Source organism: Lupinus angustifolius, chromosome LG02 (genome assembly GCF_001865875.1).
Source record: "Lupinus angustifolius cultivar Tanjil chromosome LG02, LupAngTanjil_v1.0, whole genome shotgun sequence".
Classification (NCBI taxonomy): domain Eukaryota; kingdom Viridiplantae; phylum Streptophyta; class Magnoliopsida; order Fabales; family Fabaceae; genus Lupinus; species Lupinus angustifolius.
In genome coordinates, this window is record NC_032010.1 from 2607035 (window position 1) to 2668872 (window position 61838).

The 61838-nt window shown below is 30.8% G+C and overlaps 4 protein-coding genes and 1 long non-coding RNA gene across 7 annotated transcripts in view; 1 reads left to right on the forward strand and 4 right to left on the reverse strand.

Moving 5' to 3' along the window:
• Positions 1–162, reverse strand: part of LOC109332648 — a 452-nt gene extending 290 nt beyond the window's left edge. The window contains exons 1-2 of the long non-coding RNA XR_002105913.1: positions 138–162; positions 1–28 (exon numbers count right to left, since the gene is read on the reverse strand). The exon at positions 1–28 is cut by the window's left edge and continues 81 nt beyond it. This is a non-coding gene — a long non-coding RNA (uncharacterized LOC109332648). The remainder of the gene's footprint in view (positions 29–137) is intronic.
• On the reverse strand, positions 254–3404 carry LOC109325778 (probable polygalacturonase At3g15720). The gene is made up of 4 exons (XM_019558338.1): positions 3256–3404; positions 2977–3114; positions 1034–1189; positions 254–517 (listed from the first exon to the last, which is right to left on the reverse strand). The coding sequence occupies exons 1-4, from the start codon at positions 3400–3402 to the stop codon at positions 254–256; spliced, it is 705 nt and encodes a 234-aa protein (XP_019413883.1). The 5' UTR covers positions 3403–3404.
• LOC109332654 (chloride conductance regulatory protein ICln-like) lies at positions 15445–20377 on the reverse strand. Its single transcript, XM_019567672.1, has 7 exons — positions 20115–20377; positions 19783–19906; positions 17951–18065; positions 17752–17811; positions 17615–17674; positions 17444–17529; positions 15445–15665 (listed from the first exon to the last, which is right to left on the reverse strand). The coding sequence occupies exons 1-7, from the start codon at positions 20273–20275 to the stop codon at positions 15594–15596; spliced, it is 678 nt and encodes a 225-aa protein (XP_019423217.1). The 5' UTR covers positions 20276–20377; the 3' UTR covers positions 15445–15593.
• LOC109332684 (histone H2AX) lies at positions 26580–27251 on the forward strand. Its single transcript, XM_019567711.1, has 2 exons — positions 26580–26887; positions 26986–27251. Exons 1-2 carry the CDS (start codon positions 26687–26689, stop codon positions 27205–27207), a joined length of 423 nt encoding a protein of 140 aa, XP_019423256.1. The 5' UTR covers positions 26580–26686; the 3' UTR covers positions 27208–27251.
• Positions 31376–37202, reverse strand: LOC109332665. Of its 3 annotated transcripts, XM_019567683.1 has the most exons (4): positions 36981–37202; positions 36756–36809; positions 35751–35854; positions 31376–35082 (listed from the first exon to the last, which is right to left on the reverse strand). In XM_019567683.1, the coding sequence occupies exon 4, from the start codon at positions 34959–34961 to the stop codon at positions 31650–31652; it is 3312 nt and encodes a 1103-aa protein (XP_019423228.1). In that variant the 5' UTR covers positions 34962–35082; positions 35751–35854; positions 36756–36809; positions 36981–37202; the 3' UTR covers positions 31376–31649. The 3 variants fall into 3 exon arrangements, with proteins under 3 accessions (XP_019423228.1, XP_019423235.1, XP_019423243.1); XM_019567690.1 differs by lacking the exon at positions 35751–35854; XM_019567698.1 differs by lacking the exons at positions 35751–35854; positions 36981–37202 and having other exon boundaries at positions 36756–36913.

Here is a 61838-nt window from a genome sequence, read left to right on the forward strand (position 1 = left end):
AGCTCCATTTCTTCCTAGACTTCCGATACTGAATACATTATCACAACAAAAGCAAGAGAAAATGATATATACTTTTCGATTGAATAATTTCATCGATTTTATTAAATAATTTCACTCATAATGTATTTTGTATATACCTTATACCATGTCCAGGTCCGCAAGCCATATTAGTAATATTAATATTTGATAAGCCATTGCCAATGGCAATACAATCATCTCCTATTAAAATAAAATAAAAAATCCTCTCAATTTCTCATTTATATGGCATCAAATGTGGAAGTTGTCCAAAATATTTAGTGCACCACTTACCTGTAGCAATGGTACACTTATCAATTACAATGCCGTTTGATCCACTAATATCAATTCCATCAGTGTTTTTGCTATTCTCAGGTGCAGTAATAATAAGATTGGATACTATTACATTATTAGATTTGGTTATTGATATGTGACCCTTTGGACTATCGATATGTTGTGTATCACTTAGATGAAGGTTGTTACAATTTTGAAAAGATAGAGCCTGCACAATGAAATAAATTATTCATATACAAAATAAGAGTTTCTCTAACGAGATTCAATATCTATAGAATCAACTTATATTGTTAATGAGTAGCTATTTTTGTAAATTGTTGTAGTCTATTATATATGACTTACTTTTGGTCTTTTGCAGTTGTCATCCTGGAGAGAAAAAACAATACTTGTTACTTTTGGCTATAGTAATAAATCATATTCTAGAAATAAAATATATAACTAGTTAGATTGTATTTTTCTATATAATGATTTATTTTTGGTTATATTTTCAATAATTAGAAATAATGATTTGTGATATTTTCAAGAAGGATTGAGAATAAAATAATAAAGTTATTATAACATCTTTTTTAAAAATCAAGAAAAATAAATATCATTCATAATGTGTATAATAGTGTTAAAAACACATTATAATATGAATCAATTAATTGAGTATAACATAATTTTCGAAATATAAGAATTATTTTTAAGAATGTGAAAATATAATGACTAAAATACAATTACACACATTGCAAGATTTCCACCAAACAGAACCATGACCGTTGATTTGTCCACCTCCATTTATGAGAAGACCATTTATAGCACTGAACTCAATCCACTTTCCCTTGTCATCACCCTCGCTCCATGCATTAGTGCTAGTTGGTGCAACAATATTACCTTCAAGCTTATATTTTCACATTGAAACAAAGATTATGGGTTAGAAAATATTTATAGAAATGAAATATCTATTTGGTTCCACAATTAATATTTCATTCATGCTCATATTTTAAGCTTATAAGACAAGCCGCACACTAATTAAAAAATATAAATACTTAACATTTAAAAAACACTTTAACTACGAATAAAGAAAAATAAAAACTTGATCATAAAGAAGACTAACTTATATACTAGTTAACTCAACCTTTTCCTATATTTGCTAATATTTTTCAGTTAATTGGGTTGTTTCTTGGAATTTTACTTTAAAAAAACATTTGGCATTTATCTGTATTGTCAAAACCTACGATTTTAATATTGCCACATTAAACATAACACATAATATTGTCTTTAATTATTTAAACAAACATCAGCACATATATTTATATTAACATTCAGTACGTCTAATATTTTATAAAAATTATGTAATATGCTATAAGAAATATTTGATTAGCGATGGCAAAAAAACTCATACCCATGGATACCCGTAGGTAAAACTCCTACGAGCATAGGTACGGGTCACAAACGGGTACTCGCATGTATTATAAACGGATTTTTAAAAATACTTGTAGTACATACGGGCGGGTACGAGAATTAAGGTACTCGTGCCTGCGGGTACCCATTATTTATATGATTAATATATTTAATTAAAATAAAAAGTACGTTATTCTAACATTCATTACACCTACATTTTTCGTTTTACTTTGTTTACATATTTTATTGAGTATGGTGGTGAAACACCCTACAAATATTATTACATGTGTAGAAACACATGTTTTACAAAGAAAATATATATTTTTGGTTAAGGAAATGAGAACAAAAAATCACACAAATAGAAAACACCAATAAATTTAGCATTTTTGTCAAATATTCAATCAAAATGTACAAAAATAATTAAGTTTTATCTCATTTAAAACATAATAGAAGTAAAAAATTAAAAATTCATTTATAATATAGAAAACTTGTGGGTACCCGTTATACCTACGGATACCCAGAAATATCCGCGAATACCTACACACGGATACCCATACAGATATGGGCAGGAATGGATAATATTCTCCTATTTTAAAATGGTGTCAGGTGGCTATTACCCGTGTCCATTTTCATCCCCATATTTGATGACACAATTATTGTATTAAGGCGACAACCATTCAAATGAGGAAAATTTCAATAATTTTCCTACATTTAAATTATATGTGCAATATAATTATGACATTACGAAAAAGACAATTTGTATAGCAGGACATTTTAGAAAAATTCAAATAGAACAAAATAATAATGCTGATACTAATTAACATAATCGTTGGAAAATATTACACCTTAAAAATATTTTAAACCCAACGGGATCATAACTAATTTTGATGCACTTTAAATGATTACACTATCCACTAGTATATATCTTATTTTTACATAACCACCGATACACGCCATCTCACATGTAAGTAATGTATAATTCATTTGTTGGGTAAATAGTGTTTTTTTACCATTAAATTATTGCATGTAGTATAAGGTTTTGCTAGATTCCCAAAATGGTTAAAAGATTAAAAGTTTGATTTCTAAGAGCGACAATTGTTGAGAGGGACAATCACACATCTCGAAATGGATTAATTCAATTCGAGTGAGAGGATATCAAGTAGTACAAAAAAACATTACAAACTGAAACTTATTGGCACTGTCAACGTAGTAAAATATGTCCAAAGGAGGAACATGTAAGTATAAACCAACATACTAAAGTATAATGGTCACACATTTTCTTACCTTAAAATTAATTGAAGAAAATTTGCATGGACCAGTGAACTTTATAGGCTTCAACATAAATGTTTTTCCTTGTGGCACCTCAATGGTCCCAATACTATCACTCTTTGCACAAGCTGCACCCCATGCTTCCATAAAAGCCTTGCATTACATATATTATTAACTCCATAAGTAAATTTAAAACGAAGAAAACTTCGAAAGTGGAAATCAGATATTACCGCATTTTTCTTACGTGAAAATATAATTTATTCATATAAACATAAAAAACAAACAATTCTTTACTTTAGAATCATCCTTGACGCCATCTCCAACAGCGCCATAATCAACTACACTGAAAGTGGATGTCTTTGGATTTTCTTTTAATAATCTGTTACATGAACAGAATGAAGCAAAAGAAAGGATAAAAAAAGTGACAACAAGACCTTGCATGATGAATAATAATTTTTAGAAACTATTGTTGTGAATGTGAAAGATGAAATCTTCATAATATGATTTGATTATTTATAATCCTAGCTACTAGATTGAGTTTCCCTTTTCATTAAATGGGTCTAATTAGTTTATATCTTAAAATGAATTTAATTATTAGTAAATTCAACTTCAGTCTAAGTTAATTTGATCCTTCATTCCTTTATGTTATTAATATTTTAGGGTTCTTCTTAAATGGGTCTAGTTTTCATCCTTTTGTAAAATTTCAAGATTCGTTCAAATCATTTTTTGTTCTAATTTTACATTTATTCAATAATTGTGCAAGTCATTAATAATTTTATTTTTTATTTTCGATATTCTGAAATAAATTTGGATATTTTAGTTTAAAAGTCATTAATTTTTTAAATATTTTTTGGTATAACCAAGGGTTCACTTCATAGAGGTCGCAAAAATTACGCACAGTCCTTCCAATTCAAAGTAAAGTAAATTCATTTATTAAAGCTAATGAAGTTAAATAAATATAATTCAATGGAAAACTTTGGTAATGAGTAGATTTAAATTCATTCATTATATCCAATAGATATCTATTGATATATCTATTTGGATAGATATTCGATCCATCCAAAATATAAATATATAAAAAATGATGCTCTTTGCTTTTCAATTTAATTGATTATTTCAACTATCATTTTTTTGTAGTATTCTCACTCTCACTTTGACTTTTTTATTAAATTGAGATCAATCATAAGACATGTGGATGTTGTTAATATTAAAAATTTGTTCTTAAATACATAAAAATCTTTAACATCGCATGCTTATAAAATATTACAAAAAATATATATTTTAAAGTTCAAAATATCACAAACACTTTTTCAAAAGGTGATTTTAGAAGATTTTAGAAGATTTTAAAAGTTATTTTTAAAAAAGTGAGATTCAAGAAATTATTTTAAGGAAATAGTGGATTTTAAAAGAATTATTATATTCAAAATTATTTTTAGTTCCAATTAAGAAAATCAAATGAATTGAATATTCGTCCATTCAAATCCATAAAAATGGAGTCATGATAGATTGGATAATGTAAAATATAATTTATATAAATTTATATTGATTGATGGATGACTTCTCATCGATCCAATAGCATTCAAATCTAAATCCTTTCACCTCATCACTCTATGGTAAAAGAACTAATACATTTCGAGATGTGTGAATCATTTCATTTGTCATCTATAGTATCTCCTAATAAATGTCGCTCCCAAGAATTTTGACATTTGGCATGCTACGATATATGATAATTTAGTGTGGTCTTACATCTCTAAACAAACATTTTATTGGTAATGCATTTAATTTTTGGGTATGCATATGGCCAAGTTTTTCTTTCAAGAGACAAACTATTATACATGTGGCCAAGTTTTAGTTCTTCGTCACTTGGGTATGCAATATTCTAAGCATGCAAAGCCTCTTCCTATTTTTCCTTTTTTCTTCATTCATACTTCAATGAAAAACAATAGAAATGTGGATATCTCTCAACATACTAGTATATATAAGACATGTTTCTAGATTCTGCCATTTAAAATTGTTTTTGACATTTTTAAAAATTGTCGTTTATATAAAAAAATATCTTGATTAACTTTCTATAAATTTAAGCCTCCCCTTAACAATAACTTAAGCCTTTTTTACATTTGCATATTAGGAAATCAATGATGTGAAACCTGAGTCAGGCGTAAAACTAGAAGAGATTTCGTATTAGGTTTAACCGGTTTAAACTGTCCGATCTGACCAGGTGATTCTATAAATAATTAATAATTTTTATATATAAATATATAATCTATACTATACATAAAGGGAAAATTTCTTATAACTACCCATATGATGCAATTATCTCTTACCTATTTTGCCCTATTAATTAACTAAAATTACAACATTTTCTTACATAATAAAAATATTAATGAAAACTAGAGTAAGTTACATACACAAAAAAAGATCAAATCTCCAATATAATTTTACATAACATTACAATTCATTTTCATATTTTTTTTACCATGAAAATTATAATATCCACTCATTACAAAAATGTAATAAAATTAAATATTTAAAACTAAAAAATAAGAATGTGGGTCGGTAGGCACAAAGTACCTGTCGACACACTAGTTATATATAAATGTAAAATTTTATATAAGTAATAATTATGTATAATTATATAGAAGTAACACATTTTCATATTTTTTGGACCAGAGTAAAACAAAATATTAGAAATATGTTTCACTTTTTTTTTTATTTTATCATCTGGTTTACTTCTTAGATTAATCTAATTTAACCGAGTTTAATTGTTATTCTATTGTTTCCAAATTTTTGAAGTAATCAATTATAAATATGTGAGAAAATAGTTTATGTAATAATTAGTGTAAGAGTTTATATATTATTAGTGTATTATTCATTTTTCATTTGTTAAATATCAATTTTTTTATAAATTTCTTATATTATTTTGGTACATACTTTTTAAATATCACTTACTCATAAATAAAAGTAATGTTTTTGATTATCATTACATAAATATTAAAGTACAAAGAGAAACTAATGAATGTATATTTATATTAATATAACTATTATTAATAATGATTATATGTATATTAATATTTTTATTAATATATATTTATATTTGTATATATATATACATATTCATGTCTATTTTATTAAAATATATATTTATATTAGTAGAATAAACATATCAGAGTATAACTTATTTTCTTATCATTGTAGTTGGAAAATTGTGCCCTAAAAATAAAACTCATAGGGGGGATAAAGAATACATTCATTGGGAGCATATATAATGTCCCACTTTTTGTATTACTCCATATACTATTACCTCTAATTGGTCGAAAAAATTATTTAAGTTAAAATTGCAATTATTAAATATTTTTCTAGTTAATCAATCTTTTGACACATAGAATAGTACAAAGGAATGGAAAAGCAGATGTAGAACTCTATCCATGATGCAGAGGTAGCCATGCAACTATAATGTGACTCATGTGAGGATGAAGAAATGATCACAGAGGAAGGCAGCAGTCGCTTCACTATCCCAAGTTTATGGTGGCAAATAATGGCCTGACAATGACAATTTGGTGGAGACGTGGCGACAGTGGTAGTTGTTGTTCTTCGACAACCTTAGTGGGAATTATATGTGTTGGGACTTTATAGTAAAGAAAAAATATTAAAAAAAAGACCAAGTGTCACCGTAATTATAACTCAATGAGATAACTTTTCTTCTTTTACGAGGATATAAATTATTCTCTATATTAATATATTATATGTATAGTAATATACAATGTAGAATTTTTAACAATGAGGTAAGTAGGCTTCAACTGCAGAAACATAGTATGATGGACCACTACTGACCGAAAAGTTGGGCATAAAAATAATCAACAGTGTCACAAATAAAGTAAAGAGTAAGTGGATTGTTGTATCCACAAATACTTACTAGATTATAATTTTTCAACTAACAATTATTATTTTGAGCAATTTTTCAATTGGTTTATGGTTTGATGACATTAGAATAGGAATTATGATTTTAAACTGTTGATAAAAGGCATTGGGATTGAACTTTCTATTTACTATTAATATATACATGATTCGTTAACACAAATTTACGTAGTAATGATTGTTCCACACAAATGACCTAAAGATTACTAAAAGCTAATTTCATAATCAATTTAGCAACTTATGCAATAAAATTCAATGTATAGCAACTTTAGACACAAGACTAAGAATTATGACCCACAATAATATACTTATATGTCTAATAGTCTATGCATGTGAAGTTGAGTTAAATACAACATTTCAATTGTATTAATCACCAATGCTTTGATTTATGCTAATAGCTTATTAAAATAGTTCTATGTCGATTAACTAGATTAACAAGATTATGAATTATGAATTATGAACCATTAGACATAAAAATATGTCTAGTAGTCTATGTTAATAAGTTTGAGAGTTATGAAGTTATAAAATTAGTTCTATGTCTCTATATACTAATGGAACAACATGTATGAGATGACAATTTTGATATAAGTCTAGATGTCTAGAAAATATATCAATTAGTGAGTTATACAAGTTCATTTTTTTTAAGCCAAAGTACCTAAGCACCAAAATTCATAATGAATGAAAGTATGAATATCATTCCACCAAGTGAATATCTTAGATGTTACACCAAACTTAGCTAGCCTATCTGCACAAGCATTTCCTTCTCTAAATATGTGAGAGACTTGAAAGTTCATGGAAGACAACCTGATCTTGCATCTGCACAATTTAGCTGCAAGCTTCCAAGGTACTTCTACATCACCTTTAAACATGTCCACCACTAAAGATGAATCACATTCTAACCAGAGCGAATTCCAACCTCTTTGATGAGCAAACTCCACATATACAAGTTCATAATTATACAAGGATTTCTCTAAGCATTTCATTCACAATTCATGCAATAAGATGATCAAACTCAAAGAAAGCACTAATTACATATATCACTCAAAATAATCAAGACTTCATGAATTAAAACTAAATGAATCAATATGTATACATCAAGCTCGTATTACATTCATTCCCAACAAATGAAGAACATAACTACTCATATTCATATAATATAAGTAAGATATGGATAAAGCATAACTCATGGGGTGGTATGAATTTCTAACAAGTACCACACACAACTTATACTTAGTTCTCATGATCTAAGTGAGCTAAACTTTCTTAAAAACTCAATAAATGTGTGTTACAATGCAATATTAAAAGTGTGTCCTCAATAGATCAAATTGAACCTCCTTAAATAATGTATGCATGTTTACATTTGTGATCGGTGCACCGCCTCTGCGCTAAGCACAGCTCTTTTGCTAGCCAGATTCGACCTTTCACCGCACCAACTCACGTTGGGCGCAACATCTGCATTGAGCGCACCTCTCATTTGCACTAAGCGCAGGCCTTGCGCTTTACGTATAAGTTACATAGACTAAATGTTTTAATTCTTGATTGAATACACCGAAACCGAAGTTGTGTTGAGTGCGTCTTCCTCCATTAAGCGTGGTACTTACACTTAGTGCAGGTCTCATCAGCTGCCATATCCGCTCAGCTTGATTCGTACGTTGAGCCTGGTTGATATTTTTTATAAACTTAGCTTATTTTTTTATCATTCTTCCAATTTAAGCATGCACAAACACTTCAATGAAGATATTTGGCCAATTAATAAGCTTTTATTATACAAGAGTATAAAATCATTCATTTGGTTGATTAAAGAGTTAAAGTACCACAAAATAGGTGTAGATTTTATTATTATTTTGGCATTTAACAATTATCTCCAACTTAGAAACTTGTCTATCCTCAAACAAAAGTCTAAATTAAGGTTTTCAAAAGTATGTTTGGTTTTTAAGTAGGACTTACACAATTATTATTATTTTATACATTCAAAGCGATATTATGCACACATATTCGAATGGTAGAAACATTGAAAGAAGAAGAAGAAAAGCTTTGCAATCTTTATTGAATCAAATGGAAAAGTTACAAAATATCAATGTTTATCCTCATCAAAAAGAGGAAATGAAACCACAATTTATAGAGCAAGCAAAAACATAATAAACCAGAATATACCAAAAATAGAAACTAACCAAAACAGAAAAACTAACGGAACTAACTACACCTTCTATAAACAGAAACAAACTAACTAACTAAAAGACTAAACGCATGGGCCAACAGAATGGACTTCAATGGGCTTCATAATATAGCTGCAATACTCCCCTTCAAGTTGGAGAGTGAATGTCAATAGCTCCCAGCTTGGATAACAAATAAGAAAAAGTAGAAGGCTCCAATGCTTGTGAATAAATATGCAACTTGCTCATTAGTAGTGATAGGAAGTAAATGAAAGAGATTATTTTTTAATATCTCGTGAGTAACATGACAATCAATATCAATATATTTTGTACATTCATGAAATATGGAATTAGCTGCAATATATCGGGCAAAATTACTATCACAATATAGTAAAGCAGGCTGCTTAAAATCAATACATAAATCAGTGAGCAAGAATGTTAGCAATTGAACTTCGCAAGAAGCAAAAGCTAAATCTTTGTATTCAGCTTCAGAAGAACACCTTGAAACAGTCTTCTGCTTCTTAGATTTCCAGGAAATCAAAGAGTTTCTTAAGAACATGAAGTACCCATAAATTGATTGCCTAGCGTCAGGGCAAGTGGCCCAATCAGAGTCACTAAAGCCCTTCAAATGAAGAGGAGAATTAGTAGGGTAAAACAAACCTTGGCTAGGTTTACATTTTAGATATCTAAGGACACGGGTTAGAGCCTTGTAATGATTCACGGTGGGAGTGTCCAAAAATTGACTAAGTTGTTGGACAAAGAAGGGAATGTCAGGTCGAGTATTGGTTAGATACAAAAGTCTACCTACAAGTTGTCTATATAGGGCAGAATTATCATAAGGAGCATTATCCTTTTGGTGTAAAGGATTCTTTTTTACCATAGGGGTAGGAGCAGCCCTTGATTCAAGGAATCCAACATCAGAAAGTAAGTCAAGTGTGTTTTTTCTTTGGCTAAGAGTGAGACCTTTGTGAGATTGAGCAACTTCAATGCCAAGAAAATACCTTAGAGCCCCAATATCGTTAATCTGAAAGGTGTTGTGAAGGAATTATTTAACAATGGCAATCTCAATTTTATCATTGCCAGCAACAATCAAGTCATCAACATAGACAACTAAAGCAGTGAAACCAGAAATGCTATGTTTGGTAAATAAAGAATGATCATGAGGGGATTGATGATATCCCAAAGAAAGGAGAGCTTTAGACAATTTGGCAAACCACTGTCTGCTAGCTTGTTTCAAACCATAGAGAGACTTGTTGAGTTTACACACAAGATTGGGAATAGAACAAGTGATGCCTTGTGGTAAAGTCATATAGACCTCTTCATTGAGGTCACCATGCAAAAAAGCATTGTTCACATCAAGATGTTCAAGAAACCAGCCCTGTGATGATGCAATAGCCAACAGAATTCGAATAGTGGTGAGTTTAACCACTAGAGCAAATGTCTCAAAATAATCTAGGCCCCTAGTCTGAGTATACCCTTTGGAAACAAGTCTGCCCTTGTGTCTTTCTATAGTTCCATCATATCTAAATTTAAGTTTATAGATCCATTTTGGTCCTATGGGTTTCTTTCTAGCAGGTAAGGGGACAACATCCCAAGTATGATTTTGTTCTAAAGCTTTCAACTCACTTTGCATAGCTTCAATCCAATCCTTAGATTGAATGGCTTGTTGGAAATTCTTAGGCTCAGAGTGAGTGGTGATATAGAGGATATAATGATTATAAAGTGCATATAAGGCTTGGTATTATATAACAGAATGTAGAGGATGTTTAATTTTACCACATGATGGAAATTGACTAGAATTGAGAAGGCTGCAATGAAAATACTTTAGGTAGGTAGGAGGAACATGTGGTCTTTGGGATCTCCTAAGGTTAGCAGCAAGGGATATGTTAGGAGCATGGGTTTAGACATCAGTTTGGGTGTTGTGTGGAACATAATTGGGAATAAGGTCCAAGACATCACACCAATTGTCAGGAACATGGTCTTGATTATGTTGAGAAGAGTCAGATTGAGTTTGGGGAAATTGTTCATAAGGGAAAATGTGCTCATAAAGTTGAGCATTTCTAGTTACAAATATATCTCTAGAGGATAAATCTAAAAGGGTGTAGCCTTTGGTGCCTGTCTTGTTGCCAAGAAAGACACACTTTCTGGCTCGAGGGTCCAATTTGGTTATATGCTGCAAAAGGGTACTTCCAAAACATAAACTACCAAAGACCTTTAGATCAAGCAGAGATGGAACATATCCAAACAAAATTTCAAAAGGGGATTTAGAGTGAAGAACAAGTGTAGGTAACATGTTGATGAGATAAACAGCATGCTTGGCTGCATAACTCTAATAGATTTTTAGCACGTGAGATTGAAATAACAAAGCTCTAGTTGCATCCATGATATGTTTGTGTTTTTTCTCAATAATGGAGTTTTGTTTGGGGGGGGGACACAAGATGTTTGATGGATAATCACATGCTCGTCATAGAATTTAGGCATAATGAATTCCATGCCATTATCATATCTAATGTTCTTGAAGAGTGTCCTAAACAAAAATGCCAAAGATCTATAGAAGAAATGGTGTAGTTATTTATTGTATGGCATAAAGACTTGCCTAAATTGGAGTGTTGAATGCGGATGTAAAGATGATTATAAACCTCAGCATGTCCAATCATCTTCAAGGTAATTGTATCATGAATCATGCAACAATTCTTGTCAAATATAATACTGTAGTTTAGTGAGTTAATCAATTTATGGACAGATATAAGGTTATAAGAAAAGGTAGGGATGTAAATAACATTGGTGAGTATATGTTTATCAGAAAGAAACACTTTTCCTGATTGTTTAGCCAAAACAGTAGAACCATTAGGTAATTTTATGACTATGGAATTGACATTTTGATATGAAGCAAAATTGGCCAGATCATTTGTGACATCATGATTTGTTGCTCCAGTATCAAGAATCCATTTTTTTGATATGTTGGCATATCTGATGGATTTCCATATCCTCACTGCTAGATACTTGGTTGATGCAAGGACCAGGGTCGAAAGTTAATTTTGCACTCTAACGAACATTTGTTTCTGGTTTAGCAGCAGGGTCTATTGATGAGTTATTGTGCTCAACAACTCCTTGATTAAGACGAGAATTGATTGAACCTTCACCAGGTCTAGTTCTAAATTTAAAATTCAGTGGAAATTCATGCTTGTAATAGCAAGTGTCCACAATGTGTTTATCTCTGCCATAAAAGGTACAAATTTTGATATTTCCAATGTTTCCTTGTCCCCTTCCAAGAATGCCTTTGCCAAAAGATCCTTGAGTGTATCCACGACCAGAATTTCCCATATTATTCTCTTGAGTTCTTCTGGTGTAAGGACCATTGTTTCTGTTAATATTTGGTCTCCAATTCTGCCTAGTGCTAACAGAATTAATCATCCCTTTCTGATCTTCATGTCATGCATCATTCAATTGTCCCTCTTGTTGCAACACTAAAGAACACACTTTGTTTATTTGTGGTAGAGGTTCCATGAGTAAAATCTGAGTTTTCACTATGGAGAATTGGTCATTGAGACCTTTTAGGAAACAAGTGACATACTCGAAATCCATATATCCCTTGATGATTTTATAGGAATTGCAGGTACAGTTAATATTGCAAATGCAGTTTGGTATAGGCCTCAATGATTCTAAATCTTCCCATATGGTCTTCAAGTCAGTGAAATAAGATGAAAAATATCTCTCACCTTGCTGTATGGAATGTATCTCTTGTAAGAGATCTGAAAATCTAAAATGATATCCCTTGGAAAACCTTTCTTTAAGGTCTTCCCACAGCTCTTGTGTCGAGTCAATGTAGACGATGCTTTGCCCTATTTGTTGAGACACCAATCTGGTAATCCAAGATATCACCATGGTATTACATCTTTCACATGCTTCATATGAAAGATCTGAAAGATTGGGCAACCTAATCATGTCATTCACAAACTTGAACTTATTTTTGGAAATAAGAGCTCTTCTCATGGCTTTGCTCCAAGAGTTGTAGTTCTTGCCATCAAGAGGTGGAGAGACAAGAGCTATTCCCGGATTTTCTCTAAGATGAAGATAGTAAGGGTTTAATAGATCGGTTTGTATTGCCATTGATTCAGATATTCAGAGGAGAAGAATACGAAATGAGAATGAGGAATAAAAGATAGGAAATGAAAATAGATCATAGGTGATGCGCAGCAGAGCTCTCAATTTGAGAGCTCTGATACCATATTGGAATGGTAGAAATAGAGAAAGAATAAGAAGAAAAGCTATGCAATCTTTATTGAATCAAATGGAAAAGTTACAAAATGTCAATATTTATCATCATCAAAAGGAGGAAATGAAACCGCAATTTATAGAGCAAGCTAAAACAGAATAAACCAGAATATACCAAAAATAAAAACTAACCAAAACAGAAAAACTGACTAAACTAACTACACCTTCTATAAACAGAAAGAAACTAACTAACTAAAAGTCTAAACACATGGGCCAACATGATGGAATTCAATGGGCTTCATAATATAGCTGCAATAACACAAATCCACAAATACATTAAGGAATTCAAACTCAAATCAAAGTATGATGTCCAACTTATACAAGTAATCTCTAGTTGTACATTCAATATAATACTTGATCATTTAAACAATTAATATGTCAATAAATTAGGCAATATAGACTCTTAAAGTGTTTAGTGGTGTATGTCTCTCATAGGCATATAATGAACAAGTAACAAAGTCAATTTTAGTATTATCTCATGATTAATCAAGAATGATATATAATATGGATCACTAAGGTCTTTATGGTTATGAACACTCAATTTTATTCAGCATATTTACAAAATCAATAAAAATACAAAATACCAAAGTTTCAAAACAAAAATTTGAAAAGAATATATTTTTCATATGTCCGAGAACTATCGATCTTGACCAGTGTTTGGTTTCTAACCATCATTTAGAAAAGTTTGTGTCACCAATGATTTTATTTTATTAATTTATTTTTGTTTTCTAAAAGAAAGAAAATGATAAACTCTTATTTTTCCGTTAACAGTTAGAATTAAAATATCTATGATAGCATTTAAAAGAATAGGCAAAAAGACAAGTTGGGTTGCTACACTATAGTACAGTGACCTTTATGTTGTATTAGAATTATGTTGTTACACCTACTATTATTGTTGTTCCTCATAGAAAGTCATTCCTATAATATTTGGCCAAGAATTATGTTGATTTCGAATGTAAAATTGGTCTTCAAACAAATTGATGTTCCTCTTGAACACTAGTGTCTTCATTAACCTAATTAACTAGAACTGGAGAAGGACCAGACTATTGGGTTCTATTCTCTTAAAACTGAGTTTAATTAATTGTAATATACAACTGCAGTCTAAGTTAGTTCGATTATTCAATCCTTTTTTAAGTATTATTTTAGGATTTTTTTTTTCTACATGGATCTAATTTTCCTTCTTATAATTTCAAGATTGGGTCAAAAAAATTTCTTTCTAATTTTACATTCATTTAATAATATATAAATCAATAATATTTTTTTCCTTTTCACACGTGGAAATTAAATGGAATATTTTAGTCAAAATAACAACAGTCATTACTATTTTTTTAATTTTTGTATAATAACCTTAAACAACGACAAAATATGAAATGAATGAAGCAAGTTAAATTCATTCATTACCTGCATTTACCTCATCATGTAATTTGGATCCCAAGTTCACATTGACTATAATGAGATATCTAAATGATAAAAGAATAAAAAGTAGGAGATTTTCATATACAGTAGCTCATTATCCACAATTCATTTTATTATCATTGATTCTTTAAAAAAATATTAGTACTGACTATATATAAATTCATTTTATTATCATTGACTCTTTAAAAAAATATTAGTACTGACTATATATAAATCTTTGTCACTAACTAACAGTGCATAAGTATTACAGTTATAATAAAATTAATATTTGCACTAACACCATAAAAACTTTTATACTGTGAACATATCATATACCATTTTTCAACACCTAATTTTTGTCTTACCTATTTTACATGATAAAACATGGGAAAGCAAGAGAGAAGAGAAGGATGAAGGATAGTGAATTTTTATCCATGCAATGGCAAAATGATAATTTTGTGGTTTTATAATATTTATCCATTTATGGGCATCATAGTAATTCTAATAATTTTTAGATGGTTAATAAATGTTCTTTTGCCAGGTTAAAAAGGTTAATAATCTATCATGTTAAAGACTACTTTTAAACATGAAACAAATAATTCAAAACTAAATCTTTGCAAATTTGTTCTCCTTCAAAAACAATTATCCATAATTAAGCCCAAACAAGGTTAATAATCTACAGATGCAATGACCAAATTCTTTCAGAACCTGCTATGAGGTGATACTCAAATTTGCATTTTTTCCCCCATATAAAGAGTCATCACATTAAGTCAGTATTCATTTGATTAATTAAAGTTTTCATTCTATGCCCTTTAGTCAGATATTTCATGATAGTTTACATTATATAACCGCACTACATAACACACTATGATATTTTCTGAAAAACAAAGGCACTCAAAGGTGGGTACCATCTCCATTAATCTCCATTTCTTCTGCATCCTCAAATCTTTTATCATTGATTTGAAGCTGCATGAGTTAAAAGTGAATATATTAATAGGAGAGGACAATAAAAGCAAAATATACAAACTAGTAAAGAACACAGATTACACACTAATTTTGATATAGAATCACCCTACCAACCTAAAATAAATCACCAACCGAGCTTTATAACTAGTAATTGGGATTAGTTATATGGATCAAACGTGTTACATTATAAATCATGTTTATTCATAATAAATCTTTATTTAATCATTTGAAATGTGATTTTTCTTTAATAAATTAGACTAACTTCCCCATAAAGATTTTCATTGATCTTTAATGGAATAGAACAAAGACTTTTCTTGGGTATTTAACAAGTGGAATGGAATCCTATAACAAAATTACTATACCATTTTTGGATAGTAGTTTATGATGGAAATTAGGCAGTAAATTCTCAACAAGATAATAAACTACCAAAGATAAAAATGTTGTTAAAAATGTTGTTATAGATGAGTGGACGTATTAGATTAAGACAAGAATATAAATAACTGCATCTCTAGTGATTTCGACATGTGTGAATGAGATTGTTCAAAGCTCTAGTAAAGAAAGTAAATCAAATGGAGGAAAGACTAATTTCTAAAGAAAGAGAGAAGACAAGAAAAAACATAAATGAAACGATTATGAAAGATTTATATATCAATGTTCTATCAATGAACATCATTTATGATACATTGTTACAATGGTGTTCGATCCATGTAATTGACATGCCTAGTGAGATTAAGGTTTGGTTGTTGTAGTAATTTATGATAGGTAGGAACAGAGTGAAGCTACTTCATTTCATTAGTTCCCAAGTGGGGCAGAGAAAAAAGAGGTATTGGATTTTCCATTTTATCTATTAATTTAAACAAATGTTTTAAAAACTAGACTGGTCAAATTGATCATTAAATCGATGAAGATACTGGCCCCCACAATTCAATGGTCCAATAGTGGTTGAAGAACGAAGAAACAATGACAATTATTATTATGATTATTATAATATTATATATATTAAACTATATGATATATATAATATCAAATAAAGGACAATATCTTGTGATAATTGTAGTATAGTATGGTAGTAGTATGCAAATGAAAATTTATCTGATTAGTCTTCTGCTTTCTGATTCTTCCCCCAGCTCTGAAGTTCTCAAGTTACTTAGTTCATTCAACGAAAATCTTCTATACTTACTATTTTGTATTATTTCCTTTGCAGCCAAAGAGAAACGGAAACTTTATTAAAAATTCTGATAATGTTTTTATTGGAAATTAACTTGTTTTTTACAAGGGCTGTTTCTCACTAGTGACAGGGAGTGATACAAAGTAGTATGTATAGAAGATTTCTGTTGATTGTTTAGGTCCCTCAATATTTAGTAAACCACCTTGACAGTAAACCTTCAGTTTTTACCAGTTTTCATGGTTATTGACCGGTTTAAACGATTCTTGACTGGTTTCTTATCAAAGCGGTTTTGAGGGCCATCCAGATCAGTACCATGTCTGGTTCACCAGTTAAACTGGTAAGTCCAGTCCAGTTTTTAAAACTAATTTTAAACAACCCAAACAATGGAATCTAAAATCATTTCATTCCTCTCAATTCCATCCATCCAAATGTAGCCCAAAAAGACCTCAACACTAAACACATAACATAGTTATGGACAAGTTAGAAGTTCAAATTAACAGTTACTGGTGTATGGAAACTTATGGACAATCATCCAAACGGAAGGAAGCACTCAAGTCAGAGTTTCGGATTAAACAAATACAAGTATATAGAGTTAAGGAAGAGAACCTACCTCAAGAACTGAACGAGCTAGGTCATGATTTCCATTAGACTGGCCGAGGGAGTTGGCTGGATTATGAGAGTTATAACCTTCTTCCTCTGGAGAAAAAGGAACTATATCATATTAAACCAGAGAATAAGCAAATGAACTATAAGGAAACAAGGCTTAAGCCCCGATACCTACCTGCTTCTTCATCTTCAATCTGATCAGTGTTGAAAATCCAATCATGCTCTTCTCCTTCCTCTAAAAGAACAATATCAACATAAATAGTTCAGTGGGGGGGCACAGTATTAAATACTCTATGTAAAAATAATACTGACCATCATTCGGCTCTGGATTAAGCCCTGCACACTCACAAAATACTTGAAATAGAGTATCCACTGCAAACAAATTAACTGATATATGAACAAAACATGGAGAAATGAAAGCAAACAGGATGCTACCAGATTTTAAATCTGCAGCACTTGAACCATGTAGTTCTACAAAACCAGAACAGTGGTAAAGATAAGAAAAAGATACATTGGGTAGGATCAGATGGAATAAGCCTCATCTCCCTGATCTTGGATAAATTCTGGATAGCATTGGATGCTGAATCTAAGTAATCAGAATCATCCTCATCTGCTTCAGTTTCAATCTACATGAAGAAAGCTAATCAGAATGGATAAATCATAAAGGGCAAGACTTTGCTAACAATAAATAAATTGGTAAGACGAGCAGGCAATCACACTGCAAAGTTATTTAAAAAATGCTTAAAAGTATTAAAGTTGAACTTTTTCCACACCACTAAGATCAAGAAAGAGCTCACTGAAGCCTTTTTAACAATTAGTAATCTAGTATAAGAGTTCCGCAATAAACTCAATCAGTTAAAGGAAAAGGTTTTAGTGTCATAAATACTGTAATCATTGCCCCTAAATTTGTGCCTTTGTTACCATGATAGTGAAACATTACACCAATATTTGAATATATATATATATACATATATACAGTGCAATAGGGGGGAACTTTTTCAGGCCAACCATGTGTTGTACATGTTATTTTTTCTAAAAACCTTGAAAATTGGCAAACAAGTATGTCAGGATTTTTTTCCACATTTCATAACTATGCTCTGAGAAACCAAACTTATGGTATTCGGTTTGTTTTCAGTTTTCATTTCTAGTTGTTATACTTTCCCTATTATTAAAAAAAATGTCATTTTCACTTTGTCCTATTTTCTAAATTTCGTAAAAGGGAATAGTCAAAATAAGAACAAATGTGTTTGCACCATTTCCTTCGCAAAAAGTTTAAAAACGAGGGCTAAATGAAAACAATATTACATTTTGGTAATTGTAAATGAAGACACAAAAACTAAAAATGAAAAAAAGGGTAAATTACACTGACCTCACATGAGATTTGACATAACCACAGTCATCAACCCTCTTATTCTAAAGGTTATACTCACCACTCCATTAGGTAAGTGTAATGATAAAATAAACCTAGGTAGTCAATCCTAGTGGAATTGTGTGGGATTATGAGATCATGTCCAGGTTTCAGCCCACATTGGGATGTGAAAGCTGCTCGCATCCCACTTTCCAATCGCCCCCATCGATATTGTGATTGGATCCCAATACGATAGTGACGTGGGGTGATGTCCCTAATTTGATGTTGGTTTTAAAACCATTGTATCCTCTGTTTTTAACTTTTCATCATTTTGCATCCCAACCCTAGTTCGAACAAAAAGACACGGTTGAGTTCTTCTCTTCTCAACCCATTCGACCAAAACAGAGTACCCCACCCTTCTCCCTGATTTTGTTCGCGATTGATCACTGTTTCAGGCGAGTGCGCACTCTTTCTGGAAGCTGGGCACTTCTTCTAAGCCCCATTCGACCAAAACAAAGTCTCTGCCCTTCTCTTCTTCAACCTTGTGAACACTCCAACCTCCACCATCAGCCATGGCATTATCTCAACCACCACCTTGGGTTATATTGGATTAGAGTTATGCATTTATTTTTGTGTAGTTTTCTATTTCTGAATGTTGATATGTGTACTGTATAGTATATACACTTAATTGGTTTCCCTATGTCGAGCATTTATATGTTCAATCATGGCCATCTCGCTAACCGCTATTCGGGATTTGACTACTTAAACATAAACCTAAACAAGGGTTGACATAATTTCTAAACCAATTCTGATGCCAAATGTAATTAAGCTAAACCTCTCCAGTAATTTCCCCAAATGAAAACATAAAACAAATACCTTTAAAAATACATCCCAATGCATGAGGATCTCATCTGGTACGATCTCGATTATAATCCTTACAAAATAAGTTAAATAGAAATCGAGCAATAAAGTAACTAAAAAATAAAAAAAACTACCTGGACATATAAGCAAGGAACAGGGTATGAATCTGGAGCAGTAGAAATAGCATGGAGAGAAATAGACAAAAAATCAACAGCATATCCTTTATCTTTCTCCACATCACTCAACCATATCACTTGCCTATAAGTAATAAACAACATAACATAACATAACACCGATTAAATTAAATTAAAGGACGGTCCAGTGCATGAGACTCCTAATTAGTGGCGTATGCGAATGAAAGATGTAAGCAGTCTTAACCGTGAGCGGAGATGCTGTTTCCGGGATAAATTAAATTGAATAATGTTGTAAAACAAATAAGAGTGAGAGAATGGTTTGATTTACTTACTTGGTTGAGATATAAAGCGTACCGTGAGATTGGCGAGGAAAAGTGTTGAAGACAATGTCAATGCCAGATTGAACGTGCATCAATTCCTCGCCATTCTCGGTGTCGAGTAATGCTTCACCGGTTTGGGTTCTGTCGGTGAAATTTCTCAAACCTAACACCATTTTTGATGAAGCTACCTTTCTCTGTTTTGCTTCCTTCTGAAATTATAGAGAGAGATGAGTTTCTAGGTGCTAGGGTTTGTAATTTTAAGGGGTTTAAGATTACTCTATTTTTATTCAACCACCATAGTCCAAAATTCATATAGGAAAAACTTTATATTATTATTATTTATTATTAGTCGTTTGTATTTATTATTACTATAGATGGATATTAAACGTAGATAAAAATTGTATGGATGCACAATTGAATAGATTTTATTTCTAATAATAATAATAAATTTAGTAACAGATATAATAAGATTAAAATATGAAATGGAAATATAAGTTCTTATTTCTTAATAAGGTGAAATAAAGTAAAATAAAAACATGTTGTTTAACTATTGATTCTCCTTATAATAACTAGTGTGTACTCCGGTCGGTCAGTATTATATGAAACTACATATTTTATTTTTTTATAATTAGAATATATTTATTGTATTCGGTGTACTCTCAATCTTAAAGAAATTTGATAATATTTAGTTTAAGGTGAAAGATGTGGTTAATTAATGTGTTTGTGGTGGTTAATTAGGATTATATAATTTTTTTTGTAAAAATTAAATAATATGAATGGCAAAATAGGAAGTAAAAATTACATAATGTTTTATCTTTATATAGTATAGATAGATATATAGTTAGGGTTTAATGCATAAAATTATATTGTAACTTGTAGTTATGAGCTTGCATAGTTTTATTTAATATTTGTAAGTTTGTAGTTGTGAAGATAATTGGAAGTTTGTAGTTATGTATTCATGATGTTAAACTGAAAACTAGATTTGTAACTAAGTGAAATTAAAAAACGAATACAAAGTACTGTAGTTTTTTTTTTAAGTATTTATTTATTTATTAATTAATTAATTAATAATTAAAGTAATTAATTCATAAATAATTTAAAATTTAATTTTTTAATCATTTATTTAGAATTGAATATGCAATATCTTTATATATTTGAAGATGAGGTAAAACAACAAAAATATTTGAGTTTTTTAGTTGTTGTAATTCATATAATTTTTTAAAATTTTGAGGGATAAAATTATAAAATGAATTATTGAAATTTACTTTAACTTTCTAAACAACACTTAAAATAGTTTTCTTCAAAGTAATTTTCAAACATTATAAACTCTTTTTTTAGAAGTTACAAACTCCCTTTATTTTTTAGTTACTGAATGATTCTAATAGCTTATTAACTGGGTCAAAAAGTTATAAACTACATAAACAAGCTCGCACCATTAAATGATATTAAAGTATATATTATGTCTTTTCTATTGACAATTTTGTGTGTTGTCAATCAAAATTTATCAATTTGGGGTGAGTTTAAGATAAATAAAGATAACTATAAAAATATGTATATTAGTTTTCTAAAAATAAAATCATTGGAAAATATAGTTTAAAGCATATGATGTTCTTTTCTATAAAACTTTTCCACAAGGAGCGAATAAAATGATATGTTTTTGGGGATATGAACTTAAAAGCATATAATCTATGTTTTGTAACTCAAATTATTGATAATGATAAACAGAAAATAATTCAAAAGTCCAATTTGGAGGAAAAACTAAGTAGACTAGTTTGAAAATAAAAACAATTATAATGACTTATCTTCCTATTTTGAAATATATTTCAGCATTCAGCCTCTAGGTTTCTGCCACTATGAGGAGGTAATTGAAAGGATAAGATGTTCTCATTTTCTTAAAAATTTGAGTTATCACTGTATTTTTTTAGGACAAAATGTGGAAATCTTCTGTACGTTCAATTTAGATAATTTTGATATTCGAACTAGATTTTAGAAGTTTGATCGTCGATTACTACTCGATGACAATAATAACATTCGATCTACTTGTATTAAGATGGTACTTTCATTAATAACATAGATTACCTTAGACTTTTTAAATATTTTTATTTTATTATATATTGTTATTTATCAATGGACTAAAATTATATTTTTTATTCTTATTTTTTAAAAGTTATTTTGCTCCTATATATTCTCAAATGCAATAGGGGATCAAGAATCATATAGTTCTTGACTAACAAAAATTTTGTTGGTTGTGGTAATTCTTATTATATTAAATTTAAGAGACAAAAAATAATGCTTAATCGAAATGTGTCATCCTAGTACATCTTAACTCAAAGAGAAATAAAGCATAATATTGATTGTGTCATCTATTCTAATCTTTAAATATTTTTATTATAGGATTAAGAAAAAGTCTAATATTTATCATCATTGGATTGTCAAATTCAAGCTATAAAAGTCACAATCATATGTTAGATATTGTTTCTCAACCTGAAGCTCCGTGAAAGATAAGATGTCACTCATTATAATACTTATTATATTGACAAAAAAATATATATTAATATCGTATAAGTTTTATGCATAACCATTTCATCATCATCATTTATATTTAATCATTATTAACTTTTCAAAGAAATACTACAAATGAGGGGTGGATAATATATTCCCTGTATATAATTCCTTACACTAAAAATCTATAGATATTACACTCTATCATATTTAATGTATAAAAATGTTAAGAAAAAAAACAACACCCATCTTCAATCATTTCTCTTAAACTTTATAAATTAATATATTAAGAAACATTTTAAATTTAAATATTTACTTTTTATTGTTTAATTATGATTTACTTATTTAATTATAAATTAAAATATTTAATTTTATAAAAGATGAAATTAAATAAAAGTTATTTATGTCATTAAAAGGTAATGTTTATTATTATTTATAAAAAAGAAATATAATAAATTATTTCTTGTGTATTTAAATATATATTTATTATTACTTATAAATTCAAAAGGTAATAAATATATTACAATCTATTTAAGAAAATTATTTATTATTGTTTATAAAATTATTTTTTATTTTTTAATGAACTAAGTAATATTTATTTAAAATAATATTTATTTTTATATTAAAAACAACTTCTACTAAATTAATAATTGTTTTTATTTATAAACATTTATATTATTATTTATAAAAATAAAATTTATAAACTAATTACTTTATTTAATAAAATAATTTATTATTATTTATAGAAAACGTATTTTAATAAATAATTTTTATTTATTTAAAAAATATTATTTAATTAAAACTAAAAACTAAAAAATTACTTATGTAAGAAAAATATTTGGTATTTTTGTTTATAAAAAACAAAATTAACATATTAATTATTATTTTATTACGTACTACATAAATTTAAGAACAAAAAACTCAAATGTCAACTGTCACCAATTGGCGAAGGTGAGTTATACGTGAGGCCTTCTTGGAGAGACACGTATTTTTTCTTTATTTTAGTTTCATATACACATATACATATTTAAACTTTTTAATTGAAGTTTCACATGTATTGCTTAAAATATTAAGAATTATATATTTTTATTATACATAATCTTTAAAACCTTATAATTAAATACTTGTCCACTTTTTTCTTCATAATTCTGTTAGCCACATTTAATATAATTGTGTAGTAAAATAACATATTTATCTAAAGGTGGATAAACCGTGAAGAGATACTTTTTGTTTCCTTTAATATAGTATTTTAATTTAAACATTTTAAATTTCACTTATATTAATAAAGTCTTACTTAAAAGTTTTAAAAGGTGCATATTTTTATCAGAATTAATATGCAAAATCTTATAACTAAATTTTGGAAAAAATCTATAAAAACACCATAAATTTTATATGTTTTGTAACTACTCGTTATAAACTATTTTATTCATAATCCCATAAAAATTAATTGTTTAATACTATTAGATCATTATTATTTTATTTTAATTTTATTTATACCAGTATTACTTTATTAATCACTTTTAATTTTGAAACTTATTTATTTTATTCTTAATTAATTTTGTAATTTGATTAGGAATTCCTATGAATATCAATTTTTGTTAATCTTTATTATTATATTGTTACTATTGTGAGTTTTATTACTTTGATTTCCTTGTTGACCTATTAGTAACTTAATAATATATTTTTACTCAAACCAATTTTAGCAATTGGTAAAATTTAAGGTATAATTGAGAAGACATGCTAGCTACTTGAAAAAAAATCCTAAAGTTTAGATTATTTTTATGCACTTTCCCCCTTAGACTTTTGTCACTTTTCCCCTTAAACTTTCAGTTCCATTAGTAACATTTGATATTGTGTAAACAAAATGCTACTTTCTCTTTCTTTTAGTTTAATAATTTGATTTAAACTTGTTAATTGAAATTTCACTGATATCAACACCTTGCTCAAAATATTAAGAACTGAATATTTTTATTAGACTTGATATATGTAAAAATTTATAATCAATTTTTTTTCTATTCAATTTTATTAGCCACATTTAATGCCATATTGAAGGTTATATACCATTTTTTATCGGGATGGGGATCACCTGTCCCAGTTTTGTGTCTTAAATTCTGTCCCCTTCAATTAAAATTTGCCACATCAATTAAATATGTCACTTCATTTATTAGGGTTTACTTGTTATTCCATTTTTATCCTTTCTCCCTCCTGACCCAAACTCAATGTAGGAACTTTACCCCTTCCACTTCTCTTTTATCTCCTTTTTTTCTTCTTCCCTTTTATCTCTTTTTTTCCGTCTTCTTCTAGTGACAAATTCAAGCGAAGGTCAAACATTGCTTGGATCCTGATTCACATTGGTTGGCTCCAACGACAGTGGTGGCATGAAAGGATGCCATGAAGCAAAGTGAAATCTAATGGAAAAGGAGAATTAAAAATGAGGAATTTTTTAAGAGAAAGAAAATAGTAGAACCATATGAGAAAAAATATTAGATAATGAGTTGTCGATTGAAACCAGATATCACTACTGGATTTAGGATTTAGAATTTGCAAATTGGTACAGAGGTAAAGATGAAGGAGAAGGGAAATGAGAAATGGTAAAAATGGAACAACAAGTAAATTGAGATAATTTCTTAAGAAAATGAGGAGGCATATTTAATTGATGTGGCAAATTTTAATTGGAGGGGACAAGGTTTGTGACACAAAACTGGACAGGTGATCCCATCCCTTTGGCAGAAGGTGTGCATGATATTCTTATTATTAGTTTTATAATTTTACATTACATTTCACAATGCCCTCTCTACCTGTTCAAGTGGTTTGGTGAAGTTAAACCAAGTAACTTGTTACTGGTTCGAGACGGGCACATTCCTCACTCCTTTCATTTTCATTCCATTCATTCACTATATATATGAGGTACTTCAAAGTACCTCTCTTTTAAAAAATATTAACATACAAATATCTACGCTACCTCTAGTTGGAAGAACACAAAATCCAGATAACAAAATAAAGGACCATACCATGGAATCCTTATACCATTTCTCTCTATTTCTTGAGTGGAATAACACAATTCTTATTAGTATATATCTATTGTCTTATAATGTGTATCACCTTATGTGTAATGAAATGTGGTTAATTGAAAAATATATATTTAAGTTAAAAATTTAATAATTAAGTATTTTTCTGACAAATCGCAAACTCATGACACGTGAATTGATACACTTTTTGAATAGAAAATGTCCAACTGTTCTTCACTATATACTCGTTTTAGAGGATGATATTTTCTTGATAAGTTTACTTTTCTAATATTTATTATTTGTTTCCTTCACCCATATTAAAGTTTTAATTATTATACTTTTTTCATTGTTATCATGAAAATATAAAGTAATAAAAAATATTAAATGATTATAAGATTGTAATATTATAATATACTTAAAAAATCAAAAAAATTCACAATAGAAGAAACAATTATTACTTTTATTAAAACTAGTGTGTACAGGCACTTCGTGTCTGCTGGTGAATATTGTGTGATATTATATATTCAATTTTTATATATTTCATTTTTTTTGAATTAAAATGTATTTTTGTGTTTGGTGTACTTTATATTATATTTTTTGTGTGTTTATGATAATATTTAATTTAAGGTGAGATATGTGGTTAATTAATGTATTGGTGATAGTTGCTTATGATTATATAGATTTTTTGAAAATTACACCATGAGATAAATTATTTAAAGTTTTAGCTTTATATAGTATAGATAATATCTTTGTTATAATTTATAAATAATTGGGGACAGCCATTTTCTTTTTTGTTTTTTGGGCGGCTTTTAAAATTGGTCATCGCGGGTTGTGTTCGAAAATTCTCAAACAAAGAAGAAAAAAACACTTTCCCGCGCCGAATCTTATTGATGATGCCACGTTGGCAATCCGCATCTTATCACCTCCACCAATCAGGGCAAAGTATCACGTCCTATATAAACCATTCTACATCGCTCTCACAAATTGTGCTTCTTCAACAATCACTAACACTTTCTCTCTGTTCCTAAATTCCAATTTTTAGGGTTCCAAAGTTTCCTCTTTCAATTAAGAACAATGAGTTCTAAAGAAGGATCAACCAAAGGAGGAAGAGGCAAACCAAAGGCTTCAAAATCCGTTTCTCGATCACAGAAAGCTGGTCTTCAATTCCCCGTTGGAAGAATCGCAAGATTCCTTAAAGCTGGAAAATACGCTGAACGTGTTGGTGCTGGTGCTCCGGTTTATCTCTCCGCCGTTCTCGAATATCTCGCCGCCGAGGTTCGTTTCTTTCTCTCTCCAGTTTCCCGTTTCGTTAATTTTTTGTTCGATTTTGGGTTTTGGTGATTTTTAACGGTTTGAATTTTTTTTTTTTTTAGGTTTTGGAATTGGCTGGTAATGCTGCTAGGGATAACAAGAAGAATCGTATTGTGCCTCGTCATATTCAACTTGCAGTGAGGAATGATGAAGAATTGAGCAAGCTTTTAGGTTCTGTAACGATTGCGAATGGTGGTGTGTTGCCGAATATTCACCAGACCTTGCTTCCAAAGAAGGTTGGCAAAGGAAAGGGTGAAATTGGATCTGCTTCTCAAGAATTCTAGAAAGTTCTAGATTTTGATTTTTTTTGCTGTAGTTGTAATATTGATGATTTGGTTTTATGTATACCTTGCTCTGAAACTTGAAATCAATGAAAATCAGTACTTTATCAACTGGATAATTTGTTGTAATTGATGTGTATCATTGTGTTTTGATGTCATATTTGATGTGGGTATAGACGTCGCTATAATTATATCGATATATTTGTATACGATGTGGTACGCAATGAGCTTATGATATTAGGCATACACACAGTAAATTGTTCATGATATCTTTTGAGGTTTGTGGTTGTTTATTTCAATTAGTGTTACTTTCAAGAATTAAATCCTAAACTTTAGGGATCCAGATGAGACACATTAGAAACAATGTAGCCTAATACCTTAAACTATCTTTTAAGGAGAGTGAACATATGTGATCATACTATTGCAAATGAAGATGATGTTTATAGGATTCTGACATTTAACCTTTAAATTACAAGGTAAACAACTTCAATTTTTTTTTGATTAAGGCTCACCCCTTACATATTCATAGGAAATATTCCAATACAACATTCTATTTGATTATGAACATTTTTCATCTCAAACTTGAATTGAATTATGACCGATAATTTTTCTTACAATTATTTTACAAGCGTGTTGAATGAGTTCATAATCAAATGACTTGACTCGTTAATCTCAAGGATGTTAAAGATCATTATTAGCCCACCCATAAGAACATTTTGGGAAACTAAGTAGACTACCAGAGTTAAGAGCTTGAAATCTCACAGTAGCATAGTCCCTTAGTTTTTAAGTTTTACTTACAACTGACATAAAACATTCAATTTAGTTAATAATAACAATCAAACCTTTATATGAAAATCGTATTAGGGCAATGACATGGTTAATCATTTCAACCACTGGTTATCTTTGCTTACAAAAAGGGTCACTCATCCCATAATTGATCCAAGTCAAGCATGCTTAACCATGGATTCTTAAGTGAGAGGCTTTCAAAAAGAAGATGCATCTTGTATGCTGCAAATCAATCATTATAATTCATCCTCAACTATATAATCCTATATATCTATACAATCTTAGGACCCCTATTATTTCAGTGTGTAATTGATTCATTCATGTACCCACTCATTGAGAAGCCTTCTAGGATCCATAATCCATTCCTTGCACCAGTGACCACTCCCATCTTCGCCAAGTGTGGGTGTCACATACCCGAATAGAGATCATATTGTCATATAGACACACTATTAGCTATTGATTCAGCTCTACACCTCTTAAGTAAACACCATATTCAGTTGTGCATTTTGAGAAACTAAGCTTCAACAAAAAACCATCAATTCTCTTATTCCAGACCCTTGGTGCTTGCTTGAGGCCATAAAGAGCTTTATGCAACCTATACACCAAGCTTTCATTTCCTGCTACCTCAAATCCAGGTGGCTGAGTAACATATACTTCTTCTTCTAATGGGCCATTTAAGAATGCTGGCTTGACATCCATTTGTTGAATACACTAGCCCTTATAGCTTGCCAATGACACCACCAATCTTATGGTTTCCATTCTTGCAACATGGGCAAAGACTTCATCATAGTCTAGACATTGTCTTTGAAGGAATCCCTTTTCTACAAGCCTAGCCTTGTACTTGGTCACTTTTCTCTTTGGATTCATCTTTACTTTATAAACTCATCTTACATCAATGGCCTTCTTTCCTCTTGGTAACTGAGTGAGCTCCCAAGTCTTGTTCTTCTCAATTGACATGATTTCTTACTGCATAACATTAAGCCAGTGACCCTGTTTGACTACATCTTCAAATTTTACTGGTTCCATTTCAGCCAAGAGAGCCATGTGCACCAGTTCTCCTTCAGCAGTGATTTCTGAGTTTGGAAAGACTTCATAGTCACTTAACCTTGATGGTGCTTGTCTATCTCTTTGCTGGTTTTGATTTTCTGCAACAGGTGGTTGATCAATTAGCAATGGTTCTATTTCTACTAAACCTTCATTAAACTGCATTATCGTGTGCTTTTCTGAATCAATGCTTGTTCCACTCCAGTTCCAACCTTGTGTTTTATCAACTTTCACATCTATACTCAACATTATCTTTTGATTTAGTGGATCATAGACCCTATATGCTCCTGTAGTGTGGTATCCAAGCAATACAAGTTTCTTGCTTCTATCATCAAGCTTCTTCCTTTGAACTTCAGGCACATGAACATAGCAAATTGAGTCAAACACTCTGAAGTGGTCTACCCTTGGTTTTGAACCTGACCAAGCTTCTTCAGGTGTAGATTCTCCTAGTCTTCTTGTAGGACACCTATTCATGATATACATTGCTATAGAAACAACTTCACCCCAAAATCTCTTTGACATAGACTTTGTTCTGAGCATGCTTCTGGTCATGTTAAGAATGGTTCTATTCTTTATTCCTGCAGTACCATTGTGCTTTGGGGTATAAGGAGCAATTACGTCATGAGTTTAATTAGATAATAGTTTCATTAGATAATAGTTTTTGGGAATTTTTTTTCTTTTTCACACATTAGACTTGTTTTTAAAATAAATTTAAATTACTGATTTTTTAGCATATTGAGTTTAATTTTATACTTATGAGTTATGACAATTTCGATAACAAAGCTTTGAGTTTTTGGTTGGAAAAATAATACACAATAATGATAGGTTCACATGGTGGCAACTCAACGACAACAACTTAGTGGCAAATGTGAACAAGGATTTTTCCCCTTAATGAGGCAAGTAAATATTTTTCCTTTTCATTGTAATCAAATGGATAGATATGTTATTGAAAGTTGATAATAATCTTGAAGCAGAACAAGTATTAACAATGTTTATTTATCTGACAATTATATCCAACAAACTTGCTTCGATTAGCTCGTGGAATCAATGTCCGTTGCATATGTCAAAGATGTAATGTTGTCGATGAGAAACAACTCTTCATTGTCTTTGAGATTTGATGAGGATGGAGTGAAAGAAGGACTCTAATGTTGACCACCTTATTACAAAAACTTCTCTTTTTAATGTAATTGAATCAAAACTCAATGACCTCAAATACATGTTGTATTCTGATGTCATTAGAACCTATACAATCTACAAACGCATTACTTAGGTACGTGGCTCCCATATGTTGTCAGAGTCTAGTTCTAAAGGAATTTGGTAATTGGATAATAATGGATAAACATCAATTACATATGGAAAAATTAAAAAAAAAATTGTTATCCTAGATCCATTGTATATAATGTCTTGTGCTGATAAAAAAATATCATGTGCAATTAAAAGTTCAAATCTTCATTATTAATGTTAATTTTATTATCATTGACACAAGAAAAAAAATCAAACAAAATCCAGGACAATATATTTTTGATTAGGAAGAAAATCCTTTCTCCAAAAAAAACATGTTGAATCCTTCCAAAGGGTACTAACTTACTGCACATATATGTTTTTAGATTTACTAAAAAAATTGAGAAATTTAATATTAGTAATAATAATTGAAATTATTTATCGTAAGAAAGAAAATAATAAAATGAAAGAAAAACAATTCAGTAATTATAAGAATTAAATGACCATTAATAAAATAATTATTATTGTAATAGTATCATCTGATCCAACCAACGACGTCCCGCACAACACAGTTCTTAAATAATTAAGTTCATTAAGTATGATTTGAGATGTTAGATCTTTATACCATTGCATGGAAAAAATAAAATTGTTAGCAGAGACACAACTCACTAAACAACAATGCTTGTTTGACATTGATGAAAAATTGTAGTTTTTGCTTATTAAGTTGCAGCACAAGTATGTTCATCATATCAACTAGATTATAAATTCAACTTTTATTTATGAAAAAATTAACAAAAAAGTGACATCTTTTGTAATGACAGGTTTTTTTAGATTGCTCTTTCTTTGCAATCAATTTCAAGATGACAGTAACAACAAGCTGATATCAGAATAAGTAGCTAAACAACAATTTCTTCCTGGCACAGAATGGCAAAACTTCCTTGGTGAGTAGCATAATAAAAAAGGCCTACTGCATGATACTCCCACTTAGTGAGATTTGGAAAAGTATATATACACAGTCTTACCATTGCAAGGGATAGGCTATTTCTATGAATTGAATCTGTAACATCATGAATACTAACAACAACTTTACTGTTGCGCAAAACCTCATCGTCTTTGAGTTGTATTGTAAAACATTCAAATTGAAGCAAATCAGGACATCATATTATATAGACATCGTTATGGAATGTCTCAGTCAAACATCCACCAAACATAAAAGCAAAAGATAACTATGTTTTTAATCCAAACACAGAATAAGAATATCTCTAGAAGCACATTTCCATGCATTGCTACTTCTTACAAAAGCTGGTTAAGTCACATAAGAGAGAGAATGCTAAGTCCACAATTAATGAAAAATGAGTCTAGCAGAGAAAAAAGGCTGTACTTCGGTCTCAATGTCAGATAAAACCAGGGATTGAAGCAGGATCAAGCTCCCAACATCCTCTGAGGTGAACATTGTCTTCTCCACTGTGCCGAATAGCAGGAATCTGATGAGAAAATCTACCAACCTCTTCTTTAAATATTTCAATTACACCAGCCTTAGATCTCTGGATTCTAGGAGCCCTGAAAAATGGCTGAGAGCTGCTAACAGCCGTCAGAATAACAACTTGTATAATCTCGTCAGTATATGCTAATACTTCTACCATATGACATTCACCTCTCCCCGGTTTGGAACAAGTCAAATCATAGTTCTGATCCTTGTACAGAGCCCAAACCTCACCTTTTCTTGGGTAAATTTCATACAAATTATTTACCACAGGCTCAACTTTTAGTTGATGAGAGAATTCAGAGAGAGAAAGAATTTGTGGTTTGACCTTTTTAACTTCAAAGGTGCCACAAGACACTGTTCTTTTGAAGTCTTTTGGTGAAGAGAAGGGTTCAAGTAGGGACACGTGCAACTTAAAGTTAGGAGCAGATTCAATCTTCTTAATTTGAGCATAAACAGCAGGCATCCTATCCTTATCCCCATATATTGCCCATATCTGACCACACTGAAACTTCTCTTCAGATTTTTCCTTCTTAAAGTCATACCGTGATGCTTCTGCGACATTACAATCTTTTTTCAAAGGTGATTGAACACTTCCTCCAGACTTAGAAAAACTATTGCCCTTCACATTTTTGTTGACATTTGAATGATTATCAGCCACCTTGCTTGTTGCACATTCACCTGCTTTTGTCAAAGGTGTATGACCACTTCCTCCAGACTGAGTAAAACTGCTTTCCTTCATATTTTTGTTGGCATTTGAATGATTGTCAGTCACCTTGCTTGTTGTGCATTCGCCTTTATCTACTCGAGCATTTTTCTTGCTTATGTCTCTAGGTGACCTTCGGACTTTCAATGTCTCTCTTTCATAATTATTTTTTTCTTGTTTCCGTGGTGTCTTGACCTTCTCATTAGCCTTATGTGCAGCAGCAGTTCCCTCAGGTTGACCACAGTCCTTGTGATCAATATCTTCATCATCATCTATAATCACACATTCACTAGAGCTTACTTGAGCATTACCCATACCTTTTCTCTTTGACCTTGGTGATCTTCTAAGGATTGACGATACTCTTTCAGCATCATTACTCTTACGTAACTTCTCTTTGTCAAGACTTTCATTCGGCATAGCCTGTTCCACTTTACATTTAGAGGATTCATGGTGTGAACAACTAACACCATTGTTTAGCATTGCATCCTTCATTTTCACATCACAAGGATCACCAACTACAAAAAGGTTACTAGGCAGGCCAGCAGGGTCAAGTTCAAAAGATCCTCTTGGAACATCTTCCCTTTCATCACCGGTCATCTTATATGAAGGAACCCGGTGTGAGAACCTATATAGCTCATTAGGTGGAACACGAAATAAGCTAATCCCACTCTGCACAGTTTGCTGAAAAAGACTAACAAACCCTTTTACTCTGCCAAGATACGCAACTTCAATGCCAACATTTTCATCAAAATCAGATAGGACTTCCACATATTCAAATTGAAATTCTGAATCCTTTTCTCGATTAGAACTCCATCCAATATCCCAATCTCTGAAAAGTGCCCAAGTCTCTCTTTTCTTGGGAAATACCAGATAAGAACCTTTGCCACTGCCTTTTATGCAATGCATCTGATGAGAGAACATAGCAAGATCAGCAGTTCTCTGAGAATTACCAAGTTTGAACTTACCACAACCCACAGGTAAACCAGCATCATCCCAATTAATCTCACCTTGATCATCTGGGTCAGGTTCCAACCAAATAATCTGCAACTTGAAAGGGGAGAACACTTTCTTGACAAGAGCATAGTATCTTGGCATGCTATCAGAATTATCATAAATGGCCCAGAATTGATTAGCAGCAAAACAATCCTCTGCCTTATCCTTATCAAAATCACTGAAGTCTGGATCAGGACAAATTATTTCTTGATGGGGAGAGACATTTGAATTCACTGCAGAGCAATTGTCGGCCTTTGACTTACCACCATCACGATCTGACTTGGATGCTTCCTTTACTTGCACATGATCATGCTCACCTTTCTCCACTTTAGGGGCGTTAAATGATTCATATTGTCGTGGCCTTTTAGAAGGATTTGCAAAATCACCATCTTGAGCAGTTTCTGTGAACGGAACATGCTGCTTTTCCTTGGAAGCTTTTCTTTGGTTTACTCCTGCATTATTTACTGAAGGATCATTATCATTTTCTCGAACATTGGTATTTTTCAAGCCATTGCCATTTTCAACATTGTTAACATCTCTAGAATCTAATTCTGACTGCCTTGCTCTCTTACTTCTAGCATTTGCCGAGGTTTGTGATTCCTTGGGTTTGGGTGCAGCAACCTTAGACGTTCCAATACCAGCCTTTGTCCGTCCTGAAGCCACATACCCATCTTTATGATGCCCATCAACCCCAGCAGTGCATTTTGACATAGATACAGGATTTGACCGCACAAAATTATCTGATTGCCCTCTACCACAAGTTTTTCCACCATTACTTTCTGATGCTTTTGGTGGCATGTGCTTTGGAGCCTCTTTCTGTTTATGGAACGATGTCCACATGTATCCCGGGGGCACACCCTGGTACCCCATATCACGCGCTGTAAAGGGTTTAGAACATTGTTGACAGCGTACGGTTGCATTTACAATTGTTTTGTAGTACTGGTACCTAGTACTACAATGCTGGCAAGATGTCCAGAAAGCCAGCTTTTCATCCCACTGATGAGCATCCGAAGAGTGTGAATTAAAAGTACTCTGAGAATTTCTAGCATTCCCATCATGTTTCGGCACAAATGAGCTCCCATTCGAGTTATGGGATGGAGGATTTGGTGCTGCAGTACCAATTGAAAATCTACAGCTTCTGTCATATAAAGAACGCTTCACACAGTCGCTCAAGACCCTGTTAGCTTCCCCAATCAACTTAAAAGCAGCCTCTGCACCAACAGATTTATTTTTGTCAGGATGAAGAAGTAGTGCGAGCTTCCTGTACTGTTTCTTTACAGTAGCTTCATCAGCCACTCGTTCAGTTTGAAGAATTCCATACCAGTCCATGTCAGACCCAAAGGCTTTGTTCTGTGCAGCACAGTGAACCTCACATACAGTAATTATCTGAACAATGTTCTGAATGTCAGGGAAGAGTCGTTTAGCTTTTGAAGCAAACTTCAGTGCCCCTACAAAGTCACCACTTTGCATTTTACATTCAGCAATTTCCTTAGCCCTTGTAGCTTCATCCTTATTGCACTCCATGGGTAAATAGAAATCTAAACCAAATTTCTAGCGCACTCCCAATCCAACAACAATGCACAGACAGCACAACTTGTTTGTCTATTTACAAATTCACAATCCACAGACGACCCAACATTTTCACCTGGTTGACATAAGCCTAGCAAGATTAAGCAAAACTGGCAATGGAAAATTTAGCAACAAGGTCATATTACTTGCATAAACACAAAATAGTAAGTAACATATAGTCATGCTTAAAATTTAGAAGCATGATTGTAAATCTTAGATCAAGACGCAATAGCTAATCCCAAAATCAATATAGCGAGATAGTGGGACGGCTACCATGCTGACGGTTGTTTATATAGTACTAATAAATTATAAAAACACATATAAAGACTGAACATACAAATTCAATCAAAATTTAAGACATTAATCATTGGTAATCCAAATGGTTTAAAAAATTACATACCATAAACAGTTTCTGTACTCAAAAGTCAAAATAAAAATAATAAAGGCCATCTTTTATATTGTTAGTTAATTTATTTGGAATAACTTGAAGTACTAATAACAAGTTATAAAAGCATAACCAACTAAGCAAGTTACACAAGAAAGTTGTTACAAAAGTTGGACAGTAATGTCAATTACTGAAGGAAAAGGGCAGTGCCATCTTTAAGTTTTTGAAGAAGTTTTCCGCTCAGAAATTAAAAAATAAAAAGGATCAGGATCCTCTCCATTTGAGCAGTAACATGAAAGCATGTTAAAGAAATCTCAACAACTCAACATTTAATTGTTATTAAGAATATGGCAGCTCACCCCATCAAAACTCACAGTTTCACTCTGCACTGTCCGTTCCCATTTTCCTTTTGTGTGTTTTCCTTCCCCGTCCCTTCTCTCTTATGAACCAACCTGAATGGATCCTGATCCAAAAATATAAAAATAAAATCCAGATTCGGTCACATGCAAAAAGGGGGAAAATCTCTTCAAGAAATTGGAACAGATCTCTAATAGCCATTGTAAGACATAGCAAGATAAAGGGAGAGCTTGATAGGAAAACCTCTACCCTGTCAGAGTCGGCTGGAAAGCACATGGTTAGTGGTAACTGGTAAGAGTGTCGGAAGGGCCAAAAATGGGGTTGGAAACAAATGGGCAGAATTGGGTTTTTCCCCCCTCACTTGTGTAGTGGTCGTGATTAGGCTGCTATCCAGTCACGACCCACATTATATAAAAAATGCAACATTATGGGTGCCACTCTGGCACAATCGTGGCGTTACAGCACACTATCAATAGCATAGGTTAGGAGCTGATGTTTAAATTCTGAAACTCCATAACCAACTTTGCAATGTCAGGAATGAAATCATTTGAAAAGTTCCACAAAAGGAGGTAAAATGATGTATTATAGCGCCTGGTTGTTTACAATTCTAAGCAAAAGTGACTATCCGAATGTGACTTTACCAGAAACATCATCGTGGAAAAAAGAAGAAAATCAGCTTCTCCTAAAAGCTGACTTTCAGCTTTATTTTCCACATAAACGTTTTTAATAAAGCCCAACCAGTCAGAAGAAAATTTTAATAAATAAAAAACCCTAAACAAATGGGACCTTAACTACACATAGAGAAAAGATCAGAACCTTTTTAACAAATATGCAAACTGAAATGAACATATAACATACAACAAATGAAAACACATATTCTAATAGCATAAAAACCTAACACAAGTTTAGGCATTTACAAATGTAGTTAAATACAGCAGCAAACACAAAATTCCTCAAATAACAGCAAACTCATAATTAAAATCCAAAATTCAAAGATTGAAACTCACGTACAACAAATGAAGATGAAGCAGCGGAGACAGCTTAGAATTCAAACCCTAAATCTGGAAATGAACAACATCACGATCAGGTTAGAAGATTGAAATCGACCGAAAATAAAAATTAAAAAAACTCAAATTGAAACCCTAAATCGGAACTGAGTAACGAGATCGAAGGAAATGAAGAAATGGAAGAGCGAGTGGTAAGTAGAAAAGAGAAAAATGGAAGTTACATACTCAGAATGCGAACGGAAACGGTGTCATTTAGAGAGAGCACCGAAAGAAGGAAATGAAAATGTGAGAGAAATAAGAAGGGTTATGATGTGAGTGAAAATGTGAGTTGAAAAAAGTGTGGTAAGAGAAACTCCTCAGATTTGCACTGATTTATGTTTCCGTTGATGTTGTTGCTGCTGCTGCAAGAGCAGTGAGGGGCTCAAAGAAACTTCTAGGCGAGGGTTTACGAGTCATGGAGGCCATTCACTTTTTATTAAGTTAAATCAGAATAACCCGAAAAGAGCAATCAAATTTATTTTTATCATTCATATAATTATTGAGAATAAAATATTTTCTCATATTTTAAATTTAATAATTATTTGAAGTATGACATTTTTTTTATAATATATTATGATGAAAATTTATAAAGAGAAACTAAATATATTTTTTCTTTTATTATTATTTATTTTTAAAAAAATAGTACAATAAATGGGAAAAGATGGATGGTATTTGACTAAAAAACTTTATACTGAAATACATATATATTAAATTCTATTAAAAAATTAAATTAAACATCAAATATGAAGAAATATGTATATGATCTAACATGCTATATCCGACCAATAATTATATATATTAGTGTGTTGATCAGTATTTCGTGTTTGTTGACGTGCATTCTTATTTTTATGATATTAAGTGTATATACAAAGTTTCTATAAATTTCTTAACTTTTGCCTATAAATTTCTTTAAGTTTTTACGGAAAGATACGCTACTTTTCTTCAAAGTTTTCAATTTTGCCGCAATATTTTTTTCTCATTCTCCATAGTGGAATTTCAACCAGACATTGACATAGTGAAATTCTGGAGTTAAAGAAATGTATCAAATCCAATTAAATTTCATTCATTTTATGTTTTATGCAACAGTTACAAAATTATTTGAAATGTGTTTTACAAAATTATTTGCAACTTGTGTTACAAAATTATTAGCAACTTGTATTTTTTGGTACATCAGAAAAAACAACAAAAAACTAAAACATAGGAGAAATATCCATCAACAAGATGGATAATATTCTTATGGGTGGTGAGTCCCAGGTTTTGAATATTACCTTCTATGTAGATATGATATATTTGAATATTCCAATTTATTGTAAGAAGATCACAAATGTTGTGAAGCATACGAACAATAAGGTTCAAGATGGTCTGAACCATACCAGTAATGACATGGATTGCTTTCAAGCAGTTGCACTCTAAAGTAACCTAACGATGACCCAAATTCCAAGCCAGCTCAAGACCATGATTAATGGCCATAAGCTCAGCTGGAATAGAGGATTCTGACTCAAAGTTCCCAGTGAACCCAGATAACCAACAACCATGATGATTGTAGATAACACCACCTCCACCCATTGTTTGATTACGCAATCTACAACTATCATCCATATTAAGTTTCATACTCCCAGCTTCCGGACGACACCAATGAACACTCATAAGAGAGGCTTCGTTCGATAGAGTATTAGTAGCACTTCAATCCCTGAAATCATGGAGGACATTCCAAGAGACATAGGAGAGGTCCCAAGTCACATTTCTAAAGACAATATGATTCCTCCAACACCAAGCACGCCAGATGTCTGCTAAGAAGAGACGCCCATTGTAGCTTCTAGCATGAGTAGTCATCCAAGATAGGAAGGACTACTTAGACCAAAAATGTTGTCTAGTGAATTCCAAGTGATGCCACAAAAGGGAAGAATTCATGCAATATCTAAACATGTGGAAAATATCTTGAGTTGCAGTGTTGCACTCCACACACATGGATGTGATAGATATTTTCCTCGTGAAAAGAATAAAATTAGTAGGGAAAGAATTATGAATAGAAAGCCATAAAAGAAACTTAAGGACATGAATTCTCCACAACCAACTCCTATGAGTATGAGTCGGGGTATGATCTTCATTAATTTTCAACCATCAATTAACTGAATTAGTAGTGTAACACCCCAAGACATTATTATTCCAAGACCAACTTCTAGAATTATGAGGAGACGACGACACAAGAATGGTAAGAATGAAATCCATTACATGGTTAGGGAGTAAGGTGTAAATCATACCAAAATCTCACGAAGAGGTCTTTCCAAATGTCCTTCACACGCAATTGGGTGTCATAAATATTCCCCAAATCCACCATATTGCAAAATTTACCCATCACTGACCAGTTACAATACTAGAGAGAATGATCACCATTACCCAGCTGAAGGATCAAATCATTTCTAAGCTCTATGGTAGCTTTAACAATGCCCTTCTAGACATGGGAAGTAGAGGGCTTATTTTGGGCAAAAATGATGCAATGATCTCCAAGGTACTTATTTCTCAGGACTTCGCGCTAAAGCTTGTTGGTCCCCGAATCAAATTCCAACTGAACTTGCCTAGGAGGGAGATATTAGCAACTTATATGTTACAAAGTCTTATGTTACAAAATTATTAGCAATTTGTATCTTACAAAGACAAACATAAAAACACGGGATATAGTAAAAGGCAAAATTGGAAATAGAATTTATGTTTATTCAATTACATATTTACCCCTTAATCATGTTTTGACTTTATATATTAGTATATATATATGTGTGTAAAAATTAAAAATCGCATATGCACTGAGTGTGTGAAAATATTTATATCAGTGCATATATATTATACTTTTTTTTTAATTCTTATCTAAATTTTTTAGATGTTAGTGTTTAGAGTAATAATATTATGAAAGTTAATCTTGACATGAAATATGTAACACCCCAAAAATTACTCCAAAAATATTGCTAAAAAATGAGTAATTTTTTTTGAATAATGTAATATATATTTTTTCCTTATATTCGTTTCCTTTTCAGGACATCACTTTAAGTAACACAAATTGCGGAAAATCAAAACCCGTTACCTAATGATAACAAAAAATAAATGAACATATTTTTGAATATGTTAATACGAAATATAAGGCGGGATGAAATCTTCGCCTAAATAGAAAATATACAAGAAGGCTGAGACATTCAACACATCAAAAAGTATCCTACAAAGATACCCTATTCAAAAAGCAAAATAGAAATGGAAATGACTCATAGTGTTTGAATAATGTAATATAAAATTCTTTTCCTTATATTCGTTTCCTAGAACACTCGCTCGAGTCCTCCTCCATCTCGAAGTCAGAGGAGAGGTTTACTACCTCAATGGAGTCCTCGATGCAGATTAACTCCATACAGTCATCCTCTTCAGCTTTTGGCTCCTCCTCAGCCTCCATTCCCCCTCTGGGTCATAGAACGAATGTTGTGACCTAGTCACCGCTCTTGCATTCGCCTGAGGTTCTGGAATGGTCCGTCAAGCGACTCTCCTCCATGGTGGGAACTGATCACGTCGTCCCAACTCCGTCTCCTCTTGGATGGCCCTACAACATCTGGTCGGTGAGGAGTCACAGACTGAGTCGAAGGCACAGTAGGTGCCGACCTCTGACCAGGCAAGGTGAAGGAAGCCTCCAGCTCCGCATGATGGGATGGTGTCGTGCTCCGATTTTCGACTGCACGACCTTATTAGAGTCGCCACTACATTTTTAAACTAAAAAATGTAGAAAAATCTTTTTGCCCAATCACATTAGGCCTTGGACTTTGATATCCATGTTCGGGAGTCGATTACACACTAGGGAATGTATTAGCATCCCAATTGTCCGTTTGAACGGTACCCTACTATATTGCATGAATTATTAATTGTGTTATAATTATATTTTTACCAAAAAAACTTTATTTTATTATTATGTCTGACAAGAGTGATCTTGGTCCTACATATCCCCTTTTGGGAATCAAGACTATGCAGTTCTTTGGGTGGAAAAAGGTTTGTTCGTTGGGTTAATTTTATTTATTAAAAATAGTAAAGTTTAAATTATTTTTTTGAAAAAAAGATATGAGCGAAGCATAGCCCTTACGTCCAATACCGCATCTCATATTGAAACTTGGTTAAGAAATTCTAATTTTTGTTTTTTTATTTAAAAAATAAAATCTTTTTAAGACGTGAAAATATAATTAGTCCTATTAATTATAAGGAAGTGAAGTGTAGCCCTAACATCTAACACCACATCATACCTTAAAATCTTTGAGTTAAATATTATTTCATTTTTTATTGACTCATAGATGCTAATTGTTTTTGTTTTTTTAATATGTTTTAAATTGATATATAGTGAGAAACTAATTAATTACATATTTTGGTTCAAAACTAAATATTTGTTAAAAAAATGATGTAGTGTGTATGCAAAGTGTGTATTGTTTATACATTTACCTTTTTTGATGTAGTTATAATTATATCTTACAATTGTGATAATTATTATTACTAATGCAATTATTGATAACAAAAACAAAACAATTGTACAAGAAAGTAATGAAAATGACATACCTCTCATACTGATTCCAACAATGAAATGTCGCAACATGAAAAGTAGTGCAAAAAAGGTTAACCAATGCAAACAGACATATAGTGGAGGTAGAGACTTTGTGTAGCACAAACTCAGAGACATCGCTTTGACATGTATATGAAGCTTCTCTATAATGTATACTAATGCAATTATAATTCTTCTTGAGTTTCTTTGTACTTTTTTCTCATTTTTTGGGTGGTGTTCTTGTGTATGGGAGATATCGAATTATTGTGGATTTCTTAAGTTTTTGTTGGATGATTATGTGTGAAAATAATGTCTAGAGAAGAGAGAAATGATTGAAGAATGATTTTTTTTTGAATGAGAGGATTCTGTGTGATGTAGAAGATTATACTTTTTGGATGATTCTGTTTATCTTTTGGTTGAAGATTCTTGGGAGTAGGTGATGAATGAAAGATTTTTTTGGATGAAATTTGATGTAGGACTATTTTGAGAGTGAATGATTTTTAATGGATTGTCATTTTTTAGGAAAGAAAAAATGGTGTGGTTTTCTCTTTTTATAGGCTAGGAATTTTAGCACATGTTTAAATCAAATGTAATCTCCTAATTAATTCAAATGTGAGAAAAAATGAAACCTGATTTTTTACTATTAAAGAGAATTTCAAAATTTTGAATTTCATCATTATGACACAATATTTGAAAATTCAAAGTAATCAATAATTACAAAATGAATTTAGAATATATATTTTGGTATCCCTAAAAATGTATTTTTTCAATTAAAATGCCCAAACAATTTTTTTTATAAAGTCTAAAATTATTTTAACCTACGTGAGTGTAGGAATAATAACTTTTACTCTAAAAAACCTAATTTGGATTTAATTTTTATGCAAACCTTATAAAAACATTGTTATTTTTTGTAGGGTTGAAACAATTGTTTTTTCTTCTTATTCTTACCATATACATGAGAATTAATGAAATTTGTCATTGTAAACATTTTTTAAAGAATTGATTCTAGCTAATAAGTGACTAAGTCACTTAAAAACTATTTTTAAATTTTGCTTTAAATAAAAAACGAAAATGGATAAAATATAAATCATCATGAAGTTATTGATTATCCATTAATACTCTTTTCAAAATTGCATTTTTTATTTTTGGAAACAATTTTGTGAGGGAATTCAATTAAACCCCATTTTGAAATTCAAATTGAATATGTGTTGGGTCATTAAGCCAAAAAAACATTTTTTATTTGTTTATAATTTTTTTGAAAAAATGTATGTTGGGCCAGACAAAATTGGGTATTCACAGATGAGAAGCGCATTGTAGAGCCATCACATACCATCTCCAACTCTAAGGCACAAGGGCTTGTGTAGGTGTACCGATCTCCCTCAATCCTCCATGCCCCCTCTTGGGACATCGAGAAGTGGTAACTCCGAATCCTCGTAGTCAAGTCCATCTGAACAAGAACATGTACCAAAGACAAGCAGGAAGAAAAGGGAGTAAGACATCTAATGAATATTACTCATCGACAGCGTGTAATTACACAAAATATCACATTCAGACATACACACATAATATATATAATATATTTCTCAAACATAAATGCAAATGATGAATGATATTGTAACTCATACCATGAGAATCAAAATCCCCGAGCTCAATGTATGAATGCTATGTTTATTTCATCCATCCTTACATCAATATCATCGCAATAAAGTATTTGGAAATAATCGAGAGTGTAGGTCCCATAACAAGCTGATTTGAATGCACCAAATTGTTTCTCGCAATGATATATGATCGATCTATTATAAAAGAACTGTCCATTTCAGGACGATGTCGTATCAAACACTTTTTGGGAATCCCTCTCATCGATCCTGATTGCAAAGAGTGATTGTCAGAGATCGTCTAGTTTGCACTGTGAGAACTACCCGATCCAATAGAATACCTCATCCAGGAATACAAGGGACTCGTCTCACCTAGACTCTCCCTCAAGACTTTGTTGGCGAACCACCGCCATCGCCGTCCATTTCAACATCGCGGAGCTCGTTCGTCTCCCGTAAATTTCCTCTCCACTACTTCATTATCCATAATGAGTATGCACATTAACTGAAGTTAGCCGATTAAATCTTTTAATAAATCTTTTATATGATCGGCCCAACCTAAGACATCTCCCAAAGGAATGCTTCATGTGAGACCCGATTTTATGTCATCACGTAATAGAGGAATAACATCCTTACCACTACAAACCATCACTGAATATCCTGGACGAACATATGGCCAAGCCTCTTACGGTCAGATGACCTCGCTGCATGGTATCATGTAATCCTTTTTGGGCATTGCCCTAATCACGACATCACTATCGTAAACCTTACCCTAAATAGGCACAAGAACAACGATACTTGTATAAGTTTGTCGATTTGGGCATCAGATTCAATCACCTGAGCCACGATCTTTCCCAAGTGTTAAATACACTTCATACGCAAGCTAGGGCTATTTCCTAAGCAATCAATCAATAAAAAACAGTCAAAATTATTGTATGTCTCTCGCTCAAGCGAGAGATTATCGCTCCAGTGACAAATTCATCAAAACAGACTCAATTCTATGCCTAGCTCTCGCCCAAGTGAGGAACTGTCACTCAAGCGACAAATACACCAAAAACTAGTCGAATTGTTTGTCTGGTCCTCACACAGGAGCCCAAAACCGCCTAGAACAGGCCAATCCTGCTGCATGGACCTCGCCTAGGCGAGAACCACTCACTCAAGCGAGGCTAGCTCGCCCAAGCGAGGGTGGCCCAGTGGCCAAGACCACTCCGTCGCCCTTTTGGGCCACCGGGTCGAATGCCTCCGCAGTTTTCGATCACTACAAATTTAAATTCCTCGAGTGGTGTTCCTTTGTGGTTAACTACCATATTACTTGATATTTTAAACTATCCTAAGCATACAACTTAAGAAATTATCTGTACTTAATCCAGGCACGCAAATATTTGATTAAGTACAGGTTTTCTTAATACAAAAATATAACTCCAAAATTTTGAGATAGTTTATGAGATCTGTGTGTCATATTCGGACACCACTACGTCACGACGTATTCTCCCTACCTTAGATTGTCACGTGCTTTATTTCCTTTATGTGTGAGTGAGTTGGTTGTCTGACATCAAAAGCTTCGAAACTAAACATATGAAAACAATTTAGTGATATGTGAACTAAAATCAACAAAATGCAAACTTTTTAAACACTAAAAACAGCCTCATGAACACAAAGAGTTCATGGTTTCAAAAACAAATTTCTAAGTTCAAGAAAGCACATTAAAGTTTTGAACATAAAAAGAGTTAGGAAGATTATTAGAATATTTCCACAGTTGAAAATGTTCATAACATACATATAAACATCATACTAAAATTTCATAAATATCTAATGGTTAGATCTTAAAAGATGGAGAAATCAAAATGAAGAAAAATGAAGAACTACCTCGTTGTTCTTAGAATTCAAAAGTGAAGAAAGAGTGTGAAAATGCCAAGGGTTTCTTCTAAGATAGGGTTGTGATATGAACCTACCAAGGCTCATCAACAAGGAAGAACTAAATGGGCTAGGGGGGCCCATGACCCAATCTAGAACCAAGAAAGCACACCAAACTCTCAACCTGTTAATAAAGGAAGTGGCAGAATCAACACGACCCAACAAGGAAATCAGGCCCATACATTGCACCATTTTTATAGAAGTAACCCATGTTGGCCACGGCCAAGGAGGAAACGCTTAAGGCGTGTGGGAGTCCCATTTAATAAGTGGGGATTATCATGCCCACATGTAGTCTAGGAATTATTTTCCTTCCTTATTTGAAAGAACAATCATTATTTACCTTTTCGAGCTTTGAGTGCTTCAACTTATAGTTGTAATAAATTGCATTAAGAACCATGTAATTCAGGTACAAATCAAGGGGAATCCCTTACTAATCCAGCCGTGAATCCACCCCATGAAGATCATGAAGACACAATGGATCCTTGCCTAACTTGAAAGAGCACATGCGTATCCAATCTCATTTGAATGCCATAAAAACCTTCCTTACTTGGCATAGGTGTGTGAATTTCAAAAGGGAGATGATCATGACAAATCTTTCCTTAATGAATCAAGCAAGTAAATGGCCAAGTATTTCTTTCCTTATCTGGTGGAGCGTTTGAATTCAAAATGGAGAATGAAATCTGATTTGAATTTGCCTTAAAGAAGATCATGACAAATCTTTCCTTACTTGGCATAGGCGTGTGAATTTCAAAAGGAGAAGATCATGACAAATCTTTCCTTTCTTGGCCTAGGCGTGTAAAATTTCAAAAGGAGAAGATCATGACAAATCTTTCCTTAATGAATCAAGCAAGTAAATGGCCAAGGATTTCTTTCCTTATCTGGTGGAGCGTTTGAATTCAAAATGGAGAATCAAATCTGATTTGAATTTGCCTTAAAGAAGATTGAAGCCATAATGAAGAGCTATGAAGACAAGGATTTAATTCCTTATTCATTCCAAGAGCTCCCAAATTCGAATTTGGACATTCAACACTGTGAATGTGCATTCTTGCAAAGCCCTAACCGAATGAGCACATGGAGAAAAGAATAAGGAAAGACATCACTCCTAAAGCTTAGCCAAATCAGCACATGGGAAAAACAAAATAGGAAACTCTACTAATCCTAAGGCTTGACCGAATTAGCATCATGGGGGAAACAATTAGGAGCAACCAATGAATATAATTTATCATTTTGCACATGGGGAATATGCCTAGCTGAATTCCTTTCCTCTATTTATACCAAACAACACATGGAAATAAGATAACTTGAACTTTATTTGGAAAATAATCCATTGCTAGTTGAGTTTCTCCTAGTTTCTTGGTTAAACCAAGGTCATTTCTTATCAAGGTTACCTTCCTTGTGGCGAAATACATTAGGCTTATCAAGCAACCAAGCTTCTCGCGCCTTTATCTTCCTATCTAATCCATCTTCTTCTATCAACTTGATCCCTCAACCATACACGGCCAAATAAACTCACACACAACCATCAACCAAAATCCTTATACAATTGTCCTAAATAATCCACAAGCCCACTCAACCTTCATCCCAAAACACACTCCATAAACAACCAAAAATCTAACCAACAACAATCAACGAGATTCACATCAAGTTGGATCTTTTAAAGAAAAGAAATCAGATTTTGGAGTGGGTAAAGACCAAAGATTTCTTCCAAAAAGTGGATTGTGTAAGAGGGAGATGAGTGATTTAAGAGATTTTGTGCAAGAGATGTGTACTTTTGCTTGTTTGACAAACAAGCTTCACTCATGAAAGTGATGTGACATTTTCAACTAAACTTTCTCGATTAAACCATGCCCGAGTATTTTTGGCTAATACTCGGTCGAATATTAAAAATCTCTCAATGTCGGTTTATGGTTAGAACTGTGAAACACAAAATTCGGAGTGAAAAATATTTAGAAATGCGTTCTGGACGAACTTGATGTCTATCTTGAATCAAAATAATATTTCGAAGCCAATGGCATAGCCGGAATTCGATTCCGAGTTACGAAACTCAAAAACAAGTTATTGGGCTGAATTCGAGTGAATTTGGGCCCGACAGCAGCTCAAAAACTTTCCATCACAAAAAATTACGAGAATTTACCACAAAATAGGAAATCACTAAACAAGACTAACACTCAACTACAGTTTAACCTAAATTAATACCGATTAACTTCTAAAATTAATCGTTGGTAAAATAAATAATTAAAAAAACATACACAGAAAATTCACGGTGTTACAAAATATAAGGAAAATGATATATTTTTGTATACCATAAGAAAATAAAACTTGTTATAAAGTAATAATTTATTAATTAATGATTGGTTTATAAGTGACAAATGTCTTTTTCTTATGAATAAGGGAATTTGAAGAAGATTTGGTAGGAGATATATCATTACTCAATATATAAAATATTTATATTTATGTAATTAATATCCATATACCATAGTGACCCATCATGATTTAGCCAAGGCAATAATTATTGAGAAAAATATATATGCATTGACATTGTATGAATTTTATATATTATCAATATATCATCCGTTATTTATATTTAATTATCATTGACTCTTTAAACAAAATAATTCAAATGAATAATAGATAATGTAATGATGATATAAATCTCTATACTAACAGATATTACAGTAGTTATTTAGTAAACCAGAATATAACAACGATCTTCACAAAAGAAACTTGGTAATGTATTAGCACAAAATACAAGCTTTCTTTGCATAACTACACCCTCACATCATTGAAGATACCATGGTTGGCTTCCTCTGCATTCTCATAGCTTTCTCTACTCTCTCTATTTTTCTCACAAAGTTTATTCCCTAGAATAATGTATTTCTTTGTATCAAGAGATAACTTATCTCCTCTGGCCAGTAAAAATATAACATGTGTACTATTTTGTTTAGTTTTAGAAATATTTTTATAAAAAATGATGAAAAATGACATATATCATCATTTCAATGACAGGAGGAAATAACTTATCTCCTTATACTAGAAGATATTTTATTCCATTAAAAGTAATATGTTTGGTTTGCTATATTGGATTATCTTTCTTTAACTTGTTGAGGGGATTTTTCATTACATAAAATGAGAATCCCTTACTTGACTAGTCAACAATCGGACTATCTAGTCTTATCCAACTTTCATATCATTAATTTTTCATATTGGTTATCATTCTTCCATTTAAGTTGAATTTCCTATTTTAAGGCTCTTCATGTAGTACATAAATTATGAATAAATAAAAGCTTATGACACACCTAGTATTATATGGTGATTTCAACATTGAGTGAGGGGTTTAAGATGACAAACAAATACTAATATATTGGGGATTTCAAATAAAATAATTAAAACCAATAAGATAATATTGATTAGGATTACATGAATAATAAAAATAATTAGATTTCTAAAAAATTGCAGACTTCTTAGACTAGTGGCTTGTCCCAACTGAATGAGTTAGGTAACCAAAGAAAGCAAGAGAAGAAATCATAGAAGGAATTACGATCAACTTTCTTGTTTTATCAAAAAATCAAATTAGAGGGTCACAACTATCGTTGATAATTTAGACCAAGCTCATGAGTTTGTCCCTAATTATTAGGCAGACATAGCATACAAAAATATGCTCATTCGTAGACTTTTTGAATGAATAAAATGGGTAGTTCGTAGACATTGTTAAAATCCTTGGCCAAGAGGCCACATCAACATAGAGGTCCAATTGTACTTTTTGAATACCCGACATTATTTTCAACTATAGTAAAGCATAATGAATGTAACTTTTCTTTCTTTCTATCGTTTGAGATTTAATGTATAATCTTTAATTCTTATAAAAATATCTTTGATTTACTTGTGTTTTGACACTTTTTGAAAAGCGTGATCTACCTGTTCTAAAAAAAATTGGATTAAAAATGAACAAGTGATGATATTTAGAGGAGGTGCCTAAGATATAAAGATGTGATTTTTTTCTAGTGTTGCAAAGAATAAAATATGTTGGATCAGACTATGGTAGGGGAGCCTTCAATCACTTGGGAGTTCTATTGCGCAGGTATAGGAAGAGTGGAGAACGACAAGTGAGACACCACGTCTTGAACCAAAACCTTAAGACATTAATTTCATTGTCTTTTCCACTTATAAACTCTTTCATTTCCTCCCTCATATCCCATATGAGACTTCACACTTGAATAAACCTAACATTCTCTATTTAAAAATTAACATAAAGTAATAACATTGTCTATTTACAAAATTGATATCATAAACGTCTTCAATTAAAATAGGGAATATATCATAAACGTTTTCAAATTTCAAAATGGAATATATCATAAATATATTTAGTTATATAAGAAAAAAAAGATTTCAGTCAATCTCTCATTCAAAATTTACATCTCAAACCGTGTTCATGTTAATCCTGTATACCTTTGAACACCATGTCTTCCCTTTTTATACATTGTATAATTTAATATTAATAATTGATTGACTCATTTGTTCTTTATTCTATGAAGAAATTACACCTCACATCAAATGGATTGAATCTCTTTTCATATCTAAATTACTTCTCTTTCTCCATCATCTTTTCATATCTTTATCTTCTTCTCTCTCCCGTTTCATTTCATATTTCCTTCTTCTTCTCTCTCATATCTACAATCCAACATTTCATTGTCAAATTTACTTTGTTATCATTACAAAAATACATGTAGTCATTTCGTATGTTCTGATTGATTTCATTATTTTGTAGATTTTTCTTCCAATAATCACATTGATTAGTATATGATTTACAAGGGTTTCATCCTAAACAACGATTAAACCCTAAAAAACTATGGTATATACAGGGATGGCAAAAAAAACTCGACCCGTGGGTACCCGTGGAAATACCCGCAATAATAGCTTATGGGCGGGAGCGGATTTTGTGATACCCGCCCCGCGGGTACCCGCAAATTTATATATTTAATTTTTAGTTAAATTTTTATATATATTTATTATTATTTTAAGATTATATATCATATACTTTATTATTATTTCATAATAAATTACACATACTTGACTATGATAATAAACTTATCATATAAATATCATATTATTCATGTAATAATTATTTTTACATATTGATTATTACAAATTATATAAATATATAATTAAAATTAAAAAATCGTTGGGTATCCGTAAATACCCGCTACCCGCACGGGTACTCGCAAATATTGTGGGTTTGGGCACGGGAAAGCACTACCCACGCCCACCCGCGTCCGTTGCCATCCCTAGGTATATATTCGATCTCCATTTATATATACATGCATTTACTTACAAGTTACAATATTGTATTTGTTTGTTTGTTGTTATTAATCTATTTATCTCATCATCTTATCTTGCCATTATCATCTTATCTCTCCATTTTGACTTTGACTCTCCCTTGAAGCATCTCTGCATGTTAGTTTTAAGTTTCTATGTGCATGTATTATTAAAATCTTCAATTGTATTCTCTTTTGCACAATAAATGAATTTGTTTCTATAAAATATTTACATGTCTACTATCTATATATGAATTGAAAGGACTAATGAAAATGCTAAACTAAATATCCTATATTTGTGAATAATAAATAGATGAGGTGTAAGGGGTCATCAATTTTTATATTTTTGCTACACCTTTCATACCCTAAGTTCTTTGTGCTCTTATTATTTATTTATCTACTATGCATATTGATATCTATATAATTACTGAGAATAAAATGTTTCTTCATATTATGAGTTAATTTATCTCCTTAAATTTAATAATTATTTGATGTATGTCTTATTTTTTTTATATTTTTATAATATATTTTAAATGAAAATTTATAGAGAGAAAGGAAATAATAGTCAATGATGACTAAACATAAAGTATAGATGATGCAATGATAGCATATAAATATATACACTATCGGTGTATATATATTTTTCTTATTGTTATTTACTTTTAAAAAAATAGTACAAATAAATGGGAAAATATGAATGATATCTAAGTAAAAATATTTGTACTAGAAGGCATAGATATTAAATTCTATTAAAAAATTAAATTAAACATCAAATATGAAGAAGTATGTATACGATCTAACATGTTATGTCCGTCAGGTAATTATATATATTAGTGTGTTGATCGGAACTCCATGTCTATTGACGTGCATTCTTATTTTTATGATATTAAGTGTATATATAAAGTTTTTATAAATTTCTTAATTTTTGTCTATAAATTTCTCAAAGTTTCTGCAGAGAGATATACATTACTTTTCTTCAAACTTTTCAACTTCGTCACAATATTTTATTTCCATTCTGCATAGTGGAATTTCAATCAGATATTAACATAGTGGAATTCTGGGGGTTAAGGAAATGTATCAAATTCAATTAAATTTCATTCATTTTTATGTTTATACAATAGTTACAAAATTATTTGAAACGTGTTTTACAAAATTATTTGCAACTTGTGTTACAAAATTATTATCAACTTGTATTTTTTTAGTACATCGGAAAAAACAACAACAAAAACTAAAACATAAGGAAATATCCATCTGCAAGATGGATAATATTCCTATGGGCGGTAAGTCCTAGATTTTGAAGTCTTCTTAGAGTCTCAAGCTCATTTTAGCCATATAATCTACCACAAATTGCCTTCTCTATAGATATGATATATCTGAATGTTCCAATTTCTTCTAAGATGATCACAAATGTTGTGAAGCACATGAACAATAAGGTTCAAGATGGTCTGAACATTACCGTTAATGACATGGATTGATTTTAGGCAGTCAGACTCTGAAGTAACTTGCGATGACCCAAATTCCAAGCCAACTCAAGACCATGATTAATGGCCATAAGCTCAGCTTGAATAGAGGATCCTGACCCAATGTTCCCAGTGAACCCGGATAACCAACGACAATCATGATTGCAGATAACACCACCTCCACCCATTATTGATCTTGCAGTCTGCAATTATCATCCATATTAAGTTTCACACTCCCAGCTTTCGGACGACACCAATGAACACTCATTAGAGAGGCTTTGTTCGATAGAGTATCAGTAGCACTCCAATCCTTAAAATCATGGTGGACATTCCAAGAGACATAGGAGAGGTCCCAAGTCACATTTCCAAAGATAGTATGATTCGTCCAACACCAAGCCCACCAAATGCCTGCGAAGAAGAGACGCCCATTGTAGCTTCTAGCATGAGTAGTCGTCCAAGATAGGAAGGACTGGTTAGACAAAAATGGTTGTCCTGTGAATCCCAAGTGACGCCACAAAAGGGAAGAATTTGTGCAATCTCTGAACACGTGGGGAAGATCCTGAGTTGTAGTGTTGCACTTCACACACATGGATGTGGTAGACATTTTCCTCCTGAAATGAATAAAATTAGTAGGCAAAGAATTATGAATAGAAAGCCATAAAATTTATTAGAATATTTCCTTATGCTACCTCATCTATTTATTATTTAGCTACAATTATGCATAAATGGTTTTCCTCTCTTTACTACTTTACCTATTATTTATTATTCATCGAAGGTATTCTCTCTCGAATCTATTGGTCACCCCTTACATCTCTTTGTCCAAATATCATTTTCTAATCTCGATGATTTCAGTTTATGCATATACATCATCTTACTCACTTAACATTCTTTATTTTTTGGACAGTTTATTCTATTATCTCCAATTCGTGAACATTTCGAGAGGAATGTGATATGGTTACTACACTAATTTTCATTCCTTAATTTAATTAATCAATTTTTATATTTTTGCTACACCTTTTATACCATTTTAATAGTGTTGATAAAACCGTACCGTATCGATCGGTTCAACCGGAAAATCGGTGAACCAGACCCCTTACCGATATGGGACGATTGTTGTACCGAATATGCACCAGATCTGGTGGAAACTGGTTAGTATTCCTCAAAAACGGTGAACTGGCCGAGTTGGCACTGAACCAACTGGTTGTGCATTCCAAAAAAACGAGTTTTCCACATTCACCGCCACATTTGCTCTAACATCCAGTCTTGGGTTCCTTCCTACGGACGCATAAAACTTAGTCACTTTTGTTTTTGTTTAGATTATTTTGATGAGATTTAGATTTGAAGAATTTGGAGAGAGATAGAAGAAAAAAGAGAAGGAGAAGGGAGAGGGGCAATGGAGAAAAGATGAGAAGATGAAAAGGAGAAAGTGAGAGAGAGAAGAGAGAGGGAAGTTGGAAAATGATGAAAATAAGAAAAAGAAATAGAGAAAGAGACGTGAGAAAAGAAGGAAAGGATGAGAATAAGTGAGAGATAGAAAAATTATGATATGATGTGTGTTTTATGTTAACACATGGCAGATTGTGAATGGAGATAGTAGATTTTGTTATTATCTTCTTGATTTAATTTTGCTTGAGATTAGATTATAGATTGGGTTTAGTTTGATTTGAGGGGATTCATGAAAAATAATGTTATCATATTACAATATGACCATTTTTTACCCAAGTTATCCACATATTTCAAGAAATCAATAAATGATATGAAATAAAAATGTGTATATAGTTATAGTGCAAAATATTTTTAAATACGACAAAATATATATACTCATAGTGCAAAAGTTTAATACAATGTAAGTATATTATCCACCATATTATAGGTTTACATATATATAAATATAAGCAAGTATGTCCGGTTTAACCGACATGCAGTTTAATTACTGAATCACTAGTTGAACCATTATACCACTACATCAATACCCTGGTCGGTTTGATAACCGGTACGGTTTTAATAACACTGCTTTTATGTTCTTTGTGCTCTTATTATTTATTTATCTACTATACATATTGCTCTCTATATATTAATTGTTTGTGCGGATGAAATACAAAAATTAGACACTCTAGAACTATCTTGAATTTGATTTAATTGCGATAATAAAGTTGATTGATGTGAATATAAGTTTATTAGGATTTTGTATTATGGATTTAAATGTATTGCGCATAAAATGACAATTTTCATTGTAATGAATTTTAACGAATTGATTCATTGTGATCATATTATTCTTGTACATGTATTTATAGCTTAAGAAAAACAATATCCTTGATTTGATTTAATTGCGATAATGAATTGATTCTTCTATGTGTAATCTATTAAAATCAATCATAACTTATTAGCATTGTAATATATATTTGATTTATGCTTGTTCGAACTATTTATAAACTGCATTGTTGACTTTTGAATGAATGGATTTATTCATTCCTTAATTGATTAATTGTATTTGTTATGCTTCCATGAAATCAGGAATTTCTTGGTATGATTTGGATTTTTTTAATTTAAATTTTAAAATTGTGGTTTAATATGAAGCTCAATCAAATTTCATATATTACAATCATTTTTGAATTAATTCTCTGAAGTTTATGATTATCCGTTCAAAATCCAATCTTTTTGTTTTCTGTCATTGATACTTTGAAATTCACTTAAGGAATTAATTAACTCCAATTTATTTTGGATAGTCAATTTGTCAAGCAATTAGAAAATGCTACTTTGGTCGTTTAGAAAATTCAAAAATTAACATTAACTACTCAATCATTAATACTCGTTTTATATTATTTATTTGGACTTAATGCTCGTTTTACATTTGCTTTTACCTTATATTATTGATTGTTGTTAATAGAATATAACTACAACAATATACTATTTACTACCAATATATGAATTGAATGAACTAGTGTAATTACAAATTAGACACTTTCAAATTTTGATAATTAGATTTGATAGAGGGTATTTTTGTCAAAACTCATTTTAATCTTCTTTTCAAAAGTAATGGATATTTGATTTATGTTTGTTTGAATTATTTCCTGCAGCATACGAACTTAATAATACATATGAGTAAATTTAATTCAAACAATAAAAATATTAATTGAAATATGTATATTATAAAAGTGACAGTTTTTAATAGAAAAATATGTACTATTCTTTAAAATATGTATAGTAATATATCACAGTTGTATAGAAAAAATGTACCTTCCAAATAATAAAAATTGATCATTAGTTTATGAGTTATTTTCAAGCAATAATTATTAGCTAAAACATAATCAAATAAAATAACATTAAAATATATTGTATGTGTGAATGCTAAAACTATATTCAAAATTTATACTCGATGAACATCAATCTAAAATAAAACATAATCATTAAAGAGATATGCTAAAAAAATTATTATTGTTAGGTATCAGTGACAGAATACACCTAGAAGGGGTTGAATAGGTGTGTGGGGCTCAAATTGCACTTTTTGGTTTTTACACACTTGTTGAAAAATGTCCATTTAATCAATTAAGCATTGTTCATAATCGATTAACTAGTAACAGAAACAGAATTACCAGATCAGCTTCTTGCACAACTATTTACAAACAGATAAGCAGAGATACAACAAATATTTTTATGCAATATTAACAAGGATATAACAAGGTATAAGAATGCAAAATATCAGCTTCAAACTCAAATTAAAACATCTTGAAATATAAAAGAGAAAGGGATAGAAAAGATTACGCAATGATTTTATCCTAGTTCGTTTTGTTGTCCACTGCAAAATTACATCCAATCCTCCCCTCTGATCTGGGAAATTTTCCTTCTTCACTAAAGAACACAATGTATCGTTACATACACGCTTCCAATTACAAGACTCGAACGCTCTTTCTTGGAACCCAAAGAACTTCGTCACCCTTGGTTTGACCTTTCCCAAAACCGCCTTCCCAGAAAACCTTTCTTACCGCGATTCGGCCCCAACCAAGGTATCGCTCTTTATCCCAAGGCCTCCAAATCTTTGTGAAGAACAAATTACCTAACCTCAGCTAGGATTTTCCCAATCCTTGAATTACAATGGTTTGAGTTATTAATGAGTACTTAATACTCGGATTTTACAATAAAGATCAAAGACTAAAACCTAAGCAAGAACTCATAAGACTTCCTAGTTTAATATGAATGTACATGCACGAGGTTTATGAAAATATGCAATCATAAAAAAAACTATCTCTTTTTCTTTCCAAGAAACACAAGAATGATGCAAGAAAGTTTTTCAAAGAACATGCAATATGAATATGAAACTTAAAGTCTTAGCATGATCTAATCTTTCTCCTAATGCAACATGCAATATTTTCTCCAAGATATGATAGTGAGTAACTCCAAAATATGCAGAGAGAATGATGTAAAAATATATAGATTCTTATGCCACATATGTTGAGATTTCAGTTTAAATAGAAAGTTGTCTAAAGTCCTAGTTAATCGATTAAGTACCCATTTAATCGATTAACGGGTTGTTGAAAATAACGGTTTTCAGTTTTCTGTTGAAACAGTCATTCTGTTAATCGATTAACACTATTCATAATTGATTAAACAGTGTAAAATCAGCTTTTTAATGCATGGTGAACCACCAATATGATATATGCTCATGCAATACATGATTTCCAAATATAACACCTTTAATGCACAAAATAAATGTATTCAAATGCATGAACCTAATTATCATATATTTCTATATGATGTCTTATTTTAGTGGATTAATTACTTTATTAAATCTTGTGAGACTCACACCTAGGTTTACCTAACCCAGACTCACTAACTAAGGCACATATCCCATACTACTTAGAAATGAGACTCTATTAATATAATCTAGTCTAGATATGACCAATGAGCTCGAGGCATGTTGATTGTTGAGACATCTTCAAGCTTTAACTAACTCATTGTCTTCATCAAAATATAGGCAAAACATTGCTAATGTAATCCTTGATACTTTGCACTTTCAATTATAACTTTATATGGTACATGTAATCCCAAAAGAAATATGGTCCAAAAAAAGTTCTTATATTTATATAGAGATGATATATTATTCCATATAATTTGAATTTTAGTTGTTGAGTTATTTTAGAATCAAATACTTTCTATAATTATATTTTCAACAAATTAATGCTTATATAAATACATGTATTGCTAATATTGTACATATACCTTCAAAACCAATGTTAATATTGCATGTATATGAAATTATGATTGCATCAATCTAAAATAATAAAAATAATTCACAATAGAAACAATAGTTAACATTACAATATTAACAATTAGGGTTTAGGATTTAATCAAAACTTAGGTACAATAAAAAATATTAATCATCATCAAACCATAAAGAATCAATAAATTGATCTTTATTTATAAAAAAAGAAGCATTGCAAAACTATTTTAGGATGAATTTTTTAAGTTAGAAAATATATGTTGTCTAGAACTGAGTTACCATGTCTAAATTGGGCATAACTTATACAATTATTTGATTCTAGTCCAAAGAGAATTAGTAACAAGACAACTAAACACACACATGAACTTCTAAAGGTAGAAAAAACACACAATACAAAATAGAGTTATCGCAATTAAATAATTCGTAACTTACTTAATTATTAACACTTTGGTGTTAAACTATGCACATTGGACAATCATTTAGACAAATTATATATTTTGGAAACATAGTCACACTTAAATCATTTACAAAAGGAATATTTTAAACACATTTGAAGTTGAAAATTTAACACAATTTAATTTTCACGAACTCGCTGGTAAGACTTTTCTAACATTTCCTACTCAAGTCACTCATTTTACCTTTTGTCACATTAACATTTTGTCTATTTTTCTCACAAATTTTCTATATTTAATTTTTCACAACTAAATTTTTCATTCATCTAATAACCTTCTGCATGTCATTCAATTTTATCATTTCAAATTGTTTGTTTTGTGTTATTTTTAATTTTATGTCTTTGTATTTTAGTAATTTAACTTTAATTGAAGCAATACAGAATGACCCTACAAATGCATAAGTATATTGCCAAAAAACAAACATTGAAATAGTTAAATTTGGATTTAAAAATCAAATGACTATTAGAACTAAAACATAATCATATCTCTTTCATAATTATGTAACGTGTAAGGAACTTATAGTTACAAAAACTACCAAATATTCAATATGTTACACCTATTTTTCAAATGTAAAAAAATATAGATAAAAAAATAAAAAATAGTTACTAACTAAAAAATAAAAAAGTTGTAAAAATATATAAATATATAATGGGTCAATATACAATTTATTGATGTTATAAAATATATTTACACTATTTGTGTATTCTGATTAAAAATAGTGTACTCTGATTAAAAGTAATGTAGTCCAATGTTATAAAACTCGGCTCGAGCCGGCCGGTCCGACTCGTTCAACTATGAACCATACATCTAACTGGTTAAAGCCTCTCATCTAACTGGTTTTGCAAAAAATCGGGTTGACTTAGTTAGTTTAAGCCTAAAATTGGTAACTCGGATGGTCGGACCAGTTAGACAGGCCGAGTCAATCAAAAAATATTTGTTTTAAATAATAACCAAATCAACGTCGTTTTTATGTGAAAAATAAATTACTTATAACTAGTTATGTTGTCATTTGTTAGCATACGTTATAGCAAAATCTTCGTTGTTTAATTAAATTTTAAATTTATTGTATGCTTTTGTTGTAGTTAAAACATAATTTATATGTTGTTTGATGATGTTTTCAACTTATTTGTATCATTTTGTAGTAATAAAATCTTCTTTATTGGTTGTTTAATTAAATATGCTGATGTTTTTAAATTTGGAGTATACAATTATTAAATATTGTTATGTAGTATTATGAATTTTTCAGAATTTTTAATGTAAACCGAGTTAACCGGTTCAACCAGTAACAATGACTCATTGATCTAGTGCCCTAACCGAGACATTGACTAATCCGAGTTTAATAACACAGGGGTGTAGTATGATTAAATGTAATAATAAAACTAATAATAATAATAATAATAATAATAATAATAATAATAATAATATAACACAAAATCAATGTACGAAGAGGACTAAAAAGACAAAAAAGTAATAAGGCAATATGTAATTGATTGCCGATCTTATGATGCTTTATAAAGAGATTGGGTTGGAGTGCTAAGGTTATAACTTAGAAGAGAAAACCAGGCGAAAAAATGATAATATGATAATTAAGTTTTAATTTAGTTTTACCATCAATTCTATTCAAATTTTAGAACTTGAAATGATTATATTCAAATTTAAGAATCAAATGATTATTAGAAGTTTAGAATTGAAACATAATAATATTCATTTCATAATTCTATAACGATAAGAGATTCAATGTTATAAAAATTATCAAATATTGATTGTGCTACACATGTTTTCAAATGAGAAAAAAATATATAAAAACAATATAATACTAAAAATAAAATATAAATAGAGAATAACTTAAGATGTTAGTTCTCTTTTATGTATTTTAGTTTATGATTTAGTTTTTATGCATTATCAATATAAAGTTTTTATCTCTAACACCTAATTGTACAAGATTCTATATATGACTTTTAAAGTAATTATAATGAAAGAAAAAATATAATGGGTCAATATATGATTTATTGAAGTTATAAAATATATGTACATTATCTTCCATTATGAAGAAACAAAGATTTTGAACATGATATTGTTTATTTCGTTTAGATTTATCTTTGATTTATAGTTATTTTATGTCTTTGTATTATAACTATTTTGACTTATATGACTATCATTTGTTTAACTCATACAACTTTAATATTTATACTGTATTATTAAATTAATACATGTCTCTATTTAATTAAAAAAATAGGACTTTCATTTAAAGATAAATATTAAATACATTTTTTAATATGAGAAAGAAGTGACGCGTGCAAACGCACGAGTATACTCCTAGTAAATGTTAGGGAATATGAAAATTAAATGAAGGAAAATTTTCATAAATGTCTCCGATTAACCAACTAGGTGTTGGTCTCCTAGTGTAAGGTCCTGCTAGATCCTCAGGATGACCAAAGGGTCAAGAATTAATTCAATTCTTGAGAGTGACACTTGTTGGGAGGGACAACCATGAACCCCGAAAAAGATTAGTTTTTTTAGTAAGGGGATACTCTTAGTAATACCAAAAAATGTCTCCAATTAGCCCTTTTATTTAATTTTCACACTTTAACTATATAAATGGAATTAAATGAAATTATATAGATTCAATTAACTAGATATCCATTAGGCATATTTTTTATTTATATAGTAGTAAGGGTAAAATTGTGATATAAATATTATTACATCTATTTAGTTACTGAAATATCATTTAGAATGTTTTGTCTTTATATAATACTAGCGTGTCGACAGACACTTCATGTCTGCCGATCCACATTCTTATACTATGACATTAAGTATTAAATTTGTATTTTTTTATCTTAGAGAATTATAATATTTTTTATTGGATGTACTTCATGTTATAATTTTTGTATTTATTATAATATCCAAATTAAAGTAAGATGTATTATTTATAGTTATCTAGGATTATATGGTTTTACTTTAGAAATAAAAAATATTAAGGGCAAAATAAGAAAATAGAATCACGGTGGTAGTTATTTCAAGTTTTGGCTTTATATATAACTAGCGTGTTGACAGACACTATCGTGTCTGCCAATCCGCTTTCCTATCACTTATAATGTGTAGTTTATATATCATAAATGTCAAATATAATATTTTGTGTTAAATATTTGTAATCTACAATTGAATTTATTCAATTGGTTTAATGTTCAATTTTTGAACATTCATATTCTACATTAAAAAACTGATAGTTATAATGTAAGAAAGAAAAAATAGTTAACCAATTAATATGGAACATATATTGGGTGGAGATGAACATTGAGTTATATATGGTTTTATGGTAAAATTTAGAAAATAGGGAAGGCAAAATAGGGAGAACCACAAATTACACCAATATGGGTAGTTATTTTGGGTTTTCCATTTATATATATTAGCGTGTCGGCAGTCACTCCATGTCTGTTCGACCACATTTTTACTTTTTAGTATTGAATATTTAATTTTTATATATTTAATTTTTATATATTTCATTTTAGAGAATTATATCACTTTTTTCGTACATGATATTATAATTTTTTGATAAAAATATAAAAATGAATTGTCATATTATTAAAAAATGCATTGGTAGTTTTATATATTTAGTGGATGTAACTTCCTCTAACCTTCGTTTATATTTTTTATTGTATGAAAAAATATTGTAATAATTATTAATTATAAGAGCAAAATAGGTAAGTGGAAATTATGCCATGTACGTAGTTATAAAATGTTTTGGTTTTATATATAACTAGTGTGTCGACTGGCACTCCGTGCCGGTCACCCGCATTTTTATTTTTTTGATATAGTATTATGATCTTCATATTATATTATTTAAGAAAAACAATCAAGACTGCAGTATATAAACTCAATAAAGAGTGAAGATTTGAGAAGATAATAGGTGATAGTTGATATGATATACATAAAACTTATGTCAATTTCTCATTTGGTGGAGAAAAATAGAAGATAGAAATAAAAGCATGTGTGGAAGATTAATGATATTAAATTATTAATATAAAAAATGAAAGTAATATGTGGAAGTTTATAGTAGTTATTGAAAATATAAAAGGGTAAGTTTGGAATATAAAAATTATACATGAGATAGTTATTACTTGTTTTGCCTTTATTAATAGTGTATATATATATATAGTATAGATATTGAAATATAGATATAAATATATAATATAGATAATATAAAATAGTAGTAGTATAGATAAAATATAGTTTCATTAGTTCTTACTAGTGACAGTTGCATTTTTTTAATATTTTTCTTTTGGTAAGATTTTGTGTTTGGTATCTTATAATTTTATTTGTGATAAGGAGAAGTAAGTAGTAAGGGAAAAATTGTATAAATATTAAGTCTATTTAATTACTTAAATACCACTTAGAATATTTTGTCTTATATAATAATATTTTTTCGTATTATTAAGGTATCTCTTCACCTTTTTGGGTAAAGAACTAATCTCTTTCGGGATTCGTGGCTGCTCCCTCCCAACAAGTGTTGGTTTTAAGAATCAAACACTCAATCTTAGAGA

Bases quoted from the DNA above. Each gene is read 5' to 3' on its own strand.
- LOC109332665 (XM_019567690.1), bottom strand. From the start codon at position 34,961: ATGGAGTGCAATAAGGATGAAGCTACAAGGGCTAAGGAAATTGCTGAA.
- LOC109332654 (XM_019567672.1), bottom strand. From the start codon at position 20,275: ATGGTGTTAGGTTTGAGAAATTTCACCGACAGAACCCAAACCGGTGAA. The intron at 19,907-20,114 runs GTAAGTAAATCA...TATTACTTATAG, and splicing joins ACGCTTTATATCTCAACCAA to GCAAGTGATATGGTTGAGTG. The intron at 18,066-19,782 runs GTAGTTTTTTTT...TTCTTCATGTAG, and splicing joins TTCCTTGCTTATATGTCCAG to ATTGAAACTGAAGCAGATGA.
- LOC109325778 (XM_019558338.1), bottom strand. From the start codon at position 3,402: ATGCAAGGTCTTGTTGTCACTTTTTTTATCCTTTCTTTTGCTTCATTC. The intron at 3,115-3,255 runs GTAAAGAATTGT...ATGTAATGCAAG, and splicing joins GCGTCAAGGATGATTCTAAA to GCTTTTATGGAAGCATGGGG. The intron at 1,190-2,976 runs GTAAGAAAATGT...TGAAAATATAAG, and splicing joins TTTCTTCAATTAATTTTAAG to CTTGAAGGTAATATTGTTGC.
- LOC109332684 (XM_019567711.1), top strand. From the start codon at position 26,687: ATGAGTTCTAAAGAAGGATCAACCAAAGGAGGAAGAGGCAAACCAAAG. The intron at 26,888-26,985 runs GTTCGTTTCTTT...TTTTTTTTTTAG, and splicing joins TCGAATATCTCGCCGCCGAG to GTTTTGGAATTGGCTGGTAA.